Here is a 72089-nt window from a genome sequence, read left to right as displayed (position 1 = left end):
TTAGCAAGATGTGTCACTTGGTTCCCTTCGTCAAACTGCCCTGCGCTAAAACTCTCGCTAAGGCCTTTGTCAAGGAAATTGTCAGACTTCATGGCGTTCCTACTGACATTGTTTCTGATAGGGGTCCTCAGTTCGTGGCTCGTTTTTGGCGTGCCTTTTGTGACAGGTTGGGAATTCATTTGTCGTTTTCGTCCGGATATCATCATGAATCTAATGGCCAGACAGAAAGGAAAAACCAGGATGTTGAGCAGTTCTTGCGTTGTTTTGTGGCAGACAATCAAGAGGGGTGGTCTGAGTTTCTGCCACTTGCTGAATTTGCTCTGAACAATCATACATCTTCTTCTGCTGGTTGTTCGCCTTTTTTTTGTTGTTCTGGGAGACATCCGTCGTTTGGGTCGTTCTCCAAGTTGGGATCTGCCGTGCCTGAGGAGGAGAATTTTTCCGGTGATTTGGAAAGAGTTTGGACGGATGTGCATGGTAATCTTCAGGAGGCCAACAGAAAATCTAAAGACTACTTTGATAGGAAACGACAGGAGGTTTTGTTCGCTGTTGGTGACATGGTTTGGTTGTCCTCTAGGAATCTGCAGTTGAGGATTCCTTCTAAGAAATTGGGTCCCAAGTTTGTAGGGCCCTTTAAGGTGCTTCAGGTTGTCAACCAAACTGCTGTTAGGTTGGAGGTTCCTACCTCCTGGAGAATTAATCCGGTCTTTCATGTCTCTCTGTTAAAAAAAGCTGTTGTGTCGGATGGTGACGCCTCTGCCTCTGTTCCTCCGGTGGTGGAGGACGGGGAATATGAAATTTCTCGCATCCTTGACTCTAGACGGTATAGAGGTAGTTTGCAGTATCTTGTGGCCTGGAAAGGTTTCGGACCCGAGGATAACTCTTGGGTGAGGTCAGATGATGTTTCCGCGTCCAGACTTATCAGAGCGTTTCACAGGAGATTTCCTGATAAGCCTGGTCCTAGGGGATCCGGAGGATCCTCTTAGAAGGGGGGGTACTGTTAGTTTTTTTTTCCTTTGCTGGTCACATGACCTTGTTGGCCTATTTAATCCTGCTCCGCCCTTCTGGCTTTGCTGGACTTCATTGTATATCTACTTTCTAGCTAGCCTGTGCTCTGTATCTAGCTCTGTTAGTTTGCTTGGTCTACGGACCTCTATGTTCTATCTATTTTGTTTGTTCGTCTGTCTGCTACTATTTCTGTTAGGAGGTGTCCCATATTCCTCCCAGTCCTTAGTACTTGTAGGGATTCCCTCCCCACATCTATAGGTCTCCGTACAGACTAGATTAGGACTTTAGCAGGTCTGATCGCAGGATCAGGTTCCCTGTTACATCGTAGGGATTCAGCTGAGTCCTATAGTAGGGACAGATCTCCTCTCTTTCCTTAGCTCTGGTAGCAGAACATAACAGCAGTATTATAGTAGTTATATTCTTGTACATAGGGACAGTATTACAGCAGCTATATTCTTGTACATAGGGGGCAGTATTATAGCAGTTATATTCTTGTACATAGGGGGCAGTATTATAGCAGTTATATTCTTGTACATAGGGGGCAGTATTATCGTAGTTATATTCTTGTACATAGGGACAGTATTAGATTAGTTATAGTCTTGTACATAGGGGCAGTATTATAGTAATTATATTCTTGTACATAGGGGGCAGTATTATAGTAGTTATATTCTTGTACATAGGGAGCAGTATTATAGTATTTATATTCTTGCACATTGGAGCAGTATTGTAGTAGTTATATTCTTGTACATAGGAGGCAGTATTATAGTAGTTATATTCTTGCACATAGGGGCAGTACTATAGTAGTTATATTCTTGTACATAGGAGCAGTATTCTAGTTGTTATATTCTTGTACATAGGGGCAGTATTATAGTAGTTATATTCTTGTACATAGGGGCAGTATTATAGTAGTTATATTCTTGTACATAGGGGGCAGTATTATAGTAGTTATATTCTTGTACATGGGGCAGTATTATAGTGGTTATATTCTTGTATATAGGGTCAGTATTATAGTAGTTATATTCTTGTACATGGGGAGCAGTATTATTGTACCTATATTCTTGTAAATAGGGGACAGTATTATAGTAGTTATATTCTTGTACATAGGGAGCAGTATTATAGTAGTTATATTCTTGTACATTGGAGCAGTATTCAAGTAGTTGTATTCTAGTACATGGGGAGCAGTATTATAGTAGTTATATTCTTGCACATTGGGAGCTGTATTATAGTAGTTATATTCTTGTACATTGGAGCAGTATTCTAGTAGTTATATTCTTGTACATAGGAGGCAGTATTATAGTAGTTATATTATTGTACATAGGGGGCAGTATTATAGTAGTTATATTCTTGTACATAGGGGCAGTATTATAGTAGTTATATTCTTGTACATAGGAGCAGTATTCTAGTTGTTATATTCTTTTACATAGGAGCAGTATTTTAGTAGTTATATTCTTGTACATAGGGGCTGTATTATAGTAGTTATATTCTTGTACATAGGGGGCTGTATTATAGTAGTTACATTCTTGTATATGGGGCAGTATTATAGTAGTTATATTCTTGTACATAGAAGCAGTATTCTAGTAGTTATATTCTTGTACATAGGAGCAGTATTACAGTAGCTATATTCTTGTACATAGGGAGCAGTATTATAGTAGTTATATTCTTGTGCATATGGGCAGTATTATAGTAGTTATATTCTTGCACATAGGAGCAGTATTATAGTAGTTATATTCTTGTACATAGGGGCAGTATTATAGTAGTTATATTCTTGTATATGGGCCAGTATTATAGTAGTTATATTCTTGTACATAGAAGCAGTATTTTAGTAGTTATATTCTTGTACATAGGAGCAGTATTACAGTAGCTATATTCTTGTACATGGGGAGTAGTATTATAGTAGTTATATTCTTGTACATATGGGCAGTATTATAGTAGTTATATTCTTGTACATAGGAGCAGTATTATAGTAGTTACATTCCTGTACATAGGGGCAGTATTATAGTAGTTATATTCTTGTACATAGGGACAGTATTACAGTAGCTATATTCTTGTACATAGGAGCAGTATTATAGTAGTTATATTCTTGTACACGTGGGCAGTATTATAGTAGTTATATTCTTGTACATAGGAGCAGTATTATAGTAGTTATATTCCTGTACATAGGGGGAGTATTATAGTAGCTATATTCTTGTACATATGATACAGTATTATTGTACCTATATTCTTGTACATAGGGGCAGTATTATACTAGTTATATTCTTCTATATAAGAGCAGTATTATAGTAGTTATATTCCTGTACATAGGGGCAGTATTATAGTAGTTATATTCCTGTACATAGGGGGCAGTATTATAGTAGTTATATTCTTGTACATAGGGGGCAGTATTATCGTAGTTATATTCTTGTACATAGGGACAGTATTATATTAGTTATAGTCTTGTACATAGGGGCAGTATTATAGTAATTATATTCTTGTACATAGAGGGCAGTATTATAGTAGTTATATTCTTGTACATAGGGAGCATTATTATAGTAGTTATATTCTTGCACATTGGAGCAGTATTGTAGTAGTTATATTCTTGTACATACTAGGCAGTATTATAGTAGTTATATTCTTGCACATAGGGGCAGTACTATAGTAGTTATATTCTTGTACATAGGAGCAGTATTCTAGTTGTTATATTCTTGTACATAGGGTCAGTATTATAGTAGTTATATTCTTGTACATAGGTTCAGTATTATAGTAGTTATATTCTTGTACATAGGTGCAGTATTATAGTAGTTATATTCTTGCACATAGGAGGCAGTATTATAGTAGCTATATTCTTGTGCATAGGGGGCAGTATTATAGTAGTTATATTCTTGTACATAGGAGGCAGTATTATAGTAGTTATATTCTTGTACAAAGGGGCAGTATTATAGTAGTTATGTTCTTGTACATAGGAGCAGTATTATGGTAGTTATATTCTTGTACATAGGGGCAGTTTTATAGTAGTTATATTCTTGTACGTAGGAGCAGTATTATAGTAGTTATGTTCTTGTACATACGAGCAGTATTATAGTAGTTATGTTCTTGTACATACGAGCAGTATTATAGTAGTTATATTCTTGTACATAGGAGGCAGTATTATAGTAGTTATATTCTTGTACATAGGAGCAGTATTATAGTAGTTATGTTCTTGTACATACGAGCAGTTTTATAGTAGTTATATTCTTGTACATAGGAGCAGTTTTATAGTAGTTATATTCTTGCACATAAGGGGCAGTATTATAGTAAAGTTCAGCAATAGGGGTTCCAGGATAACCACACAATAAAGTAGGTATTAAAGCAAATGTAGTACTACAGAGAGTTAAAACTTAACATTTATTACGACTGAATAAAAAGTAATACACAAGTCCCAAGGTCCTAAAAGCGAGTATAAGCCTGTCTGTGGTAGTGAGTAACCATATAACTCAATAACTCATTATGTCCAGGAATACGAGCATATGTAATATCAACATAGTCTACCTGTAACATAACACAGAAAATGGCAGAAAATAGTGGAGCTCTCAAGACAATGTCTCAACATATCATGTCTCAGCACACAGGAACCTTAATACATTTACACTAATTATGGTGAGCATTTAAACCTTATATATATGTTAATGGAATGACCTCACCAAATAAGATGTCGGTTCTTGCTCTCTGGCTTAAAGAGAGCTCCATGTGGTGGGGCGTCCAAACCTTTTCAGCCTCCAGCAACTCACAGCACACCACTCCCAACGCGTTTCATTGCCTCAGCTAATCATCAGGGGAGAAGAGGGTGTCATACAGTGTATAAGCTGGCATCAATCGCTCAGCCTATCCATCCATTAGACAGCGCAAAATATCCAGCAAGTAAGTTCTCCTTTTGAATATACCTGCACTGACACACGAGCGCGTCACTTCCGGTTCCGGCGAACTGACGTCCGGTATGTGGAACGCAGGTGCCGGCCGTGACACGCAAACGTCACATCCGGTGCGCGCGTCCCACAGGAAGCTGGCGCGCAGACCAGGATATAACGAGTAGGGGGAATAGACACAGTGTGCCCACACGTAGCACACTGCGGTGGGTGGTAAGAAAAACCCCCACCCAGAATCACCCCAGCCAGGAGGAGTGTCCGAAAAGGGGGCCATTGTCTGCAACCTAAAAATCCACTTGGTCTCCCTTTGGAGAATCAGTTTGTCCCAATCACCCCCTCTTGGCGGGGCAGTCACTTTATCAATTCTCATAAATCGTATCACATCCATGTCATTAGGATGCATGTTGTTAACATGCCTCGCCAGGGGGTGTCTCTTTTCAGGGCAATATCTCGTTGATGTTCTCCCACTCTTCTTCTTAGTTCTCTTTTAGTTTTCCCCACATATTCCACCCCGCACACACATGTGGCCATGTAGATTATCCCCTTGGATCTGCAGTTGATAAAATACTTGATGACGAAGGTTTCTCCGGTGACGTTACTCGTAAAGTCCTTTCCTTGTACCATAACTTTGCATGATACACATCCACTACATCTGAAGCTGCCATTGATGGAACTTTTTAACCAATTGTTTCCCAGATGACCCGTGTAGTGACTGTGGACCAATCTGTCCCTAAGGGATCTGCCCCTTTTGTAAGTAATCATGGGTCTAAAGTCGACCACATCACCAATGTCCTCATCCATTTGGAGGATCGGCCAATGTTTTTGTAGTATCTCACGAACTGTGTGTGCCTGATTGGAAAAAGTAGTAATGAGTCTACATGGAGCACTATCCTTACTCGGTTTAGGAGGTGGGTGTAGTAAGGAGGTGCGGTCACTAGCCAAAATCTCACCATAAGCCTCGGCCACCACCTTCCTAGGATAACCCCTCTCATGAAAACGCCGGCAAAGGTCACTGGCCTGAGCTCTGAAAGTAGCATCGTCCGAGCAATTTCTTCGGATCCTCATGAAGTGCCCCTTTGGAATTCCCTTCTTAAGGGGGACCGGATGGTTACTTTCCCACCTGAGAAGGGAATTCGAAGCAGTCGTTTTCCTATAGGTACTTGTCCCTATCTCACCATCCATCCCTATCCAGATGAGGATATCAAGGAAAGGCAGTTCATGAGGACCAGACTCAAAAGTAAAGTGTAAATTGAGATCGTTGTGGTTCAGTCTGTCAACGAGATCCCCGAAGGATTTTTTGTCCCCCTTCCACAATACCAGGACGTCGTCAATGTACCGAACCCACAACAGCATGTTTTCGCCACCCACCACGGGGATATCCCCAAACACGACAGTTTCTTCCCACCAGCCCAGGTAAAGGTTAGCATACGATGGGACACATGGACTCCCCATCGCAGTGCCCCTGAGCTGGTGGAAGTACTTCCCGCCAAAGAGGAACACATTTTTTGTCAGTCAGAACTGTAGGGCCTCCATCACAAAGTGATTATGTCTCTCAAATTGCTTGCCCCTCCCGCTGAGAAAAAACCGTACCGCTTCCAAACCCCTATCGTGAGGAATTGTGGAGCACAATGACTCGACATCAATACTGGCTAGTGTCACGTCCTTGTCCACCATCATACTTTCCAATTTACAGAGCAGGTCGTTGGTGTCGCCAATGAAAGAGTTAAGGCTTAGGACAAAGGGTCTGAGTACCTTCTCAAGGTATATTCCCAAATTTTGGGTTAAATTATTCACCCCCGATACAATTGGGCATCCTTTGAGTGGACTCAGGCCCTTATGCACCTTTGGCAAGCTGTAAAAGGTAGCCATTACTGGATGAACTGGGCAAATGAAGTCCCTCTCCTGTTTATTCAGGACACCATCATTTAGGGCCCCATTAGCCAGTTCCTCCAGCTGTTGAGAAAATCTCTTAGTGGGATCCGCATTCAATATATGGTAACATTCACTGACGTTCAGTATGACAGTACACATCGAGTGATACTCACTGGTGTCCATGATCACCACATTACCGCCTTTGTCCGACGGTTTGATAGTGATACAATGATCATTTTCCAAAGACCTCAGTGCCTGCATCTCACGATGTGTAAGATTATACCTAGCCCATCCTGAATGGTTCTCCAGGTCTCTCAGATCCTTAGTTACCATGCTCAAAAACACATCAATTGGACTCAAATCATTCTGTGGGGGTGGCATTTTTGTACTCTTCAGTTTGAGATCAGTAAACGGGCCTTTGCCTACCCAACTAGGGTCCGAATCACCAAGGTGAAAAAGGGTCCTAATATCGGGCAAAAGTTCCTCACGTACTCCCAGCTCCGCACAGGCCCGTTTATCGTTCCTAATGAAGTGCTTTCGCCACTTCAGCTTGCGCACAAACAAATTTACGTCCTTGATGGCATCGAAAGAGTTATAGTTCGTTGTCGGTACAAAAGTCAGGCCCTTACCCAGGACCTCCAATTCTGGAGAACTAAGGCTCCTAGAGGATAGGTTAATGATCTGGGGACTCATTGTGCCAGTGTGGGGTTGCCCAGGTTGAGGCGATTGCGCAGTGGATAACCCTCCTCTAAAAAATGAGTCCTAGGGGGGGATCTCCTGTTGCTATTATTACTGCCGCGACCCCTTCCACCCCCTCTCCCTTTCCGTCTACCTCGATGTGGTTTGGATCTAACCTCTGACTAGGATAGATCAGTGTCGGTGGACGAGAGGTCTGTGTCTGGGTATCTCGGACCCCTGCTAGAAAGAAAATTATAAGCCTTATTCTCCTTGAAATCCTGTAAGTCCTTAACAAAGAATTTGTGCTTACGTTCCTTCAGGTGATATTGAAATCTTTCTATTGTATTCTGAAGTAACGTTTCTTTAGCACTGAAATCGGGTTCAAGAGAAAAAATTTTTGTTAGTTCCACTTGTGTTTTCAGTGATTTGTTCAAAGTGGCCAATGTTATTTTTTCCTCATCAAGGAGCAATTTCATGAGCCTAAGGGAGCTCGCAGTCACTTCCTTTTCCCAAAGATTTAGCAGGGCCTGACTTTTGTACCGAAATGAAGGTAGCAGTGTTATCCGAAGAGTTTTTGGGACGATGCCCGCCTTAAGGTAGTTATCGAGTGTTTGCACTTCCCACCAAGACGTAATCTGCTGTTTATAGATTTTTGTCAGTTCCTTGAAGGCAGCCGAGAAGGTAGGGGTATACTTCTTTTGGGCAAAAGTGCGCTCAGAAAAAACCTCTTTAGCCTCAGTGGTCCACTGACTGGTCTCTATTCCCGCTGACAGAAATCCAGCCATACCACTTCTAATTCAAATAACAAAGTTCAGCAATAGGGGTTCCAGGATAACCACACAATAAAGTAGGTATTAAAGCAAATGTAGTACTACAGAGAGTTAAAACTTAACATTTATTACGACTGAATAAAAAGTAATACACAAGTCCCAAGGACCTAAAAGCGAGTATAAGCCTGTCTGTGGTAGTGAGTAACCATATAACTCAATAACTCATTATGTCCAGGAATACGAGCATATGTAATATCAACATAGTCTACCTGTAACATAACACAGAAAATGGCAGAAAATAGTGGAGCTCTCAAGACAATGTCTCAACATATCATGTCTCAGCACACAGGAACCTTAATACATTTACACTAATTATGGTGAGCATTTAAACCTTATATATATGTTAATGGAACGACCTCACCAAATAAGATGTCGGTTCTTGCTCTCTGGCTTAAAGACAGCTCCATGTGGTGGGGCATCCAAACCTTTTCAGCCTCCAGCAACTCACAGCACACCACTCCCAACACGTTTCATTGCCTCAGCTAATCATCAGGGGAGAAGAGGGTGTGATACAGTATATAAGCTGGCATCAATCGCTCAGCCTATCCATTAGACAGCCATTTTCTGTGTTTTAGGGTGCCAACCTCCACTGACAGGTAGGGACAGTCCTTTTTAGCTTATTAATAGGGCCTTGTAGCCCCCCTTTCTGTTTCTCCTCCCCTCTATGTATTCATTTGTTAGATCTTGGTTTTTGACCAATATCTATTCCTGCTATTCATGCCCTATTATCCACTCTCCTTTCCCCCTCTTCCTTCCTTCCTCCCCCCCCCTTTTTTTTCTGGAGGTGCGGTCCTCCCCAGTTCTCTCCCCATCCTTATTTTTACACTGGTAAACTGTTTTGCCTCAACTTTCTCCTCTTTTTGGGCTTTACGTGCGCTCGTTTTGCTTTTGCCTCAGTACCACTGGTCTGACTTGACCTGTGAAGTATCTCCGGTCCAATAACCATTGGGGTATGCTATGCGTGGTTATTCTATACTGCGCGGCATATGGTATGTGGCCGGAGTAGTGTCCTATACTGTTTTTTTCGGACACTCCTCCTGGCTGGGGTGATTCTGGGTGGGGGTTTTTCTTACTACCCACCGCAGTGTGCTACGTGTGGGCACACTGTGTCTATTCCCCCTACTCGTTATATCCTGGTCTGCGCGCCAGCTTCCTGTGGGACGCGCGCACCGGATGTGACGTTTGCGTGTCACGGCCGACACCTGCGTTCCACATACCGGACGTCAGTTCGCCGGAACCGGAAGTGACGCGCTCGCGTGTCAGCGCGGGTATATTCAAAAGGAGGACTTACTTGCTGGATATTTTGCGCTGTCTAATGGATAGGCTGAGCGATTGATGCCAGCTTATATACTGTATCACACCCTCTTCTCCCCTGATGATTAGCTGAGGCAATGAAACGCGTTGGGAGTGGTGTGCTGTGAGTTGCTGGAGGCTGAAAAGGTTTGGATGCCCCACCACATGGAGCTGTCTTTAAGCCAGAGAGCAAGAACCGACATCTTATTTGGTGAGGTCGTTCCATTAACATATATATAAGGTTTAAATGCTCACCATAATTAGTGTAAATGTATTAAGGTTCCTGTGTGCTGAGACATGATATGCTGAGACATTGTCTTGAGAGCTCCACTATTTTCTGCCATTTTCTGTGTTATGTTACAGGTAGACTATGTTGATATTACATATGCTCGTATTCCTGGACATAATGAGTTATTGAGTTATATGGTTACTCACTACCACAGACAGGCTTATACTCGCTTTTAGGTCCTTGGGACTTGGGTATTACTTTTTATTCAGTCGTAATAAATGTTAAGTTTTAACTCTCTGTAGTACTACATTTGCTTTAATACCTGCAGTATTATAGTAGTTATATTCTAGTACATAGGAGGCAGTATTATAGTAGTTATATTCTTGTACAATAGAGCAGTATTATAGTAGCTATATTCTTGTACATAGGAGCAGTATTATAGTAGTTATATTCTTGTACATAGGGGGCAGTATTATAGTAGTTATATTCTAGTACATAGGGGGCAGTATTATAGTAGTTATATTCTTGTACAATAGAGCAGTATTATAGTAGCTATATTCTTGTACATAGGAGCAGTATTATAGTAGTTATATTCTTGTACATAGGGGGCAGCATTATAGTAGTTATATTCTTGTACATAGGAGCAGTATTATAGTACTGTCCATGTCAGAATATATTGAGGAGAATATAACTACTATAATACTGCTCCTATGTACAAGAATATAACTACTATAGTACTGCCCCTATGTACAAGAATATAACTACTATTATACTGCTCCCTATATACAAGAATATAACTACTATAATCTGGCCCGGGGATTTATCCGGAAATCTACCTCCCCGGCGGAAGCAGGCTTCTTCTTCGTCAAAAAGAAGGACGGCTCACTCCGTCCATGTATAGATTATAGAGGCCTTAACCAGATTACAGTGAAGAATAAATACCCCCTCCCGCTCATTCCTGAATTATTTGACCGCCTGAGGGGGGCTAGAATCTTCACCAAACTGGATCTCCGTGGGGCGTATAACCTGGTCCGTATCCGTCAGGGGGATAAGTGGAAGACGGCATTCAACACCCGGGACGGCCACTATGAGTACCTTGTAATGCCCTTCGGTCTCTGTAACGCTCTTGCCGTCTTTCAAGAGTTGGTCAATGACATCTTCCGTGACCTTCTCTACTCCTGCGTGGTGGTGTACCTGGACGACATCTTGGTCTTCTCTCCGGACCTTCCTACTCACCGGAGGGATGTTCGTCAGGTCCTGCTCAGGCTCAGGCAGAACCACCTCTACGCTAAATATGAGAAGTGCATCTTTGAGCAGACCTCTCTTCCATTTCTGGGCTACATAATCTCTCAGACCGGCCTACAAATGGATCCTGAGAAACTGTCTGCCATCCAGAAGTGGCCCCGACCAGAGGGGTTGAAGGCTATTCAGCGGTTCCTGGGCTTCGCCAACTATTACCACCTCTTCATACCGCACTTCTCTTCCCGGACTGCCCCTATCTCTGCGCTCACCCGTAAGGGTACTAATCCCAGAAGATGGCCGCCCGAAGCTGAGGAGGCCTTTCTTTCCTTAAAACAGGCCTTCTCCTCCGCCCCAGTGCTGCATCGTCCGGACGGCAACAAACAATTCTTCCTAGAAGTTGACGCTTCCTCCTCCGGAGCCGGGGCGGTACTTACCCAAAAGTCATCTTCCGGAAGAATGGTAACCTGCGGTTTTTTCTCCAAACTCTTCTCCTCTTCTGAGCGCAACTATTCTATTGGAGACCGTGAATTGTTAGCCATTAAGCTGGCACTGGAGGAGTGGCGTTACCTGCTCGAGGGGGCTCTTCACCCGGTAATAATTTACACGGACCACAAGAACTTGGCTTACCTTCAGAGCGCCCAGAGACTTAACCCGCGCCAAGCCCGGTGGTCCTTGTTTTTTGCCCGCTTTGATTTTGTTTTTCATTTTCGCCCGGCAGACAAAAACATCAAAGCTGATGCCTTGTCCCGATCCTTCCTGGTGTCTGATCTACAGGAGGAACCTAAGCACATCATTGATCCCGCCAGAGTAATGCAAGTGGCTCCTGTGAATCTAAATCGTCTCCCTCCCGGTAAGACGTTTGTAACTGTACCTGATCGGAAGAAGGTCCTACACTGGGGTCATTCGTCTAAGCTAGCTGGCCACGCCGGTCAGAAAAAGACCCTCCAGCTCATTACCCGGCATTACTGGTGGCCTACCCTGCACAAGGATGTAATAGACTTTGTTTCTGCCTGTGTGTCCTGCGCCCGCAACAATGTTCCGAGACACCTGCCAGCCGGTCGCCTTCTTCCTCTTCCAGTACCTGCTGCCCCGTGGCAGCATATTGCTATGGACTTTATAACGGATCTTCCTGTCTCTGCCGGTTGTACGGTCATTTGTGTGGTCGCTGATCGCTTCTCCAAGATGGCGCACTTTATTCCCCTGCCGGGTCTCCCGTCTGCACCCAAACTGGCTAAAGACTTTATCCGCCACATCTTCCGTCTCCATGGCCTGCCCCTCCACATCGTGTCAGATCGTGGGGTTCAGTTCACCTCACGCTTCTGGAGAGCCACATGTAAGTTGCTTGACGTCACTCTGGACTTCTCCTCCGCTTACCATCCACAGTCCAATGGTCAAGTGGAGCGGATCAATCAGAACCTGACCAGTTACCTCCGGCACTTCGTTAATGCCCACCATTCTGACTGGGTGGATCTCCTACCATGGGCCGAGTTCTCTTACAATAATCTCGAGAGCGAATCTTCCTCCAAATCCCCGTTTTTTGTAGTCTTCGGTCAGCATCCTCGTATCCCATTTCCCGTCTCCACCTCGGTGGACAATCCGGCTGCGGAATCTCTCGTTCGCGAATTCTCCTCCATTTGGGAGAGTACCCGATCCACACTCCTTCAGTCGTCCGAACGGATGAAAAAACACGCTGACAAGAAACGCCTGGATCCTCCACAATTCCGTCCTGGAGATAAAGTCTGGCTCTCGTCCAAATATGTCCGGCTCAAGATTCCCTCCTACAAGTTAGGGCCTCGGTTCATCGGCCCACTGGAAGTTATCAAACAGATCAACCCGGTGGCCTATAAATTAAAACTCCCGGCCAACTTACGGATCCCTAACTCCTTCCATGTATCTCTCCTCAAACCCGTGGTACTTAACTCTTTTTCCAAGTCTACAGGTACGCCTCCTGCTCCGCTTTCCGCTGAGAACGAGTTTGAGGTAGAGAACATTCTGGCCACCAAAAGGGTAAGAGGAAAAACCTTTTTTCTGGTAGATTGGAAGGGGTTTGGTCCTGAGGAGAGAACGTGGGAGCCCCGGGAGAACATCCATGCCCCTCTCATCCTTGATAAATTTCTCTCTGGCCTAAAAAAGGGGGGGCCTAAAGGGGGGGGTACTGTAGCGTCGGCGTCCCTGCCTCCTGGTAGGCAGGGACGCTGTTCCCCTCACCTCTCCGCTCTGAGCCCGGCGTCTTCCTCCCGCTCTGCTGGCAGCGCGCGCTGCTTCCCGGCCACGGTGCTTAGGGCGCGCGCGCTCCCCCTCTCTTAAAGGGGCCACGCGCGCCGTCCTAAGGAGTCCCCGGCCAATGGCCGGAGGACTTCACCATATATAAGGCACCTCCTCCAAAATGGAGGTGCCCGAGCAATGTTGTTGCAAAGCCTTCACTCTGCTTCAGCCCCCAGGTCCCGTTACCAGTTACCTGCCAGTCACCTGTCAGATTCCTGCTTGATTCCTGCCTGATATCCGTTTACCTGCTTGCAAGCCTGCGGTCCGACGGTCTGCCTTCCGACACCTGTCAGTCTGTCTATGGACCAGCCTGCCCGCTCACCTGGGAGCGCTCACCTGCTACCTGCCTGCCAGCCTACCTGGAGGCTCCGCCATCACTTGCCGTGACCACCTGCCTGTCCAGAGACTCTTGCCTGCTCACCTGGGAGCGCTCACCTGCTACCTGCCTGCTAGCCTACCTGGAGGCTCCGCCGTCACTTGCCGTGACCACCTGCCTGTCCAGAGACTCTTGCCTGCTCACCTGGGAGCGCTCACCTGCTACCTGCCTGCTAGCCTACCTGGAGGCTCCGCCGTCACTTGCCGTGACCACCTGCCTGTCCAGAGACTCTTGCCTGCTCACCTGGGAGCACTCACCTGCTACCTGCCTGCTAGCCTACCTGGAGGCTCCGCCGTCACTTGCCGTGACCACCTGCCTGTCCAGAGACTCTTGCCTGCTCACCTGGGAGCGCTCACCTGCTACCTGCCTGCTAGCCTACCTGGAGGCTCCGCCGTCACTTGCCGTGACCACCTGCCTGTCCAGAGACTCTTGCCTGCTCACCTGGGAGCACTCACCTGCTACCTGCCTGCTAGCCTACCTGGAGGCTCTGCCGTCACTTGCCGTGACCACCTGCCTGTCCAAAGACTCTCGCCCGCTCACCTGGGAGCGCTCACCAGCCACCTGCCTGCTGTCCTTCTACCCAGAGACTGTCCCTGTCACTTGTCGTGAGTACCCGTCCTTCTACCCAGAGACTGTCCCTGTCACTTGCCGTGACTACCTGCCCTTCTACCCAGAGACTGTCCCTGTCACTTGCCGCGACTACCTGCCCTTCTACCCAGAGACTGTCCCTGTCACTTGCCGTGACTACCTGCCCGTCTTCCCTGGGATCCACCCGCTTCCTTACAAGGACCGCCCCCTTGTATAGTTGCTCAGAGGTTCCGCCTCCCAGACCCGTTACAGTAGTTATATTCTTGTACATAGGGGCAGTATTATAGTAGTTATATTCTTGTACATAGGGGGCAGTATTATAGTAGTTATATTCTTGTATATGGGGCAGTATTCTAGTAGTTATATTCTTGTACATAGAAGCAGTATTCTAGTAGTTATATTCTTGTACATAGGAGCAGTATTACAGTAGCTATATTCTTGTACATAGGGAGCAGTATTATAGTAGTTATATTCTTGTACATATGGGCAGTATTATAGTAGTTATATTCTTGTACATAGGAGCAGTATTATAGTAGTTATATTCCTGTACATAGGGGCAGTTTTATAGTAGTTATATTCTTGTACGTAGGGACAGTATTACAGTAGCTATATTCTTGTACATAGGAGCAGTATTATAGTAGTTATATTCTTGAACATATGGGCAGTATTATAGTAGTTATATTCTTGTACATAGGAGCAGTATTATAGTAGTTATATTCCTGTACGTAGGGGCAGTATTATAGTAGTTATATTCTTGTACATATGATACAGTATTATTGTACCTATATTCTTGTACATAGGGGCAGTATTATACTAGTTATATTCTTGTATATAGGAGCAGTATTATAGTAGTTATATTCCTGTACATAGGGGGCAGTATTATAGTAGTTATATTCTTGTACATAGGGACAGTATTACAGTAGCTATATTCTTGTACATAGGGGGCAGTGTTATAGTCGTTATATTCATGTACATAGGGGCAGTATTATAGTAGTTATATTCTTGTATATAGGAGCAGTATTATAGTAGTTATATTCCTGTTCATAGGGGCAGTATTATAGTAGTTATATTCCTGTACATAGGGGGCAGTATTATAGTAGTTATATTCTTGTACATAGGGACAGTATTACAGTAGCTATATTCTTGTATATAGGAAGCAGTATTATAGTAGTTATATTCATGTACATAGGGGCAGTATTATAGTAGTTATATTCTTGTACATAGGGGGCAGTATTATAGTAGTTATATTCTTGTACATAGGGGCAGTATTATAGTAGTTATATTCTTGTACATAGGGGCAGTATTATAGTAGTTATATTCTTGTACATAGGGGGCAGTATTATAGTAGTTATATTCTTGTACATAGGGGCAGTATTATAGTAGTTATATTCTTGTACATAGGGGGCAGTATTATAGTAGTTATATTCTTGTACATAGGGGCAGTTTTATAGTAGTTATATTCTTGTACATAGGGGCAGTATTATAGTAGTTATATTCTTGTACATAGGGGCAGTGTAGCATCAGCATCTCTGCCCCCTACCAGGCAGAGACGCCGTACCCCTTACCGCCGCGGTCCTGCTCCGGCGTCTTCCGGCCTCCCTGCAGCTGCTGCTGGTGCACGCAGCTTCCCCTGGCTCTGTGCTTAGGGCGCGCTCCCTCCCTCTTAAAGGGGCTGTGTGAGCCGTCCTAAAAAGTCCCCGGCCACTGGCTGGAGGACTTTCCCTATAAAATGCACCTCCTCCAATATGGATGTGCCCGTGCAAGGTTGTTGCTTTGTGATTCTTGCTTTGCTTCAGCCCTCAGGTCCTCTGCAAGTCAGTCCTGTCTGTCAGTCTGATCTTCAGTCCAGCCCACCAGCCTGACTACTCTCCAGCCTGACAGTCTGTCTATGGGCTCTGCCCGCCTGCTTACCTGGAAGCACCCACCTGTTACCTGCCGTGCCTGCCAGCCTGCATTACCTGGAAGCACCCGCCTGTTACCTGTTGTGCCTGCTTGCCTGCTTACCTGGAAGCACCTGCCAGCTACCTGTTGTGCCTGACAGCTTGCCTACCCGGAACACTTGCCTGACTATCTGCCTAATCAGCCTGCTTGTTTACCCTCACCACCCGTTTGCCTGCCTGCCGAAGCTCATCCGCTGTACCTGTCAGTTCCTGCCTTCTGACCCGTGGGAGTCACCTGCTCTCATACAAGGTCGGTCCCAGAGTGGCACCTGGTCCCTCTGCTCAGTTCCTCCCTGGCTCACGGAGTTGACTGAGCCACCGTGCGACCTTGGTCGGGCGGAGTAGATACTTAGTCACGTCCTTCTGGCCCATCCTTGCACCGCAGCACAGAGGTTCCACCACCCGGATCCGTAACAGGCAGTATTATAGTAGTTATATTCCTGTACATAGGGGCAGTATTATAGTAGATACATTTTTGAACATAGGAGCAGCATTATAGCAGTTATATTCTTGTATATAGGGGCAGTATTACTGTAGTTATATTCTTGTACATAGAGGCAGTATTATAGTAGATATATTCTTGTACATAGGGGCAGTATTATAGTAGTTATATTCTTGTACATAGGGGCAGTATTATAGTAGTTATATTATTGTACATAGGGGCAGTATTATAGTAGTTATATTCTTGTACATAGGGGCAGTATTATGGTAGATATATTCTTGTACATAGGAGCAGTATTATAGTAGTTATATTCTTGTACATAGGGGCAGTATTATAGTAGATATATTCTTGTACATAGGGGCAGTATTATAGTAGTTATATTCTTGTACATAGGGGCAGTATTATAGTAGTTATATTCTTGTACATAGGGGGCAGTATTATAGTAGTTATATTCTTGTACATAGGGGCAGTTTTATAGTAGTTATATTCTTGTACATAGGGGCAGTATTATAGTAGTTATATTCTTGTACATAGGGGCAGTGTAGCATCAGCATCTCTGCCCCCTACCAGGCAGAGACGCCGTACCCCTTACCGCCGCGGTCCTGCTCCGGCGTCTTCCGGCCTCCCTGCAGCTGCTGCTGGTGCACGCAGCTTCCCCTGGCTCTGTGCTTAGGGCGCGCTCCCTCCCTCTTAAAGGGGCTGTGTGAGCCGTCCTAAAAAGTCCCCGGCCACTGGCTGGAGGACTTTCCCTATAAAATGCACCTCCTCCAATATGGATGTGCCCGTGCAAGGTTGTTGCTTTGTGATTCTTGCTTTGCTTCAGCCCTCAGGTCCTCTGCAAGTCAGTCCTGTCTGTCAGTCTGATCTTCAGTCCAGCCCACCAGCCTGACTACTCTCCAGCCTGACAGTCTGTCTATGGGCTCTGCCCGCCTGCTTACCTGGAAGCACCCACCTGTTACCTGCCGTGCCTGCCAGCCTGCATTACCTGGAAGCACCCGCCTGTTACCTGTTGTGCCTGCTTGCCTGCTTACCTGGAAGCACCTGCCAGCTACCTGTTGTGCCTGACAGCTTGCCTACCCGGAACACTTGCCTGACTATCTGCCTAATCAGCCTGCTTGTTTACCCTCACCACCCGTTTGCCTGCCTGCCGAAGCTCATCCGCTGTACCTGTCAGTTCCTGCCTTCTGACCCGTGGGAGTCACCTGCTCTCATACAAGGTCGGTCCCAGAGTGGCACCTGGTCCCTCTGCTCAGTTCCTCCCTGGCTCACGGAGTTGACTGAGCCACCGTGCGACCTTGGTCGGGCGGAGTAGATACTTAGTCACGTCCTTCTGGCCCATCCTTGCACCGCAGCACAGAGGTTCCACCACCCGGATCCGTAACAGGCAGTATTATAGTAGTTATATTCCTGTACATAGGGGCAGTATTATAGTAGATACATTTTTGAACATAGGAGCAGCATTATAGCAGTTATATTCTTGTATATAGGGGCAGTATTACTGTAGTTATATTCTTGTACATAGAGGCAGTATTATAGTAGATATATTCTTGTACATAGGGGCAGTATTATAGTAGTTATATTCTTGTACATAGGGGCAGTATTATAGTAGTTATATTCTTGTACATAGGGGCAGTATTATAGTAGTTATATTCTTGTACATAGGGGCAGTATTATGGTAGATATATTCTTGTACATAGGAGCAGTATTATAGTAGTTATATTCTTGTATATAGGGGCAGTATTATAGTAGATATATTCTTGTACATAGGGGCAGTATTATAGTAGTTATATTCTTGTACATAGGAGCAGTATTATAGTAGTTATATTCTTGTACATAGGGACAGTATTATAGTAGTTAGATTCTTGTACATAGTGGTCAGTATTATAGTAGATATATTCTTGTACATAGGGGCAGTATTATAGTAGTTATATTCTTGTACATAGGAACAGTATTATAGTAGATATATTCTTGTACATAGGGGGCAGTATTATAGTAGTTATATTCTTGTACATAGGGACAGGATTGTAGCAGTTATATTCTTGTACATATCGGCTGTATTATAGTACTTATATTCTTGTACATGGGGGCAGTATTATAGTAGTTATATTCTTGTACATAGGGGCAGTATTATAGTAGATACATTGTTGTACATAGCGGGCAGTATATTAGTAATTATATTCTTGTATATAGGGGGCAGTATTATAGTATATACTTGTACATAGTGAGCAGTATTATAGTAGTTATATTCTTGTACATAGGGGCAGTATTATAGTAGCTATATTCTTGTACATAGGAGCAGTATTATAGTAGTTATATTCTTGTACATAGGAGCAGTATTATAATAGTTATATTCTTGTATATGGGGGCAGTATTATAGTAGTTATATTCTTGTACATAGGGACAGTATTATAGTAGTTATATTCTTGTACATAGGGGCAGTATTATGTTATGCACACGCCCGGGCTAAGCGGCGTGTGCGTGTGATTGGTAGTGATTCCACTGGACCGTGCCGGAGAGTGTATGCCTGGAGGGGCGTGACTAAGTATTCACCCGATCCGACCAGGGTCGCACGACGGCATACGACGCCAGTGCACCAAGGAGGAACCGAGCAGAGGGACCAGGTGCTACTCCAGGACAGACCCCGGACACGGCTGTTGACCCACACAGGGAATACAGGAACAGGCTGGTAGGCTGGCACACAGACTGGAGGGTATAGGCAGGCACGACTGGTATGCAGGCAGGCGGGTATGCAGGCAGGGGGGTAAAGGCAAGCACAGCTAGAGTGCAGACAGGAGGCACTAGCAGGTAGGAACACAGGCGGGATAGAACCCAGTACACACCGGGACTCAGGAACAATACAGGCAGGATAGGGCCCAGTACACACTGGGACTCAGGAACAATACAGGCAGGATAGGGCCCAGTACACACTGGGACTCAGGAACATTACAGGCAGAGGGGTACAGGCAGGGCAGGACAGGACTGCCGGAGCAGCGGGCAGAAGCAGGGCAGGACAGGACTGCCGGAGCAGCGGGCAGAAGCAGGGCAGGACAGGACTCTGTTCACACGGAACAGACAGGAAGGGAAAGACAGAGCCAGACACCCACAGGGTACTTGCAGTGAAGTAGCGAGTGGACCACAAACTCACAAACGGAAGTACAGAGACAACAGGCAGGAGTTAGGTACGAGTTCAGACTCTGCAGGAAAAGGAAGGGAACGGACAAAGAGGCAAAACAGGTAAAGGATAGGAGAGAGTTCAGACTGGAACTGAGTGTACGGAGGAGACCGACACTGCAGCGGGATACAGGAGCGGGTCTGGGAATACTGCCCCCAGAGAGGCGGGACGAACAGGCAAGGAGCGTGTTCAGACAGGACAGACAAGATACAGGAGCGGGTCTAGGTAATCGGCCCCTAGAAGGCAGGAGGAACAGGCTAGGAGCGTGTTCAGACAGGACAGACAAGAGAACACAGAAAGGACTCAGTTCAGACACGGGAACTAATACCGCAAAGCAGGAGACATACAGGACTTAGTTCAGACACGGGAACTAATACCGCAAAGCAGGAGACATACAGGACACAGTTCAGACACGGGAGCTGATACCGCAAAGCAGGAGACATACAGGACTTAGTTCAGACACGGGAACTAATACCGCAAAGCAGGAGACATACAGGACACAGTTCAGACACGGGAGCTGATACCGCAAAGCAGGAGACATACAGGACTTAGTTCAGACACGGGAACTAATACCGTAAAGCAGGAGACAAACAGGACACAGTTCAGACACGGGAGCTGACACCGCAAGGCAGGAGAAATACAGGACACAGTTCAGACAGGCCTGGAAATACAGCCTCCAGGAAAGGCGGACAGGGAAACAGGAACGGGACCTGGCAACTTCAGAGTGCAAGCACACACTGAAAGAAACACATATGCACAGGCAGGGATAGAAGGGAGCTGCTGAGCTATATACCAAGTGACAGACAGCGATAGGCTGAGGACGCACAAGGGGTGTGACCCACAGCAGGTACAAAAAGCAGGAAGTGATCGGGCGCCGCCCTTAAGCAGCAGAAACAGACACAGACACAAACAAGACAGCATGGAGGGAAGCCAGAGAGACATTCTGGACAGGAGATCAAGTGCGCGCTCCTGCACAGTGGGAGATGGACCACTATGCAAGGACGCCGCCAGGTATGTTACAGTACCTCCCCCCTTACGCCCCCTCTTCTTCAGGCCTGCCAGAATCTTCCGCAGGGAATTCGAGGACCAGTCGTTCACTGGGTTGGAGGGGGACAGAGACTTGAGGGTAATCTCTGCTTCGAGGTACATCTTGTCAAGCTCACAGGAAGAAATAGACGGGTTATCAGGTACATAATGAGGAAAAGTCACTGTCTCTTTGTTATCTGGTGGTACCCCGGAGGATTCAGGAAACAACTGGAGGTCCTCCGCCGGGTCAGAAGAGTACTGAGGCTCAGAGAAAACATCTGCTTCAGAGTACACTAGGTCGGACTCACTGGAGGAAGCAGGCGAGGTATCAGGTACAGGAAATAGGAAAGTCTCTGTCCATTCACCACCAGGTGGCACCCCGAAGGGTTCTAAACACAACTGGAGGTCCTCCGCCTGGTCGGAGGGGTGTAGAGACTCGGGAGTAACTTCTGCTTCGGAGAACACTAGGTCGGACTCACTGGAGGAAGCAGGCGAGGTATCAGGTACAGGAGATAGGAAAGTCTCTGTCCATTCACCACCAGGTGGCACCCCGAAGGGTTCTAAACACAACTGGAGGTCCTCCGCCTGGTCGGAGGGGTGTAGAGACTCGGGAGTAACTTCTGCTTCGGAGAACACTAGGTCGGACTCACTGGAGGAAGCAGGCGAGGTATCAGGTACAGGAAATAGGAAAGTCTCTGTCCATTCACCACCAGGTGGCACCCCGAAGGGTTCAAAACACAACTGGAGGTCCTCCGCCTGGTCGGAGGGGTGTAGAGACTCGGGAGTAACTTCTGCTTCGGAGAACACTAGGTCGGACTCACTGGAGGAAGCAGGCGAGGTATCGGGTACAGAGTATAGGAGAGTCTCTGTCCTTTCGTTACCAGGTAGCACCCCGAAGGGTTCAGGAGGTCTCAGGGAGGACAGACCCAGGCGTGACTGCTTGCCTCTAAGTCTAGCACGTCTGGACTGCCTCTTGAGGTTGGGAGAAGTATTCCGGAAAGCGTAGTCACCCTGTGAGGATTCTGGGTGGGCAGTAGTCTCATTGGGCTGGAGAACTATTACGCTACCCACACACATTACCCATCGGGGCTGCTCCGGGATATTGGGAAGTGAAGCTTCAGCAGGAGCCTCCGGGTTAGGATCATCGAAGACCATTAGAAAGGCCACCAGGAAGGCCATTAGGTCCCGGAGGATCGGATCCTGTGTCTCATATAGGGGGTTGATCCATTCCAAGGCATCCCCCGCCAGGTAAGACATAATAAAGGCCACTTTAGCCCAATCGGAAGGAAAATAAAGAGGGTAGGCCTTAAAGTGTAGCATGCATTGCTCCACAAATGCACGACACTGTTTTGGATCCCCATAGTAACGTGGCGGATCCGCAGGAACGAGAGCTGATAGATCCATCTGGACGAGTGCGCAATTCGCCTGGAACTCAGCTAAAGGGAAAAAAAAATATATATTTATTTATTTCACTGCATGTATTCGCTGGAAAAAACTTCTCAGAGAGCGAAGGCCGTGGGGCTCAACGGGAACCATGGCCTGAGCATGCTGTTATGCACACGCCCGGGCTAAGCGGCGTGTGCGTGTGATTGGTAGTGATTCCACTGGACCGTGCCGGAGAGTGTATGCCTGGAGGGGCGTGACTAAGTATTCACCCGATCCGACCAGGGTCGCACGACGGCATACGACGCCAGTGCACCAAGGAGGAACCGAGCAGAGGGACCAGGTGCTACTCCAGGACAGACCCCGGACACGGCTGTTGACCCACACAGGGAATACAGGAACAGGCTGGTAGGCTGGCACACAGACTGGAGGGTATAGGCAGGCACGACTGGTATGCAGGCAGGCGGGTATGCAGGCAGGGGGGTAAAGGCAAGCACAGCTAGAGTGCAGACAGGAGGCACTAGCAGGTAGGAACACAGGCGGGATAGAACCCAGTACACACCGGGACTCAGGAACAATACAGGCAGGATAGGGCCCAGTACACACTGGGACTCAGGAACAATACAGGCAGGATAGGGCCCAGTACACACTGGGACTCAGGAACATTACAGGCAGAGGGGTACAGGCAGGGCAGGACAGGACTGCCGGAGCAGCGGGCAGAAGCAGGGCAGGACAGGACTGCCGGAGCAGCGGGCAGAAGCAGGGCAGGACAGGACTCTGTTCACACGGAACAGACAGGAAGGGAAAGACAGAGCCAGACACCCACAGGGTACTTGCAGTGAAGTAGCGAGTGGACCACAAACTCACAAACGGAAGTACAGAGACAACAGGCAGGAGTTAGGTACGAGTTCAGACTCTGCAGGAAAAGGAAGGGAACGGACAAAGAGGCAAAACAGGTAAAGGATAGGAGAGAGTTCAGACTGGAACTGAGTGTACGGAGGAGACCGACACTGCAGCGGGATACAGGAGCGGGTCTGGGAATACTGCCCCCAGAGAGGCGGGACGAACAGGCAAGGAGCGTGTTCAGACAGGACAGACAAGATACAGGAGCGGGTCTAGGTAATCGGCCCCTAGAAGGCAGGAGGAACAGGCTAGGAGCGTGTTCAGACAGGACAGACAAGAGAACACAGAAAGGACTCAGTTCAGACACGGGAACTAATACCGCAAAGCAGGAGACATACAGGACTTAGTTCAGACACGGGAACTAATACCGCAAAGCAGGAGACATACAGGACACAGTTCAGACACGGGAGCTGATACCGCAAAGCAGGAGACATACAGGACTTAGTTCAGACACGGGAACTAATACCGCAAAGCAGGAGACATACAGGACACAGTTCAGACACGGGAGCTGATACCGCAAAGCAGGAGACATACAGGACTTAGTTCAGACACGGGAACTAATACCGTAAAGCAGGAGACAAACAGGACACAGTTCAGACACGGGAGCTGACACCGCAAGGCAGGAGAAATACAGGACACAGTTCAGACAGGCCTGGAAATACAGCCTCCAGGAAAGGCGGACAGGGAAACAGGAACGGGACCTGGCAACTTCAGAGTGCAAGCACACACTGAAAGAAACACATATGCACAGGCAGGGATAGAAGGGAGCTGCTGAGCTATATACCAAGTGACAGACAGCGATAGGCTGAGGACGCACAAGGGGTGTGACCCACAGCAGGTACAAAAAGCAGGAAGTGATCGGGCGCCGCCCTTAAGCAGCAGAAACAGACACAGACACAAACAAGACAGCATGGAGGGAAGCCAGAGAGACATTCTGGACAGGAGATCAAGTGCGCGCTCCTGCACAGTGGGAGATGGACCACTATGCAAGGACGCCGCCAGGTATGTTACATATTATAGTAGTTATATTCTTGTACATAGGGAGCAGTATTATAGTAGTTATATTCTTGTACATAGGGAGCAGTATTATAGTAGTTATATTCTTGTACATAGGGAGCAGTATTACAGTAGTTATATTCTTGTACATATGGGACAGTATTATAGTAGTTATATTCTTGTACATAGGGGCAGTATTATAGTAGTTATATTCTTGTACATATCGGCGGCATTATAGTACTTATATTCTTGTACATGGGGGCAGTATTATAGTAGTTATATTCTTGTACAGAGGGGCAGTATTATAGTAGATACATTCTTGTACATAGAGGGCAGTATAATAGTAATTATATTCTTGTATATAGGGGGCAGTAGTATAGTATATACTTGTACATAGGGAGCAGTATTATAGTAGTTATATTCTTGTACATAGGGGCAGTATTATAGTAGTTATATTCTTGTACATAGGAGCAGTATTATAGTAGTTATATTCTTGTATATGGGGGCAGTATTATAGTAGTTATATTATTGTACATAGGGACAGTATTATAATAGTTATATTCCTGTACATAGGGGCAGTATTATAGTAGCTATATTCTTGTACATAGGGGGCAGTATTATAGTAGTTATATTCTTGTACATAGGGAGCAGTATTATAGTAGTCATATTCTTGTAAATAGGGAGCAGTATTATAGTAGTTATATTCTTGTACATAGGGGCAGTATTATAGTAGTTATATTCTTGTACATAGGGGACAGTATTATAGTAGTTATATTCTTGTACATAGGGGCAGTATTATAGCAGTTATATTTTTGTACATAGGAGCAGTATTATAGTAGTTATATTCATGTACATAGAAGCAGTATTATAGTAGTTATATTCTTGTACATAGGGGGCAGTATTGTAGTAGTTATATTCTTGTACATAGGGGGAAGTATTTTAGTAGTTATATTCTTGTACATAGGGGCAGTATTACAGTAGATATATTCTTGTACATAGGGGCAGTATTACAGTAGATATATTCTTGTATATACGTACAGTATTATAGTAGGGAGTACAATAGTATGTGAAGTGAATTCTACTAGCTCTCTAAATGTTAATGAGTTGCATCTGGGGTCTAAATTGCACAAGTATTGGCTGCAGCAATCTCAATCTATATCTGATCCCACAAGTTAAATGAAGTACAAATTGAACAATATTTTTACTATTCTTCGTCCAGTGATGCTTTGGCTCAAAGATCTCCATGTTCTGGCTAGTGAAGTTCCTGATGGAAAAAGTTGGGCAGGCCTGTTCTAAACTATAAAGCTCTATGGAATTATTTAGTACATTTTGCAATTAGGTAATTACAAAAATAGTGTTTTTGAAGTCAATCCAGCCTTTATAAGGGAACACATTAGGTTTTGCGGTGGTTCATAACGTGTTTACATTAATTCGTATAAAGTTATAATGCAATTACTGTTTTGCTAAGTTTCCATCATGTAAACAAATTTAAAAAACCGTCGGCGGTGAAACGCTCCACCTGGCAGGGAGTGTCAGTTTCCAATTAGAAAAAGCTCAGGACGTTACTTTCCCCTGAGCTCGACTTGGGAGGTGAAGTTTAGTCCGCAGGGAAACCAGCAACATCAAAACATGAAACCACTCGAGATCTCCAAAGAGGGGATTCCAGGAGAGGTGCCCAAACAATTTTTTTAGGTAAAATAACATGGTTTTTTTTACACTTAATCCCTGTTTTTTTTCCAGTCCAGGAAACAATTTAGGACTTTTAATTTTAGCTAAAGAAGCGAATGTAAAACAGAAATGTAGTTTCGTCCTACAACTGTGGACAGACGTTACTGAAGCAGAAGCGGACAGCAATAGTGTCTGTGTCTCTCAATCGTCTAAAAGGGGATGTTCTCCAGCACCAAAGGAAAGTAGTTAAAACTTGGCCTTTTAATCATATAGGATAACAAAAAATTGGGAGAATGTGCAATTTTTACTCTTTTCGGACAGAAAAACCCTTGAATCGTTGTGCTTTCTGTCCGTAGTATTCTAAATTAGTAAGGATTGTTGGTCAACGAAACCTCTAACTTATTGGACCAGTCCCATATTGTGAGTTGTGACCCACAACGTTCAGAGACTTCTGTTCTACCAATGATTTATGTAAGGTCGCTTTTAATACAAGCAAAGTGAGACTGTTAAGCCAGTTTCCACATATCCAACATTCATGGTCCAACTATGGACCTCAATGTCCTGGCTGGCCATAGGACTCCTGACCCAAACTCAACAGCCTCCTGGACACATATGAAGCTGTTAAATTTGGGTCAGGAGAATTACGACCAGGCCAGACATCGAACTCTACACTGCCAGTCATTTTTTCGTGTAATTTCAAAATCCCTGGTCACTTTTGAAAGGCTTAATTGTAAATTCCCTGGTAGTCTAGTGTAATATAAAGGTTAATTGTCAAGTCCCCAGTGGCCCACTGTAGTGGAAGGGTTAATAGCCGATCGATTCTCCCCTGGTATAATTTTGTGATAAGGTTATTTGTAAACTCTTTGGTGGTCTAGTGTAATGAAACGGTTAAGTGCAATATTCCTGATGGACTAATGTACTGAAATGGTTAACTGCAGAGTCCATGTTGGTTTAGTGTAGAGAAAGAGTAAATTGCAAATTTCCCCAGAGATCTAACATTACTAAAGGGTTAATTTTATATTCCCTGGTGATCCAGTGTATTGAAAGACTAATCTGTCACTTCTCCCGTGGTTCAATGTTATGAAAGGGTTAATTTTGTACTCCCTGGTGATCCAGTGTAGGGAAAGGGTAATAACCTGTCAATTCTCCAATGATCTAATGTGAACAAAGGGTTAAATTTACAATTCCTAGGGCCCTAGTTTAGTGAAAGGCTTAATTTTAAATTGATTGGCTGCAGCAGTCATGTGTCAAAGCAATATTATGTTGCTTGACCACTCGGAGATGCAGCACCAGCACCGATCCTGGATGTAGGTGGATTTTTTAAACTATGGAATAGGCTGGATGGACTGCCAATTGAGTTTTGGAGTTTGGCTTTTCATTAGTGGCTGCTTTGTTTGGGGCTTTAGTGGTATGTAATTTCATCACGTGGGGTTTATGTAAGCTGTGCGGAGAAAGGCAAGATATAATATGATGTAACAAAAGGTGAATGATGACATGAATAATACTTTGATGCTTTGGACTTTAATGGAATCCTTTCTTTCTGTCTGTGCTGACCAGGTTTTTAGGGCCAGCGTCACACTGATAAGTGGTGTGCCGCAATTTTTGGGGTTTTGATTTTACAGCATTCACCATGGGTAAATGATCATTGGATAGCACTGCAGCCTTGCAGCGCTGAGGTCCTGGGTTCAAATCCCACCAAGGACAACATCTGCAAGGAGTTTGTATGTTCTTATAATGACAATAATATAATTGTTATGACCCTACCTTCTAATGATAATAAGATGACTCTACTGACCCTATCTTCTAATGATAATAAGATGACTCTACTGACCCTATCTTCTAATGATAATAAGATGACTCTACTGACCCTTCTTCTAATGATAATAAGATGACTCTGCTGACGTTACCTTCTAATGATAATAAGATGACTCTGAAGAGCCTACCTTGTAATGAAACTAAAATGACTCTGCTGAGCCTACATTCTAAAGATAATAAGGACAACATCTGCAAGGAGTTTGTATGTTCTCCCTGTGTTTGTATGGGTTTCCTCCGGGTTCTCCGGTTTCCTCCCACATTCCAAAGACATACTGATAGGGAATTTAGATTGTGAGCCCCAATGGGAACAGTGCCCTTAATGTCTGTAAAGCGCTGTGCAATTAATGGCGCTATATAAGTGAGTAAAATAAATAAATTCACCATAAGTTATGAAACTCCAGCAAACATAAGACACATGAAAGACAAACAGAAATATTTTTAATTTTGGAATTAACTTTTGCCAATAATTTTTGAGGCCAGTGATCTGCATATTCAAACCCCTCTTTTTTGGGGGAGCTCACCTTTGAGCTTAATTGTGTATGTTTCATTATCATCAAAAGGCATGGTTAGCAGAGTCATCTCCTTAGAATTAGAGGATCTGGTCAGAAGACTCGTGTTATTATCTTTAGAAGGTAGGGTCAGCAGAGTCATCTTAGTTTCATTTGAAGATAGGGTCAGCAGAGTCATCTTAGTTTCAATAGAAGGTAGGGTCAGCAGAGTCAACATATTATCTTTAAAAAGTAGGGTCAGCAGAGTCATCTTAGTTTCATTAGAAGATAGGGTCAGCAGAATCATGTTATTATCATTAGAAGATAGCATCAGCAGAGTCATCTTATCATTAAAAGGTAGGGTCATCAGAGTCATCTTATTATCATTAAAAGGTAGGGTCAGCAGAGTTATCTTATCATAAAAAAGTAGGGTCAGCAGAGTCATCTTATTATCATTAGAAGGTAGGGTAAGCAGAGTGATGTTATTTTTTATTTATTTTACTTACTTATATAACGCCATTAATTCCACAGCCCTTTGCAGACATCATCGGCACTGTCCCCATTGGGGCTCACAATGTAAATTCCCTATCAGTATGCCTTTGGAGTGTGGGAGGTAACCGGAGTACCCAGAAGAAACCCACGCAAACATGGGGAGAACATACAAACTCCTTGCAGATGTTGTCCTTATTATCTTTAGAATGTAGGGTCAGCAGAGTCATCTTAGTTTCATTAGAAGATAAGGTCAGCAGAATCATCTTATTATCATTAGAAGGTAGGTTCATTAGAGTCATCTTATTATCATTAGAAGGTAACGTCAGCAGAGTTATCTTATTATGATTAGAAGGTAGGGTCAGCATAGTTATTATTATCATTAGAAGATAGGGTCAGTAGAGTCATCTTATTATTTTTAGAATGTAGGGTCATCAGAGTCATCTTATTATCATTAGAAGGTAGGGTCATAAGAGTTATATTATTGTCATTAGAAGGTAGGGTCAGAAGAGTCGACTTAATATCATTAGAAGGTAGGGTCAGCAGAGCAATTGTATTATCATTGGAACGAAGGATCAAAATAGTCAACTTCGTATCATTAGAAGAATGTGTTGTCAGTAGAGTCATCTTATAATTAGAAGCTATGTTCAGAAAAGTCAACTTAGTATCATTACATAGGGTCAGCAGAATCATCTTATTATCACTGGAAAGTAGGGCAGCAAAGTCATCTTATTGTCATTAGAAGGTAGGGTTAGAAGAGTCATTTTATTATAATTGAAGGGTAGGTTCAGCAGAGTTATCTCTATATCATTAAAGGCCAGAATGAGCAGAGTCTTCTCACTAGATGACTGTGTAAGCAGAATCATCTCGCCATCAATAGATTGCAGAGTCAGCAGAGTCATCTCATCATCATTAGATGATGCCATCACCAGAATGATCTAATTTTCATTAGTAAGAAAGGTCAGCAGAGTGATTTCATTAGCATTAGAGGTTGTGTGGTCACTAGAGTCTTCTTATTATTACAAGTGGGTAGGATCAACAGAGTCATCTCTTTATCATTAAAGTATAGGGTAAGTAGAGTCTTCTGATTATCACTGGTTAATGACTTCAGCAGAGTCATATCATTATTAGAGAGCAAAAATGTGCAGGATTACTTCATTAGTAGAAGACAAGATCTCAAAATCATAGAGGGTGAAGAATTAATTTACAGTTCTATTGTTTCTTTGGTACTGCTGGAAAAACTCACTTAAAGGGATTGTCTGGCATGACATTTTTCTTTGATGGCACTCTGTTTTAGTCAACTGACTGCTGCAGCCAATCAAAGGTTTCATCAATCCTGTGACATACGAATGACACAGTCATCACTTCCAGAGCTGGCCTTGACCACCAAAGCAGTGTTCACTGGATCCATAGAGGTGACAAGAGGTGACTATGCCTCATTTGTTATTTTAGTAAAACCCATGCCTTAAAAAATATGCCCTTTAATATCTCCTTTAATATCTACTTGAATATCTCCTTTTCCAAACATAATTAGTGCACATTTTACTGGTGTCTATAGAGATTTTTATGATGATTTTTTTTCCAGAATATAAATGGTGATTTGAAGAAAATGCCACATACAAAGAACATCATCTGTAGGAAGAAATGAAATCCACGTGTTTCACTATAAACAGATTTATAAATGAGGAATCAATTTCCTTTGAAGTAGGTTGTTTCATTTGAAAGAGATGAGCCCCGGGGCTATAATAGGATGGTCGCATTGGAGAAAATAATGGCCCCCTCCTTAAGGAATGTAGCACAATAAAATGTATGAATTATTATGCGTTGGTTGATTTTGAGCCAGTCAAATATTGAGAGTTGTGACCACCATTAAAACTGCTAGAAAGTGGTTACAACACATCAAAACTTTATAATTTTCGTTACCTTTTAAAGGGGTTTTCCCAACTTTTCAAGCAGGAACACACAGCTCCTCAGCCTATGAATTCTTGATTAGTTGTGGATGCTCCTTTGTGATTGACAGTTCAGCACTGGAAACACCGAGTAGCCAGAGGTTTGCTATGCTTAGGAGCTAACCACGTGTGCAAAAGATCCCTGCTGCCTGCAGTCACCTCTAGAAGGAGCTCCCAGCATACACTGTTATTAAACGGCTACTCCCATCTTCATGAATGGGTATTGTTGGATAGTGCTTGTATGTACACATAATTGTTTACTGCACAATCATGTTATTGTCTGATAAGACCAAGGTAGAACGTTTTGGCGATAATTCCAAAAAGTACATTTGGCGCAAAGCCAACACTGCGGATCACCAACAAAACACCTTACCAACAGTGAAGCATTGTGGAGGCAGCATTATGCTTTGGGTCTGTTTTTCAGCAGCTGGAACTGAGGCTTTAGTAAAGGTGGAGGGAATTATAAACAATTCCAAATATAAGTCAATTTTTGCAACAAAACCTTCAGAACTCTGATAAAAAGCTCAAGATGAAGATGAATTTCACCTTTTAGCACGACAACGACCCTAAGCATCCTCCAAATTGGCAAAAGAATGGCTTCACTAGAAATTCGAAATTTTGTAATGGCTCAGACCTGAATTCAAGTGAAAATCTGTGGGTGAATTGAAGAGGACGCTGTACACAGGAGATGTCCCCGCAATCTGACAGATTTGGAGCTGCTGCAAGAAGGAGCAGACAAACAAAGTAAATTCTAGATGTGATGCGCTGATAGACTCCAACCTAAAAAACTGAATACTGTCATAAATTCTAAGGGGACTTCAGCAATGTATTAGTCTAAGGGTGTGCAGCCCCTTTTTTTGAAATCGCATAATTTTAGTTCTTATTTCTCTTTTTCCACCCGAAAAGATTTCAGCTATTTTTCAACTGAATTCTACATATTATGAGGGACTTTAAAGATGGAAAAACTTCTGAAATTATTCTTCTTGGTATGATTTTTTTTATATGTCAAATACCTTGCATTTTAACTTTTTACATCCAATGTATATATTTTAATGCCCTCTAACAAAACATTAATGAATATATGAACATGACTTGATTTGTAAAATTGCCTTCCACTATAATTGCACATTTGACTAATGTTGCAAATTTTTAGTCATTTGATCTTGCTCAGTCTCTAAGAAGTCGAACTAAAGGTGCGCTGCAACTTTGTCACATGAAAAACGAGTAATCCTTTTTTCATACCTTGTATACGGAGCATAAAGAGGGCGAATTTTATATTGTATCAGAAAAATGTAACGTCCGTAAATGGGTGGAGACATTCACTTGTGTTGTTGGAATGCACCAAACCACATGAAGCGACTCGTCCTTTGTGATCAACGCTTTCTCTGCTGTAGTTAAATATTTACTCACCCGGATTGCCAGGTTTTCCTTTGAAATGTGCATTTGATGCTTTTCTTTTAGGTTTCCACCATTAAGGGAAAGTCCTATTAATAACAATGGATCAGACCAAGGGCTACAAGGAGTTTTCTCCACAGCTGCGGTACATTGAGCTGCATACAACCTATGGCAGCTGTCAATCAAGAGATAAAACATATTTGCCTACTTTTGAGAAGACACATCAGTGATATATGAAGAGGCACACCATTTTCACCATTTTTTCCCTTTACTATTGGCTCTCCCATTTGTGTAGAGCACACCCTCAACCTAAAGCATTTGCATCACTAGTATTTATGACCTCCTTTATCACAGTAAAAATGTAATACATACCCCAGGCTAGACCCCTTAGATACATCCATATGACAGATCAAATCACCTAAATACAGTGGCTTGCAAAGTGTTCACCCCCTTGGCATTTTTTGTGTTTTGCTTCCTCACAATCTGGAATTTCACTGTTTTTTTTTTGAGGGTTTGCACCAGTTCATGTAAAGAATATGCCTACAACTGTGAACATTTGATTTTCTTTTTATTGTAAAGCAAACAACAAATAAGACAAAATGACTGAAAACTTCAGTGTGCATAACTATTCATCCCTCTAAAGTCAGTACTTTGTAGAGCCTCCTTTTGTGGCAATTACAGCCACAAAAGTCGCTTTGGATAAGTCTGTATGAGCTTTCTCCATCTTGCCACTGGGATTTTTGGCCATTCCTCAAGGAAAAACAGCTCTAGCTCCTTCAAGTTTTATGGTTTCTTCTGGTGAACAGCAATCTTCAAGTCTGACCACAGATTCTCAATTGGATTAAGGTCTGGGCTTTGACTCAGACACACCGAAACATTTACACATTTCCCCTTAAATCACTCGAGTGTTGATTTAGCACTATGCTTTGGTTCATTGTCTTGTTGGAAGATGAACCTCCGTCCCAGACTCAAATCACTGACAGACTGACACAGATAACAGGTTTTGCTCAAGAATATCCGTGTATTTCACACCATCCATCTTCCCCTCAACTCAGATCATTTTCCCTGTTCCTGCTCCCAAAAAATATCCCTACAGCATGATGCTGCCTCCACCATGTTTCACTGTGGGGGTGGTGTTCTTAGAGAGATGAGCCATGTTGGTTTGTTGCCAGATATAGCGTTTACCTTGGTGGCAAAAAAAAGTTCAATTTTGGTCTCATCTGACCACAACACTTTCCTCCGTACATTTGAGAGTCTCCTACATGTCTTTTGGCAAACTCAAAATGAGCCTTGCAATTTTTGTGTGTAAGTAAAGTCTTTTTTCTGCCCACTTTTCCATAAAGGCCACCTCTATGGAGTGCATGGCTTAGTGTGGTCATATGGACAGATATTAAAAATGGCTAACATAGGACAAAATTTTAAAAAACATAAAAAAATAAATAAAGCCTTACCAACACCAAATCAGATAACAAATGCACAACCAGGATGCTACAGACCCCCATGACAAAGGCGGAAGCAGCACATATGCAAAATACTGATGAAAACAACCACTAACAATTCTACCAATTTATGGGGGGCGTGGCTGCCTAGTATTTAAAATGCCCACAGATGAGGCTTGCATAGGGCACCAGTCTCACAGATAAGTGTGATGCACACTGTCTGGCTTACAGCCTATTGATGACACCCATACTATTAGATCAGGTGGGCAGCACAGCATTATATAAGTGCACACCTCGGTACACCCAACCAACACTAAAGGGCCCAGCTGCATCCGGCATAAAGATAGAAAATAATGTATAAGATAAAATACATTACATAAGGTATTGGTCGATATTTTGGCTAAAATATGCAAGCTCGCAAACAATGTCAAGGGTGGGTCCTCATACTTGCGAGTCCTAACACTAAAGTTAAAAGCGGCTAACAGGACAAAATTTCAAAAAACATCACGGAAAAAGATACGGCCTTACCAACACCAAATCAGTAGGTTTGTGATTGTTTTCATCAATATTTTGCACCTGTGCTGTACCCGCTTTATCATGGGAGTCTGCTGCATCCTGCTAGTGCATTTGTTATCTGATTCTACCAGGGGTAACTGAAGCTCTGTCACAAGTGTGGTGACCCCACACACTTTAAACTGCACTGTGCATTGTGTGGGGATGTCGGCCATCTTGTTGCATCTTGTCTGGAGATTAGGAGCCACCTGTGTGGTGACTTAGGTTACCAATTCAGCCGTTGTCCTTGATCCTTCACTAATGCACCTGTGACCTTGGTGAGAGAAAGCTTTGAGGCCAATTCTGCTGGGGAAGGGACTTTCAGAGGTGAAGGAGCTGAAGGTCAGGGACAAAAAACAAGAAAAAGAAGCCTACCCAGCCGAGGCATCTAGACAAGCGCCAACAGGAAAAGGAGCTGGGCGAGCCCCGGGTTACTGGGGGTGGTCCTTGTCCTGGATGCCAGTCTTGCTGCAGAGGCCCAGAGGGATGATGAGTTGGATGAGGAGATCGGGAAAATCCACAGGGAGGAAAGCGGCTCCTCCTCCTAAGCAGTGGCTGTAGGACAAGCGTAAGCTTGGCACCAAAAAGAAGAGAAAGTAAGATAAATAATTTTCTCCTGCTCTAATCAAGGTACCAAAGGAAGGTAAAACTGACTCCCCTCTGGTTGGTTTTTCTAACTGGTTCCAAGCCCTTGAGAACATCTTGTCCTCTGAGGAGGAGGCAGAGTTAGGTTCTGGCCTTGGTGGGGCTTACAGGGGGTGCCGAGTCTCCTTCTGTGGATGCAAGGTCATCGGGGAAGGGACTGTCCCAGAGTCTGGAGACAATGACGATACAGGAAAAAAGCATGTGGGAATGGACACCTCTTTGTCACTGAAGAGAGGGAAGGATTCTTCCTTGAGGCTGAGGATAAAAAGGGGAGTGGGAAGAAGAAAGACACATAACTCAATTAACAATGATGGCGGTAACCAATCCGTTGACCCTGGCGTCCATTAATGTCGCAAGCATTAAGTCAAATACGGCTAGATTTGCAGCCTTTGATTTTTTCAGCCAGGTTGAAGCTGACATTTTCCCAGAGACCAGGCTGCCACACATGGCAGATGTATTTAAAGCTGAGAGGAAGACTTTGTTCCTCCTATTGGTCTCTTGAGGTCAATCCTTATAGAGGAGTGGCGGTCTTTTTTACTGCAGCAGCAGAATGCCGATGGGTTATTGAGTTAAAAATGGAGATGTGCCTGATCTTAGATGTCCTCATGAAGGAACAAAAGCTTCGGCTCATGAACATCTATGGTCCCCAATCTAAGTGGGACCGGAAGTGTCTCTTTATGAGGATCAAGCCCTACCTTTTTACCTTTTCAAGAGTTAGCAGGTCATCTTTGGAGGGGACTTCAACATTATCACGAGGCCCCGAGAAAGATGAGGTTCCAAAGACAAGCAGTTTTATGATAGCGTCACCCTTAATAGTATAGCTAGTGAGGCTCGGCTGGTGGATATCCACCAGACCACAAGGGGTTCACCTATCATAGAGGTAATTTTAGGTCCAGAATAGACAGGTATTATTTAAAGGAGGAAGCAGTCTCTTCAGCCGTGTCTGTTATTGAGGTGGAGTTCTCTGACCACTGTTTGATTTTATTTTGATTGAATGTTACAGAGATCCCCAGGATGGGAAGAGGCTTTTGGAGGCTCAATTTGTCTCACTTGGAAGAAGCGGAGATAACACAGTCCTTTGAGAATTTTCTTCAGAGCCAGGTACTCTTACAGGATCATTGTAGTGGTAAGTCAGAGTGGTGAAAGATGTTCATGAAAAGGGTGGTGATATTCTTCAGCCAGCTCTCGAGCCTCAGGAGTCTGGAAAGGTACCACATGTATCAGGGTCTGAGGAGGAAACTCGAGCATCTTGTTTCATTTGGAGGTAGACGTGAGGAGAGCTCCAGAGTGAAATCTTTGCTTAGGAGGTGTCAGTATGAAAGACATGCATCTTTGGTTTTTGAGAGGGATTACGGGAAGTACCACTCGCCCAACCCGAACTGCAAGATCTCAGTGAAAAGTAAAATTGTCACAGGAGTGGTTGACACTGTGGTGTCTCTGAAAAGATCCAGATCAGGGATCCTTGAGGTCGTCAGATTCTTTTACTTGCACCTCTTGGAAAAGAGGGATCTGGATTGGTAGGAAATGAGATGTCGGCTTTCCTGGCTAAAGTCGTCCCCAAACAAAGGGTAAACACCTTTCTTGATGTTTTGACAGAGATGATCAGGGAAGAGGAAGTTAAATTGGTGATTGAAAGGCTTGCCCTAAAAAAATCGCCTGGTCCAGATGGCTTAACATCTGAATTCTATGAGACCTTTAAGGATACCTTGATTCCCCTCTTGACTGAGTTATTCAATGAGTGTCTTTCCTCGGGCACTCTGCCGAAGTCAATAAAGAGGTCTGCCCTGATCATTTTGTCAAAGTGTAAGGACAAATATTGCATTGAAAATTGGTGTCCCATGGCGCTTTTCAATGCAGACAGGATGGTTTTGGCAAAGGTGCTGTTTAACTGGCTGGTGAAATTTTCACCTCTGCTCCTTTCGAGGGCCTAGCATTGCTCTGTTCCAGGCCACAGTATATTTAGTGCTGTGCTCTGTGTCCGAGGAGCAGAGTTGGCCACCGGAAGGGGCGCATTCTATTGTTAAGGGAGGGCAATAACCCTTCACGGTTGACCAAGTGAGTGTCAAATTATTAAATTATTATGTTGATTGCAATCCACAGAAAACCAAACGGAAACAATGTTCTGTATTGGGAGGATTCAAAGAATCTCTGATCCCGTTTATTTTGCTTGGCATTTTATATTGTTTTGAGTATATCAAATAGCCAATCAACTCTACAGCCATACTACAATACTATTGGCTAACTGATATTAGTACAATCATTACGGAAAACACATATATGGTCATATTATCATTGTTAGTTTGAAGCACTATGGAAATTTTACAAGGTCAAACCTGGCCTAAATAAGTTAGATAACAGTGTCTGACAAAATGTTCTCTTGAGAAAAAGTTAGTGTGAGATAAGTTCTATGGGAAGAGAAAGAAAGAATGTATGTTATGCAAGAAGTGATAACAACATGATTTTAAAGCGAGTAGACAAAATGGAGTTGCTCTAGCATGAGTATCAATATGTCCTTTACATTATCATCGGACCAAGCAAAAACATTTGATCATATTAATCATGAGTACCTCTGGTCTGTCCTTCTATCTGTTTAGGGATTGGCTTAAGACCTTGTACGCTGAGGCAGAGAGTTTCCTGCTTGTGAATGGTTGGATTGGCAGCTCTTTTGAGGGTGGGTCTGATGTTTGCCAGGGTTGTTCCTAGATCCCACAGCTGTACGTGTTTGTGATTGACCCAATTCTTAGGAGGGTGGATCGTGTTAGCCGGGGTCAGGGTGGACTTGGCAGCACCGGAAGCCACTCTGAAGGGTATGGCATAAGCCATTGAAATCACCATTTTTGTTTCCTCTGATGGGAAAGCAGAGTGGCTGATGTCAGAGGTAGATCGCTACTCCGAGGCATCCGGGTCCCCGATCAACTAGGATAAGTGTGAGAGTCTTTAGCTGGGAGGAGGAGATCCTGGTTTTGATCTACTGGATACCCTTCTAGGACCCAAAGTCTCTGGAAAAGTCCTCGGCATTGAATTTGGCCAGGCGGATTACCCCAAACAAAATTGGGACAGCAGGGTAAAGATCGCCACTCAGAAGGTGAACCAATGGAAGGGTTGGTGTTTGTCCCTAAGGAAAAGGGTAAACCTGATCAAAACTTACCTTCTTCCTTTACTGATCTGTCTGGGCAGTGTGTGCACCGGAGCCTCACTGGACTCGGATCTACAGTTTGTTCTTCCAACTGTTATGGGAGAATAGACTGAATCTGGTCAAGAGGGAGGTTACTTATTGCACAAGGAGGCTAGGAGGGTTGGGTATGGTCAACCCCATGGTATTCCTTGTGAATACCTTCATTAAGATCAATATTGCTAACCTCTGGAAAGAGTGGGCTCCTCCTTGGGTATTCTCCTGTAGGGAATGGTTTCAACCTTTCTTCTAGGAATGGGAGACAGGAAGGCAAGAGAAGGATGTTCGCAAACCACAAGGATATCTTCCAGTTTAAACTATCCTGGTTCTGAAGGTAATTTGCCGGGCGGGGTCTGGGAATGTGGGAGATCAGGACATTGCCCTTGACAAAAGGGTTCTGTTGACCCATTTTCAGAAGCCTCTGGCGCAGAAATTGCCCAAGTCGGGATCTTGGGGTGAGTCTGCATCTTTTGAATTCCATAATCCTCTTGAAGGTTTGGGATTTGGCTTGGCGTTGCTTCCATGAGATACTGCTTGTGGGGGACAATCTGAAGTGTAGGAGCTCTGAGGACAGGAACTGTCCTCGGGAGCATTGTGGTACCACGCTGGAAACGATGGACCACTTCCAGCTTTGTTGTCGCGTTAACACAGAGGTGTACAACAGGGTGGGCACCTCCATTGGCTGGCATGCGCACATAAATAAATAGTTTGGTGTGTGAAATCCTGCTGACAGATTCCCTTTAAGAGTAGAAATACCCTTTGAGACAAAAATTCCCATCCTAGCAATGATTGTAATGCCATGCTTAAAACTGCCATAGAAATAATATATTATTGGATGCCCATCTGATACTTATTATGAAAAATTATAACCTTTCTAATTCAATCCTGAAAAAAGGAAAAATAATAAAAGTAACAGCGGGTTCAGTAGAGGAGATCCCCCCTCTGGATATAACGAGGTGCTGCCAGACCTAAATCCTCAGGCTGTAAGATCAAACATTGACCTGTGACCCCGCAGATCAGATATTGCTCTATGATACTTAGCACCTATTACCCAGCTGCTCATTAGGAGGCGCCGCTTCTCTCCACTAAATCTTAGAGGTAGGGGGTTTAGTTGGATTCTGTGGAAATTAATTTTGGTTACAATATTCTTTTTTCCTTTTTATCCTTTCCCCAAACTGATAACAGATGTGAGACTTTCGGGTGTGTAGAAGTGAATGCGACCGCTGAGTAGTTTCCATACACCTAGGAGACTGGTACTGAGTGCACATTAACCCTGCGATGTCAGGGTAGAATCTCATGTTATCATGGTCAGCAAAGATAACTAGGAAAAATAGCAAAAAAAAGTTGTGCAACAGGAACACTGGTATCAGATAATTAAATATTTTTGGGACTTATAATATTTTTGAAAATATAAAATGAGAAATATCCAAATTTTTATTTCTGCTGACATCTAGTGGCCAAATTGGTTATACTGCAGAGTGGTTTAAGACCTGAGTTCTTGTGTTACAACCTTCAGTGATGTCACAGAGTGAGGGGCACTGTTATCTATGGAGGACTGGTGATGTCACAGAGAGAGGAGCACTATTATCTATGGAGGACTGGTGATGTTACAGAGCGAGGGGCACTGTTATCTATGGAGGACTGAATATGTGCGACATGCAGAAGTAGTGCTGTTTCAGAGTGTGACATGCAGAAGTAGTGCTGTTGCTTTTAAAGCATTCAGCAACTATTAGAAGTAACACAAGCACAGGAGACAGGAAGTGTTGTGCTCCAGAAGCATCCAGCAACTAGAGGGGTTAAAACAGTCACCGGAGAAGGGGAGTGTTTTAGCAGAGCCCCATGGGGATTGTGGGGAAGTTGTTTACAGTCTGGCTGCAGCCGAAGAGAAAGGTGGTGTGTGTGTTTTGTATCTCACCGAAGCACCCCTGCAAGTGAAAAGGATTCAAGTCAGGAATGAAGCTAAGCACAGGTCAAGTAGAGTTCCTGAACTAGCAGTGCAGAGTATTGTCAGGCAGAAAGATAAGGACTGAAAGAAATGGTGTCACGGGGATCATCTCCCTCAGAAAACCCTCCCCCCTCCTCCATCTCACTGTGCTGTAAGGAATGCTGTGTTCATTAATGTGCCTTTGCATTAGAACTGTGCTGTCCTGTACTACTGGGAAGACTGTGAACTGCTGTGCTCCTAAGGAAACTGTACTGTTTGTCACTGGAGCCTGTTGCTCATAAGACTTAACTTGCACTGGCTGTGCGGCTTCTTGTTAAATGCTACTGTTCTACAGTTTATGAGGATTCTTGTCAGATGTGTTTGTGCAAGCAAGTGGATCCATCGTGTGCCTGAGAGAAGCTGTAGCCTATGGTTGCCCTGAGTAACGGTTCCCCCAGGATTCCAACAAATTCATGTAACCGGTCCCCCCATATCTGAACTTAGGCGGCGTGTGTGTAACATTGGTGGCCCGTACGGGGAGTCCTGAGTGGGAATTAGCGTGTAGAGGGAGAAGAGGAAAAGCGTCTGGAAAAACACAGCAGCACAGAACCTCATCTCAACTCTGCTACACCAGTCAAAGGGGACCAGCCCTAAAGCAAACTCACTAGCAGCAATGGATGTGGAAATATAAATGGACAGAATTAGTTAGCTGCTTTTTCAGTTAACCTGTGAAGAATTGAGAACAGTAGCAGAACATATAAAGATGTCAGAACAGATTTCTAAAGCACACAACCGCAGGCAACTGTTAGCTGCCATTAATGCAAAAATGTATGAGCTGGGGGAGAAAGAAGCTGAAGACGTCATGGGGACGTTCCTCCAGGAACTAACGCAGTTTCTAACCAGGTTGAAGTTGGAGGATGGAGGGGTTGTTATGTTCTGCTACCAGAGCTAAGGAAAGAGAGGAGATCTGTCCCTACGATAGAACTCAGCTTAATCCCTACGATGTAACAGGGGACCTGATCCTGCGATCAGACCTGCTAAAGTCCTAAGCTAGTCTGTACGGAGACCTATAGATGTGGGGAAGGAATCCCTACAAGTACTAAGGACTGGGAGGAATATGGGACACCTCCTAACAGAAATAGTAGCAGACAGACGAACAAACAAAATATATAGAACATAGAGGTCAGTAGACCAAGCAAACTAACAGAGCAAGATACAGAGCACAGGCTAGCTAGAAAGTAGATATACAATGAAGTCCAGCAAAGCCAGAAGGGCGGAGCAGGATTAAATAGGCCAACAAGGTCATGTGACCAGCAAAGGAAAAAAGACCTAAGAGCAAGGTTCTAACAGTACCCCCCCTTCTAAGAGGATCCTCCGGATCCCCTAGGACCAGGCTTATCAGGAAATCTCCTGTGAAACGCTCTGATAAGTCTGGACGCGGAAACATCATCCGACCTCACCCAAGAGTTATCCTCGGGACCGAAACCTTTCCAGGCCACAAGATACTGCAAACTACCTCTATACCGTCTAGAGTTAAGGATGCGAGAAATTTCATATTCCCCGTCCTCCACCACCGGAGGAACAGAGGCAGAGGCGTCACAATCCGATACAACAGCTTTTTTCAACAGAGAGACATGAAATACCGGATTAATTCTCCAGGAGGTAGGAACCTCCAACCTAACAGCAGATTGGTTGACAACCTGAAGCACCTTAAAGGGCCCTACAAACTTGGGACCCAATTTCTTTGAAGGAATCCTCAACCGCAGATTCCTAGAGGACAACCAAACCATGTCACCAACAGCGAACAAAACCTCCTGTCGTTTCCTATCAAAGTAGTCTTTAGATTTTCTGTTGGCCTCCTGAAGATTACCACGCACATCCGTCCAAACTCTCTCCAAATCACCGGAAAAATTCTCCTCCTCAGGCACGGCAGATCCCAACTTGGAGAACGACCCAAACGACGGATGTCTCCCAGAACAACAAAAAAAAGGCGAACAACCAGCAGAAGAAGATGTATGATTGTTCAGAGCAAATTCAGCAAGTGGCAGAAACTCAGACCACCCCTCTTGATTGTCTGCCACAAAACAACGCAAGAACTGCTCAACATCCTGGTTTTTCCTTTCTGTCTGGCCATTAGATTCAGGATGATATCTGGACGAGAACGACAAATGAATTCCCAACCTATCACAAAAGGCACGCCAAAAACGAGTCACGAACTGAGGGCCCCTATCAGAAACAATGTCAGTAGGAACGCCATGAAGTCTGACAATTTCCTTGACAAAGGCCTTAGCGAGAGTTTTAGCGCAGGGCAGTTTGACGAAAGGAACCAAGTGACACATCTTGCTAAAACGGTCCACGACCACCCAGATGACAGTAAAACCCTCAGAGGGGGGAAGGTCAGTTATAAAGTCCATAGCCAAATGTGTCCAAGGAGCACTGGGAACCTCCAAAGGACAAAGCAACCCCGCAGCAGGAGTATGTGAGGACTTAGATCTAGCACATATAATACATTGACGCACCCACTTAATGACTTCCTTCTGCCATCCAGGCCACCAAAAACTGCGACCCACCAGTCTCTTGGTCTCAGAGATTCCGGGATGACCTGCCAACCGAGATTCGTGACACTCAACAAACAAATCTCTCCTAAAGGTCCCAGGCACAAACAACCTCCCATGAGGAGTGTTAGAAGGGGCATTCTCCTGTGCTTTAAGAATCTCATTTTCCAAAACGGAGTCCAAAGCAGCTATCACAACACCTTCTTGTAAAATGTTCTCCTCTTTCTCAGCACCGACTATGGGAGAAAAACTGCGAGACAAGGCATCCGCCTTAACATTCTTAGTACCAGGGATGTAAGTAACGGAGAAATTAAACCGCGAGAAAAACAGTGCCCACCTAGCCTGACGGGCATTCAGGCGCTTGGCAGCATCAAGATATATCAGATTTTTATGATCCGTAAGAACCTGAACGGGAAATTCCGCACCTTCCAAGAAGTGGCGCCAGTGTTCAAATGCGAGTTTAATAGCCAATAATTCCCGATTACCAATATCGTAATTCAGTTCAGTCTCCGAAATTTTTTTTGAAAAAAAGGCACAGGGATGTAATCCATCCCCGTTATCCTGAGACAATACTGCGCCAACCCCCACAGAGGAAGCATCAACCTCAACCAAAAACGGCCTAGTAACATCAGGCTGCATAAGGATGGGAGCAGAGGTGAACCTCTCCTTGAGATACACAAAAGCTTCAATGGCTTCAGAAGACCACTGAACCGCATCAGCACCTTTCCTGGTGAGATCAGTCAGAGGTTTGACAATACTAGAAAATTTTTTTATGAATTTTCTATAGTAATTGGCGAAACCCAAAAACCTCTGTATCGATTTCAAACCAATAGGCCTAGGCCATTCCTGCACAGCCTGAACCTTAACCGGATCCATCTCAAAACCTTTGCTGGAGATAATGTAGCCCAAAAAACTAATTCTCTGTACAGCGAACTCACATTTCTCCAGCTTAGCAAAAAGCGAATTGTCCATTAATAACTGTAATACTTCACGCACGCTCCGCCAATGAGACTCCAGATCTGGCGAATAAATCAAAATGTCATCCAAATACACAACCACATTTTTACCGATCAAAGGTCTAAGGATGTCATTAATCAGATTCTGAAAAAATGCAGGAGCATTAGTAAGACCAAAAGGCATAACCAGATTCTTAAAATAACCCACAGGAGTGTTAAAAGCAGTCTTCCATTCATCACCCTCCTTCATGCGCAACAGATTGTATGCCCCCTTAAGGTCAATTTTAGAGAACCACTTGGCCCCCAATAACTGGTTAAACAGATCAAGAATCAATGGCAGTGGGTAAGGATTGCGTACCGTAATTTTGTTAATCTCACGAAAATCCAGACAAGGACGTAAACCGCCGTCCTCTTTTTTTACAAAAAAAAATCCAACCGCCACAGGAGACTTAGAGGGCCTAATGTGACCGGCGGCCAAACTTGTCTGTATGTATTCCTCCAAAGCTTTCCTCTCAGGAATAGTAAGGTTAAATAAACGACTTTTAGGAAGAGTCGCTCCAGGGACAAATTCAATAGTACAATCATAGTCTCTATGGGGAGGCAAAACCTGCGATTCCTTCTCAGAAAAAATTTTTTCCAAAAATCCTGAATAGGAACAGGCAATTCTCCCCTATCCAAAGCTGCAATACGCCCGTTACAACACTTGTCATAACATTTATGGCTCCAGGATTTAATTTCACTGGTAGACCAATCCAGTACAGGATTGTGAAATTTTAACCAGGGCAATCCCAATATTACTGGAGAAGGCAAGTTATTCAACACTACCAAATCCAATTTCTCATGGTGAACACCATTAATAGTGAGAGGAAATTCACAGACCTTGAGAGTAATATTCTTCAAAGGGGAACCATCCACAGAAACCACAGCAATGGGGGATGATAAAGGTTCAGGTTTTAAATTGAGTCTTTCCACGAATCCCCCATCAATTACATTCAGTGTAGACCCGCAATCAACAAACACCCGAAATTCCATTAATTTTTTCTGAGCAATCGTGGAAGCAGCTAAAAATATACCCTTGGAATTTAAACAGGCAATACGGGCGTGACTGACGATTTTTTTTTTTTCTTCATACGAAGCTCACAGCCTTTAATCAAATGACCAGATTTTCCGCAATAGAAACACAAGCCTTCAGAAAATCGACGATCTTTTTCTTGAGAGCGAGGTGCCACCGATCCAATCTCCATCGGTTCACCACTGTTAGTACACACATTCTCATAACCAGAAACTGACATAGCAGAGGATTTGCTCTCATTAACCCTTGCACGCAGTCTTCTATCCACCCGTATAGCTAATTGCATAGCCTGTTGCAAATCTTCAGGTGTAGGATAAGCAATTAGCAGGTCTTTAACCCTTTCACTGAGCCCAGCAAGAAATAGACTTTTCAGAGCAGAATCGTTCCACCCTGTTTGAGTCGACCAATGACGGAAATGAGTACAATATTTTTCCACATTACCTGATCCTTGTTTTAAACGTCTCAACTCAGTCTCAGCTGATGTGACACGGTCAGGATCATCATATAATAGTCCCAAAGCAGAAAAAAAACTATCCACTGATCTGAAGCATGAATCACTAGGTTGCAAAGAAAAGGCCCACTCCTGAGGCTCTTTGCGCAAAAGTGACATTATGAACCCTACGCGCTGGGATTCATCCCCAGAGGACTTAGGTCTCAAACGAAAATACAATAAGCAAGCATTTTTAAATGAAAAAAATTCTCGGTGTTCACCAAAAAATAAATCCGGCAAACATACCTTAGGCTCCAAGAAATGTGCTCCAGGACAGTTACTCACGTGCTGACGGAGCTCGGCCACCTCCAGAGAGAGTCCCTGCAGGCGATGAACCAAATCCTGAACCGACACCATGATGGAACAGAAAAATCTTTCCTTAGAGAATTTGCAGGCTGGACTTACTGTTATGTTCTGCTACCAGAGCTAAGGAAAGAGAGGAGATCTGTCCCTACGATAGAACTCAGCTTAATCCCTACGATGTAACAGGGGACCTGATCCTGCGATCAGACCTGCTAAAGTCCTAAGCTAGTCTGTACGGAGACCTATAGATGTGGGGAAGGAATCCCTACAAGTACTAAGGACTGGGAGGAATATGGGACACCTCCTAACAGAAATAGTAGCAGACAGACGAACAAACAAAATATATAGAACATAGAGGTCAGTAGACCAAGCAAACTAACAGAGCAAGATACAGAGCACAGGCTAGCTAGAAAGTAGATATACAATGAAGTCCAGCAAAGCCAGAAGGGCGGAGCAGGATTAAATAGGCCAACAAGGTCATGTGACCAGCAAAGGAAAAAAGACCTAAGAGCAAGGTTCTAACAGGGGTGGCACCAATTACCAAAAGCGGGAATCTCCGTCCGACTGAACTACAGGAATTGAAAGAACAATTCAAAGCCCTAACAACAGCCCCACAGGAATCGACCGAAACCTGTGAACTGGTGATAGACTCAGACAGGACCTTTAACCTGCTCGGGTTAGATAAATAAGTGAGACAGTCCTTTCAAACACCACAAATCACCATAAGGAAAGAATTCAAGATCCTGGGACAGATTGGAGATTGTGAACAGAAAGAGAGACTGTCTTATAGGAGCTTGTTGCTCCAGATCGATGCAGGCTTACAGAAAGGCTACCAGCTAGATGAGATCATTGAGAGGGTGGTGAAAGCGATCAGCCCAGGACTGAATCTCCGTAGTATGCTAGAAATGAAGAGTCAATTGACCTTGTAACAGCTGAAGATGATTTTAAAAGGGCACTATAAAGAAGAGAGTACTTCAGAATTGTTCCATCTACTCATTAACCTCTCACAGAAAAATAATGAATATTTCTAATGAAATATAATGAAGTTTCTTGTTCAGCGCAATTGAACTGAAGGATAGACTGTTGTTTGCATCCAGAGATGTAGAAGCGGAAGAGAAGTTTGATGCTGGACTAGTCCAGAAGAAGTTCTTGAGATCATTGGGAACGGGGTTAATCAGCAAAGACATCAAGTTGCAGCTGAAACCGTACCTAGAAGATCCTGGCATTCTGGACAAAATCCTAATTGAAAAAATGAATGAGACAGCTAGTTTGGAGTCAGAGAGCGAACAGAAGTTAAAGAAAGGCTCTGCTCCTAAAATCATCAAAATGAGTCAGCTGAAGTTGGAGACCCCCAGTGGCCAGTCCGAAGACCATCATAGAGACTTTCCAGTGCCACCTCCGAGAGGGAACCTTAAATTACCAACAAAAGAGAGGACCGCCAGGGCTGACTGGGAGAAAGTAATAGGAGAACTGCGAGCCGAGTTGATTGAGGTGAAAAAGTTGATTCTTTCCAGGTCAGAACCGGTATCCCTCAGACCCAGGAGTGGGTTCCAAAACAGAAGATACCCAGCTTGTGAAGTGTGCCGTTCATCAAATCAGAGTACGGTGTGTGTCCACTGTCTAAGATGTGGTGAGGAAGGACATTATGCCAAGGACTGCCAATGGTTACGGTCGTTTGGGTTAAAAGACAGGAGGTTACGAGTGCGGTGCGGCTGGCAACCGCGACATGGAGGAGGCCCCAGAAGCAAATCCAAATCTCATCAAATCCCAGAACAGCGCATGAGGTAAAAGAGCTGCATCAGTTCTTTCCCCAAGTGTGTTCCTGTCTACAACAGCTGCAAGGGTGACAAGGGCATCAGTTTCTTAATGCCCAGTGCGGAGGTCAAACGATGTAATCCTGGGAGGAGGATTCCTCGATCAGTAAAGATAGCCTCATCAGCCTAATCGGTGAAAGGTGCTTTATATAGTGCCAGCTAGCTGGACTCCTAGTAAAAGCACTGTGGGACACAGGAGCCCAAGCGAGCCTTTTAAATGAAGAATGTCAAAGGCGCTACCTGCCACACACTTGCCTTCGGTCACTAAAAGAACTCTTGGGATCAGTGGAACTCCACAGCAAAGCCATCAACCAGACCGAAATCCCTTTCATAGGCTGAGTGGAAGTGACTTTCCAACTCAGGGCCACAAAGAACAGCAACACCATTGAGCTTTTGGTACCTTCAGAATGTGGCAGAGGATCCTATCCTGAGTTATAATGTAATCAGTGAGGTCATAACGAAACACAAGGCAGGGGCGCTGGTGGTGGATGCAATCGCGACAATCCTTGCCATACCCAATGCTGTGGCGGAAAATGTGATTCATAGAGTAAAGAAAGCACAGAATACAATGGACCTAAAAGTCAAGGTAGGCTGGTGCCCAACTATCATCCCTGCAAACCAAATGACGGGGGTGAGGCGTGGAGTCCGGGTAGAACCGGGAAGAAAAGTCCAGAAAAGATTGTTCATGCCAAAAGAACTTCCGGAAGGCCTGGTTCAAGGTGAGACTGTGCTTATGATTCCTACTGGTGGGTTTGCTCGAGTGACAGTACCGGTGATGAATACTATGAGACAAGAAATTAGACTGGATCCAAAGACTGTGTTAGGTCACATTGAAACCGTTAAAATGGTATATCCAGCCAGTGTGAGACCCACCCAGGGGTCGTACCCCAGGAACACCTGTGTGCTGAAGATCGAGCGGTAGCAAAACAGATGCTGAGAGATGAGTGTCATGCATTCTCCAAAGATGACTCTGATATAGGCTGTATCCCATCATTGCAGTTGAAAATCAGTTTGAAAGACACAACCCCAGTAACCAGAAGTGCCGAAACCATTACACCGTGAAGTGAAAGAGTATTTACAAGACCTAATCAACAGAGGTTGGGTTCAGAAGTTGAGGTCGTCTTATTCCTCTCCTATTGTTTGTGTTAGGAAGAAGGACAGTACGTTGAGACTCTGCTGTGATTACCGGTAACTAAACTGAAACTCAGTACCTGATCGGCACCCGATACCAAAGATCCATGATATGCTGGACAGCCTATCAGGAAGTACCTGGTTCTCCGTCTTCGATCAGGGTAAAGCATACCATCAAAGGTTTGTTGAAGAGTCCAGTAGACCTTTGACAGCATTCATCAAACCGTGAGGATTATATGAGTGGATCCGCATACCGTTTGGGCTCAGTTCTGCTCCAGCAGAATTCCAGAGGAGCATGGAGACATGTTTAGAAGGATTGAGGGACAATATCTGCCAACCGTACTTGGATGACAATGTGGTACACAGCAAAACCTTCCGGGAGCATGTTAAACAAGTGTGGACCATATTACAACGGTATCAACAACATGGAGTTTAGTTGACCTCAAAGAAGTGTGAACTGTTCAAAAGACAAGTCCGATTTCTAGGGAAAATTGTGTCCAGAGAAGGATATACCATAGACCCAGCAGAAATCACTCTGGTACTGGCCTGAAAAGACAAGCGGCCCTCTACTGTCGGAGAGTTGAGGTAGAAATTAGGATTCCTCTCCTACTATCGTACTTACGTTCTTAACTTCTCTAGGATTGCTGCCCCACTATACCTCCTCTTGGGGGGGACGACAGAGACAACAACACCCATGGAGAAAAAGAAGAACCCAGGTAGGACCGGGCTTAAAAGAAACAACGCCGTTTCGTCCCAACAGCCCATTCTCTGGACAGCAGACCACCAGGAGGTACTGGAAGAACTAGTAGACTACCTGGTAAAACTACCCATCTTGGGATATCCTGATTTAAATCTATTTCTTCATTGTGATGCTTCGAAAGTTGGACTGGGAGCTGCCCTGTATCAGCATCAAGATGGAAAATTGAGAGTCATCGGTTACGGTTCTAGAACGTTGACAGACGCCGAGACAAATTATCATTAACATTCCAGAAAATTGGAGTTCCTGGCATAGAAATGGGCTATCTGTGAATGATTTAGAGATTATCTCTACTATAGCAAAGAGTTTGAGGTATACACTGACAACAACCCTTTGACCTATGTCCTTACTACAGCCAAACTGAATGCAACGGGTGAGCAATGGGTCACTGAACTAGCGGACTTCAATTTCAGCATCAAGTGCAGGCCAGGAAAATGCAATGCGAATGCTGACTTATTGTCAAGAATGCCACTAGAGCCTGAGGAGTTCATGCAAGAATGCTCGGAGAAAGTCAGTCTGGAAGCAATTGAGAGCACTGCCCAAGCAGTACAAGCTTATCAGGAGGAAGACACACCATTGTGGTGTCTGTTGACGGTGGAAACCACCATAAAAGCGAGAAAAAAGATCACCCCCGGTCTATTCAACAAGTACCAAAAGGGAAAATACAAAGAGCACAACGGGAAGATCAGATAATTGGTAGAATACTACTTTATGTGGACAAAAATCGGTTTCCAAGTAAATGAGAGAGAGACAATGAGTCGCCAGCATTATCTGTTTTAATTAAAGAATGGACGAAGCTCTAACTCAATGAAGATGGTATCCTGTATCGTAAAGGAGGACAAAACCGGCAGTTGGTACTACCCACAGTATTCCGTAGGTTGGTCTTCAAAGAACTCCATGAAAACATGGGACACCTGGGAGTGGAAAGGACAACCAACTTGATCCGTGAACGTTTCTTCTGGTCGTACATGCAAAGAGATATTGAGAGGTACGTGACCAGGGAGTGTGGGTGTCTGAAAGATAAACGTCCCAACACATCAACCTGGGCATCTATGTGCAACATCCAAACTACGTATCTGTTTGAGATGGTCTCAATAGACTTTCTACATCTCGAGACGTGCAAGGGTGGTTACGAATACATCTTGGTGTTGATGGACCATTTTACTCGATTTGCTCAAGCATATGCCACCCACCAATAAATTGGGTCGAACAGCGGCAGAGAAGATCTTCAATGATTTTGCTTTGAGGTTTGGGTTCCCTACGAGGTTACACCACGACCAAGGAAGAGAATTTGAGAACCAGCTCTTTGCCAAGCTGGGTAAGTACTGTAGAATTCAGAGATCCCACACAATGCCCTATCACCCAGAGGGTAATGGACAAGTGGAACGTTTTAACCGTACATTATTGTCGATGTTGCACACTTTAACAGCTGATGAGAAGAAAGACTGGAAGAGTTCCCTGTCAAAAGTGGTACATGCCTATAACTGTACAAAGAGCGATGCAATGGGTTACTCACCCTTTTTCCTATTCTATGGACGATCGCCAAGACTGCCAATCGACATCATGTTCGATACTCTGGTGTTAGAGGCTTACAGAACGTATCCGGAGTACGTTTGGAAATGGAAAGAACGGATGGCAGAGACATACAACATACCGTCCAAAGTGGTTACACAAGGACAGAGCAAGAGTAAGGAGTACTATGATCGAAAATGTTATGGAGCAGAATTGGCACCGGGAAGCCGGGTGCTAGTCAAGAGCGTACGTGAGAAAGGCGGTCCAGGAAAACTTTGTTCGTACTGGGAAGACAAGGTGTATATGGTCGTAAGGAGGAAAGCTGATGACAGCCCAGTGTATGAAATCCGATTGGAAACTGGAGACAAGAAAACCAGAATAGTCCATCGGAATTTAGTACTACCCTGTGATTATATCCCACCACAATAAGACTTCCAAGAAGTAGACCAACATTGCCCGAGATTGACTAAGGGACCACCACAGACTGAAGCTCCGGAGGTAGATAGTGACCTTGAAAGTTCTGATGGAGAAGAACACACAGTTGTATTTCTCGGACCAGCAAGGAGAGGGATGTACCATCTTTAGGAGAGTGAACTAAGTCCTGAGGCTCCAGAATTTGTACCAAGGAGTACAGATGAAGTCCAATTCAGATCTGATGATCGAACACCGGCCACTGAAGAGACCGATCGACACTCAGGAGGAGCGGAATTACCAGACCGGGTGGAAACAAGCGACTAAGGAGAAGTACAGTACAGAGGCAGCTCCAAGAGCATCTAAGGAAGCACGGGAAATGAGTGCGGCAGAAGAAACTTCTGTGACCGAAGAACCCGTGGTCTCTGAAGAACAACCCACCAGGAGGATGTCGACTCGAGAAGTGAGGAGGTCAGTGATGCTGACGTATGAGACACTTGGTGAACCAAGTCAAGTGCCAAGGACTGTCGACTGGAAACAGGTATCTCTGCCTGCAGACCAGGTAAGCCCACTTAAGTAGTATTCATCACCGAGAGGCAGTATGGAAGATGTTGCCTTGTGGAAAGACTTGTTTTTATGCTTTGATTTTCCTTAAAAGACTTTGTAGAAACAAAGAACTGTTAAAGCCTAGAGAGAGAGAGCTGGTTGAAGACGTAAGAAAAGCTCCAGCTGAAGAGATGCTGATTGTTTTAATTGTGGTAATTGTTTATTTCTTACAGGCACCCTACAAGAAAAAGGTTGTAAGATTAGGTTGTTATCAATGTTTATGAACATTATACCAATTTGACAATGCCAATTTGAATATAAAGTTATCCAACTTTCACCACTGTCTCAGAATTGGTCAGATTGACCAATTAAGACAAATGTCGAGGACGACATTCAAAAGAGAGGGAAGAGTGTGACATGCAGAAGTAGTGCTGTTGCAGAGTGTGATATGCAGAAGTAGTGCTGTTGCTTTAAAAGCATTCAGCAACTATTAGAAGTAACACAAGCACAGGAGACTGGAAGTGTTGTGCTCCAGAAGCATCCAGCAACTAGAGGGGTTAACACAGTCACAGGAGAAGGGAAGTGTTTTAGCAGAGCCCCAGGGGGATTGTGGGGAAGTTGTTTAGGGTCTGGCTGGAGCCGAAGAGAAAGGTGGTGTGTGTGTTCTGTATCTCACCGAAGCGCCCCTGCAAGTGAAAAGGATTCAAGTCAGGAATGAAGCTAAGCACAGGTCAGGTAGAGTTCCTGAACTAGCAGTGCAGAGTATTGTCAGGCAGAAAGATAAGGATTGGAAGAAATGGTGTCACAGGGATCATCTCCCTCAGCAAACCCTCCACTGTGCTGTAAGGAATGCTGTGTTCATTAATGTGCCCTTGCATTAGAACTGTGCTGTCCTGTACTACTGGGAAGACTGTGAATTGCTGTGCTGCTAAGGAAACTGTACTGTTTGTCACTGGAGCCTGTTGCTCATGAGACTTAACCTGCACTAGCTGTTCAGCTTCTTATTAAATATTACTGTTCTACCGTTTATGAGGATTCTTGTCTGATGTGTTTGTGCAAGCAAGTGGATCTATCGTGTGCCTGAGAGAAGCTGCAGCACATGGTCTATGGTCACCCTGAGTAACGGTTCCCCCAGGATGCCAACGAATTCATGTAACCATTCTCGGCCCTATCTGAACTTAGGCGGCATGCGTGTAACAGATGTCACAGAGGAAGGAGCGCTATTATCTATGGAGGACTGGTGATGTCACAGAGTGAGGAGCGCTGTTATATATGGAGGACTTGTGATGTCACAGAGTGAGGAGCGCTATTATCTATGGAGGACTGGTGATGTCACAGCGTGAGGGGCAGTGTTATCTATGGAGGACTGGTGATGTCACAGAGTGAGGGGCAGTGTTATCTATGGAGGACTGGTGATGTCACAGAGGGAGGGGCAGTGTTATCTATGGAGGACTGGTGATGTCACATAGTGAGGGTCTCTGTAATCTATGGAGGACTGGTGATGTCAACGCCGAGTAAGGAGCGCTATTATCTATGGAGGACTAGTGATGTCATATAGTGAGGAACACTGTTATCTATGGAGGACTGGTGATACCACAGAGAGAGGAGCACTGTTATCTATGGAGGATTGGTGATGCTACAGAGTGAAGGGCAGTGTTATCTATGGAGGACTGGTGATGTCACATAGTGAGAGGCACTGTTATCTATGGAGGACTGGTGATGTCACATAGTGAGGGGCACTGTTATCTATGGAGGACTGCTGATGTCACATAGTAAGGGGCACTGTTATCTATGGATGACTGGTGATATCACAGTGAGGGGCAGTGTTATCTATGGAGGACTGGTGATGTCAACGCCGAGTAAGGAGCGCTATTATCTATGGAGGACTGGTGATGTCATATAGTGAGGAACACTGTTATCTATGGAGGACTGGTGATACCACAGAGAGAGAAGCACTGTTATCTATGGAGGATTGGTGATGCTACAGAGTGAAGGGCAGTGTTATCTATGGAGGACTGGTGATGTCACATAGTGAGAGGCACTGTTATCTATGGAGGACTGGTGATGTCACATAGTGAGGGGCACTGTTATCTATGGATGACTGGTGATATCACAGTGAGGGGCAGTGTTATCTATGGAGGACTGGTGATGTCACAGAGTGAGGGGCAGTGTTATCTATGGAGGACTGGTGATGTCACAGAGTGAGGGGCAGTGTTATCTATGGAGGACTGGTGATGTCACATAGTGAGGGGCACTGTTATCTATGGATGACTGGTGATATCACAGTGAGGGGCAGTGTTATCTATGGAGGACTGGTGATGTCACAGAGTGAGGGGCAGTGTTATCTATGGAGGACTGGTGATGTCACAGAGTGAGGGGCAGTGTTATCTATGGAGGACTGGTGATGTCACATAGTGATTGTCTCTGTTATCTATGGAGGACTGGTGATGTCACAGAGTTAAGGGCACTGATATCTATGGAGGACTGGTGATGTCACAGAGTGAGGGGCAGTGTTATCTATGGAGGACTGGTGATGTCACATAGTGAGGGTCTCTGTTATATATGGAGGACTGGTGATGTCACAGAGTGAGGGGCACTGCTATCTATGGAGTTCTGGTGATGTCACAGAGTGAGGGTCAGTGTTATCTTTGGAGAATTGGTGATGCTACAGAGTGAGGGGCGCTATTATCTATGGAGGATTGGTGATGTCACAGAATGAGGGGCAGTTGTTACACGCACGCCGCTAAGTTGAGATAAGAGCGAGACAGGTTACATGAATTCTTTGGAATCCTGGGGGAACCGTTACTCAGGGCGACCATAAACCATGTGCTGCAGCTTCTTTCAGGCACACAGGGGTATTGACCCTCAGGCACAGACACGTAGATTGTTTCACTTGCTGACCAGACGCACTTGACAAGAGTCCTCATAAACGGTAGAACAGTAGCATTTAATAAGAAGCCGCCCAGCCAGTACAAGTTAAGTCTTATCAGCAACAGGCTCCAGTGACCAACAGTTCAGTTTCCTTAGCAGCACAGCAGTTCACAGTCTTCCCAGTAGTACAGGACAGCACAGTTCTAATGCAAATGGCACATTAATGAACACAGCATTCTTTACAGCACAGTGAGATGGAGGAGGGAGGAAAGTTTTCTGAAGGAGATGATCCCTGTGACACCATTTCTTACAGTCCTTATCTTTCAGCTTGACAATACTCTGCACTGCTAGTTCAGGAACTCTACCTGACCTGTGCTTAGCTTCACTCTTGACTTAAATCCTTTAAACTTGCAGGGGCACTTCTGTCAGATACAGAACACACACACCACTTTTCTCTTCAGCTCCAGCCAGACAGTAAACAACTTCCCCACAATCCCCCTGGGGCTCTGCTAAAACACTCCCTGTCTCCTGTGACTGTGTTAACCCCTCTAGTTGCTGGATGCTTCTGGAGCACAACACTTCCTTGTTGTGCTTGTGTTACTTCTAATAGTTGCTGAATGCTTTTAAAGCAACAGCACTACTTGTGACTGTCACATTCTGCAACAGCACTACTTCTGCTTGTGTTATCTATGGAGGACTGGTGATGTCACATAGTGAGAGGCACTGTTATCTATGGAGGACTGGTGATGTCACATAGTGAGAGGCACTGTTATCTATTGAGGACTGGTGATATCACATAGTAAGGGGCATTGTTATCTATGGAGGACTCTTGATGTCACAGAGTGAGGGGCAGTGTTATCTATGGAGGACTGGTGATGTCACAGAGTGAGGGGCACTGTTATCTATGGAGGACTGTGATGTAACATAGTAAGGGGCAGTATTATTTCTGGAGAACTGGTAATGACACTAAGTGATCGATAGAGGGCTGATGATGTCAGGGAGGAGATGAGTTGGATGTGACGGAGGGGAAAGTTATATATATAAGATTGGTGATGTCACACAGTGATTTTTATATGGATGGTGATGTCACAGTTATTTGGGGAATTTACTTCCCATCTCAAATTCAAGACTTTCACTCCAGATTCTTACACTGTAGAGAGTAGAAAAACCTATTCAGTAACAGTGTAGACTTTTAGGCTTTGATTCATGAAAGTATTTATGCCAAAAATTTGGCAAAATTATTCTGACTTTTGGTGTTTCCTTTCCATTTTTGGGCAAATCTTACTCCAGTCCCTAACTTTGAGAAAATACTCTGGATTCATTAGGCGGCGTGTTCCTCTTATTGATTTTATTGCATTCTACTTCAAAACGCCCCTTCATGAAGACTGGTGTGTAGAACGCCAGTCTTAATAATACGGGCCCTTAGTGGTTAATATGAGCTAAATCATTTTACTGCAGTTTCTCTTTAACCATTATATTAGGGAATTGCATAACGATTGCTTGTCACAAGAGTGGTGTAGACCACTGCCTTGGGTCTATTTATTTATTGGAGGATTTGGCACTAATGCCCACCATAGGCAGATTAGCCAGGACCTGTCACCTTACTGCCCGGACATGGCCTCCTGCAATGGGAGCCTGCTTTCCTAGATGACATCATTACTTTGGCTTCAGACTAAATTTTGAACACACATCGCCATAATCTGGAAATCTTTCCAGTGATTCCTCCCTATTATGACAATCGCCTAATAAATGGCATCCATAACGAATGATTTCCATACGCAGATGCAGATGTCCTCTGTAAGATATTATTTGATTAAAGTGTTACAGTGCCTCATTAAGAGGGAGCCTTGTGGGTGGGGAGGTACGAGGCGTATGAGGACAATCACTTCCCATAGGTCCACTGTTACTGTATATTAGTTCTTACAAAACACAATGACCAGGACAGATTCTTACAGTGAAGTTTTCTGTTGGCAACAAGCAGAGATCTTGAAACCTCTAAGGAATTCATGTATAAAGTAAATTGGGTAAACTGTCCATCTTTTCATTATGCAAAAAAAAATTTTTTGCTGAAATCGAAGTATAACTTCCAGTTAAGATTTGGGTTGTATGTCTGACGTCAGGAGCAAGTCTGTTTTGAACGGGAATGTATCATCAGAAAATGACCTACTGTTTCCATCAGATTTTTATTGGTAAATATAGTTTTTCATTCATTATAATCTTGTTTTATTTTCCATATACTAACTATATACTGTGTAAATATATATATATCTATAATATAACTCTACAAGCGTCCCTCTGTCTGAAGCCTCTATAGACTGCGCAAGCGCGACACGCCTGCGCAGACTGGCTCCAGACAGAAGAACGCATGGAGCCATAACAGGTAAGAGGAGTGTATGGCGCCGGAGATCATGGTATGTGTAGGCGCTGAACGCATACCGCAATCTCCGGCGCCATACTTACATACTTACCTGACCGGGAGGAGCGTTGCCATGGTGAGTGTGTAGCGTGAAAGGGATGAGGGGGCCACTTATACCAGGATTGGGGGGTGATGGGCCCACACATACCAGGATTGTGGGGTGAGGGGATCATGCATACTAGAATGAGGGGTACCATACATGCCAGGATTGGGGGTGAGGGGACCTTGCATACCAGAATTGGGGGGGGGGGTGAGGGGACCATGCATACCAGGATTGGGGGGTAAGGTGACCATGCATACCAGGATTGGGGGGTGAGGGGACCATGCATACCAGGATTGGGGGGTGAGGGGACCACGCATACCAGGATTGGGGGGTGAGTTGTACCACACAAACCAGGACTGTTGGTGAGGGGTACCATGCATACCAGGATTGAGGGATGAGGGGACCATGCATACCAGGATTGGGGGGTGAGGGGTACCATGCATACCAAGATTGGGGGGTGAGGGGTACCACACATACCAGGATTGTGGGGTGAGGGGATCATGCATACTAGGATGAGGGGTACCATATATACCAGGATTGGGGGTGAGGGGACCTTGCATACCAGAATTGGGGGGTGAGGGGACCATGCATACCAGGATTGGGGGGTAAGGGGACCATGCATACCAGGATTGGGGGGTGAGGGGACCATGCATACCAGGATTGGGGGGTGAGGGGACCATGCATACCAGGATTGGGGGGTGAGGGGACCATGCATACCAGGATTGGGGGGTGAGGGGACCATGCATACCAGGATTGGGAGGTGAGGGGACCACGCATACCAGGATTGGGGGGTGAGGTGTACCACTCAAACCAGGATTGGTTGTGAGGGGACCATGCATACCAGGATGAGGGGTACCACACATACCAGGATTGTGGGGTGAGGGGACCATGCATGCCAGAATTGGGGGGTGAGGGGTACCATGCATACCAGGATTCGGGGTGAGGGGTACCATGCATACCAGGACTGGGGGATGAGGGGTACCATGCATACCAGAATTGGGGGATGAGGGGTACCATGCATACCAGGATTGGGGGATGAGGAGTACCATGCATAAGAGGATTGGGGGGTGAGGGGTACCATGCATACCTGGATTGGAGGGTGAGGGGACCATGCATACCAGGATTGGGAGGCGAGGGGGGCCATGCATACCAGGATTGGGGGGTGAAGGGTGCCATGCATACGAGCATTGGGGATGAGGGGTGCCATACATACGAGCATTGGGGATGAGGAACCATGCATACCAGGATAGGAATGAGGGGTACAATACATACCAGGATGATGGATGGGGTGCCATGCATACCAGGATGAGGGGTACTATGCATACCAGAATAGGGATGAGGGGTACAATGCATACCAGGATTGGGGGATGAGGAGTACCATGCATAACAGGATTGGGGGGTGAGGGGTACCATGCATACCTGGATTGGGGGGGTGAGGGGACCATGCATACCAGGATTGGGAGGCAAGGGGGGCAATGCATACCAGGATTGGGGGGTGAAGGGTGCCATGCATACCAGCATTGGGGATGAGGGGTGCCATACATACGAGCATTGGGGATGAGGAACCATGCATACCAGGATAGGAATGCGGGGTACAATACATACCAGGATGATGGATGGGGTGCCATGCATACCAGGATGAGGGGTACTATGCATACCAGAATAGGGATGAGGGGTACCATGCATACCAGAATAGGAATATGTGGTGCCATGCATACCAGGATTGGGGTATGAGGAGTGCCATGCATACCAGGATAGGGATGAGGGGGCCAAACATACCAGGATTGGGGATGACGGGTGCCATGCATACCAGGATGAGGGGTTGGGTGCCATGGATATCAGGATTGGGGGATGAGGAGGCCATACATACCAGGATTGGGGGATGAGAGGTGCCATACATACCAGAATTGGGATGAGGGGTGCCATGTATACCAGGATAGGAATGCGGAGTACCATGCATACCAGGATGAGGGATGGAGTGCCATGAATACCAGGATTGAGGGATGAGGAGGCCATACATACCAGAATTGGGATGAGGGGTGACATGTATACCAGGATGATGGGTACCATGCATACCAGAATAGGGATGTGGGGTACCATGCATACCAGGATGAGGGAAGGGGTGCCATGCATACCAGGATGAGGGGTACCATACATACCAGGATAGGGATGCGGGGTACCATGCATACCAGGATGAGGGATGGGGTGCCATGCATACCAGGATGAGGGGTACCATACATACCAGGATAGGGCTAAGGAGTGCCATGCATACCAGGATTGGGGATGAGGGGTACCATGCATACCATGATTGGGGATGAGGAAGCCATGCACACCAGGATGAGGGATTGGGTACCATACATATCAGGATTGCGGGATGAGGGGTGCCATACATACCAGGATTTGGATAAGGGGTGCCATATATATCAAATTTAGGATGAGGGGGCCATGCATACCAGGATGAGAGATGGGGTACCATGCATACCAGGATTGGGGATGAGGGGAGCCATGCAAACCAGGATTGGGGATGATGAGTGCCATGCATACCAAGATTGGGGATGAGGGGTGCCATGCATACCAAGATTGGGGATGAGGGGTGCCATGCAAACCAGAATTGGGGATGAGGGGTGCCATGCAAACCAGGATTGGGGATGAGGGGTTCCATGCATACCAAGATTGGGGATGAGGGGTGCCATGCATACCAGGAATGGGGATGAGAGGTGCCATGCATACCAGGATTGGGGATGAGGGGTGCCATGCATACCAGGATTTGGGATGAGGGGTGCCATGCATACTAGGATAGGGATGAGGGGTATCATGCATACCAGGATAGGGAGCTGGGGGGGCCATGTATACCAGGATAGGAATGAGGGGTACCATGTATATCAGGATGAGGGATGGGGTGCCATGCATACCAGGATAGGGATGAGGGGTACCATGCATACCAGGATGAGGGGTACCATACATACCAGGATAATGATGAGGGATGGGGTACCATGCATAACAGGATTGGGGATGAGGGGAGCCATGAGGGGAGGAGTCCTGAGGAGATAATTTGCATATTCCCACTGCATTTTGGGGTAAGTGAAGAGTCTCCGCGAGCTCAAAGAACACTGGATTTTGGCTGTTGGAGCTGAAAAGAGGACATCGGTAAACCAGGGGAGGAGTCCTGAGGAGATAATTTGCATATTCCCACTGCATTTTGGGGTAAGTGAAGAGTCTCCGTGAGCTCAAAGAACACTGGATTTTGGCTGTTGGAGCTGAAAAGAGGACATTGGTAAACCAGGGGAGGAGTCCTGAGGAGATAATTTGCATATTCCCACTACATTTTGGGGTAAGTGAAGAGTCTCCGCGAGCTCAAAGAACACTGGATTTTGGCTGTTGGAGTTGAAAAGAGGACATCGGTAAACCAGGGGAGGAGTCCTGAGGAGATAATTTGCATATTCCCACTGCATTTTGGGGTAAGTGAAGAGTCTCCGCGAGCTCAAAGAACACTGGATTTTGGCTGTTGGAGCTGAAAAGAGGACATCGGTAAACCAGGGGAGGAGTCCTGAGGAGATAACTTGCATATTCCCATTGCATTTTGGGGTAAGTGAAGAGTCTCCGCGAGCTCAAAGAACACTGGATTTTGGCTGTTGGAGCTGAAAACAGGACATCGGTAAACCAGGGGAGGAGTCCTGAGGAGATAATTTGCATATTCCCACTGCATTTTGGGGTAAGTGAAGAGTCTCCGCGAGCTCAAAGAACACTGGATTTTGGCTGTTGGAGCTGAAAAGAGGACATCGGTAAACCAGGGGAGGAGTCCTGAGGAGATAATTTGCATATTCCCACTGCATTTTGGGGTAAGTGAAGAGTCTCCGCGAGCTGAAAGAACACTGGATTTTGGCTGTTGGAGCTGAAAAGAGGACATCGGTAAACCAGGGGAGGAGTCCTGAGGAGATAATTTGCATATTCCCACTGCATTTTGGGGTAAGTGAAGAGTCTCCGCGAGCTGAAAGAACACTGGATTTTGGCTGTTGGAGCTGAAAAGAGGACATCGGTAAACCAGGGGAGGAGTCCTGAGGAGATAATTTGCATATTCCCACTGCATTTTGGGGTAAGTGAAGAGTCTCCGCGAGCTCAAAGAACACTGGATTTTGGCTGTTGGAGCTGAAAAGAGGACAGGCGCGCGCATTTTGAAGCTTTTTTTTTAAGCTTTTTTCACTGTTTTCAGAACATTAACAATAAGAACATGGAAGAGTCCAGGAGCCATTTGGTGAGCTGCATATCCTGCTACATGTTCACAGACTTGCCAGTGGAAAAGCCAAACTTCACATGCCAGAAATGCAAGCTTGTGTCCCTGTTGGAGGAAAAGTTGCGAAATCTAGAAGAGAGGTTAACTACCTTGAAAATCATTAAGGAAGGTGAAGAGTTCTTAGACAGAGCAGAATTATCTCTTCATGATTCAGAAAGAGAAGAAATTCGAACTGCACCTGACGAAACAGAGGAATGGAAGCATGTGACCCACAGAAGCAGGAGGATCGAGAGGCAGTCAGCACCCATACTGCTCAGGAACCAGTACCAGGCTCTCACGCAGGAGAACCATGAAGAAATACAGCAAAATAAGACTTTGCCAGCAATGAATAACCTTGTAAGCCCTCAGAATCCTCCTGGATGGAGAAAGAAGAATGTTGTGAAGAAAAAACGGAGAGTGGTGGTCATGGGGGATTCCCTGTTAAGAGGAACAGAGGCCGCTATCTGCAGACCAGACATAACCTCAAGAGAAATGTGCTGTCTTCCAGGAGCAAAAATTAAAGATGTGTCTGACAGGATATCAAGACTCTTCAGACCTACAGATCACTACCCATTCCTGCTAATACATGTGGGGACAAATGACACCGCAAGAAAGGACCTGGAAACCATCTGCAGTGACTTTGAAGACTTAGGCAAGAAAGTGAAAGAATTGGGAGCGCAGGTGGTCTTCTCATCCATCCTCCCAGTGGATGGCCATGGAACAATGAGGTGGAATAAGATTCTACAGGTGAACAACTGGCTACGTCGATGGTGCCGTCAACAAGGATTTGGATTTCTGGATCACGGAATGAATTACCTATACGATGGACTACTTGCTAGAGATGGGGTGCACCTTACGAAGACTGGAAAACATGTATTTGGAAGTCGCCTTGCTACACTCATCAGAAGAGCTTTAAACTAGAACAATGTGGGAAGGGAAGCAAAAGGCCAGAAAAAGCCATACAGCTGACAAATACTATTGAGATCTCTGCTACTGGAAGTGGAAAGGAAGAACAAAGACAAAACAATTTAAATAATAAAAATATGGGAGGAAGAGAAACCAATCACAAAGTAAAATGTTTTTATACAAATGCACAAAGCATGGGCAACAAACAAGGAGAATTGGAACTACTAATGCAGGAAAAGGAATATGATGTCATTGGAATCACTGAAACTTGGTGGGACGATACACATGATTGGAATAAAAGGCTAAAAGGATACAACTTATTTGCAAGAAACAGACTTGATAAACGAGGAGGAGGTGTTGCATTGTATGTTAGAAAAGCGTATATCTGCACAGAGATTGAAGCTTCAGAGACTGGGAGTTCTGTGGAAACTGTTTGGGTAAGAATACAAGGAGAGAACAACGGAAAGGACACCATTGTAGGCATTTACTACAGGCCACCTGGGAAAGCTGAAGATATGGATGAACTCTTTATGTATCAAATGACCAAGTTCTCCAAAAAATATGACGTAGTGGTCATGGGAGATTTCAACTATCCAGACATTTGTTGGGAATCTCTCTCAAGTAAAACTAACAGGTCAAGCAAATTCTTATCCTCTCTTGCTGACAACTTTATCTTCCAAAAGGTAGGGGAGAAAACAAGGGGATCTGCTACTTTGGATCTAATCCTTATAAACAGGGAGGAAATGGTTGAGGAGGTAAAGGTGGCTGGGACCCTAGGAGGCAGCGATCATGCTATTATAGAATTTTGGATAACTAGAGGAGGAAGACATGTGAAGACTCAGACTTCAAGGTTAGATTTTAGAAAGGCAGATTTTAAGAGACTCAGAAAGAGAATAGGAGGGATCCAATGGCTGGATGTCCTTAAGGACAAAAATGTCCAGGAAGGATGGGAAATTTTTAAAAATGAGATTCTCAAAGCACAATCGTTAACAATCCCGAAAAGTAGGAAGAATGGGAAGCATTTAAGGAAACCAGGATGGATGAACACAGAACTTAAACACATGCTAAAAAGAAAGAAAGAAATGTTTATTAAATGGAAAGAGGGAGGCATATCTAAAGAAGATTATAATGCAGTCTGCAGATCCTGCAGGGCACGTATCAGGTTAGCTAAAGCTGACAATGAATTAAGGCTTGCAAGAGATGTCAAAAGCAATAAAAAAGGATTTTGGGGGTATGTCAAAAGTAAAAGAAAAGTCAAAGATGCTATAGGATTTTTACAGGATGAAAATGGAGAAATGGTAAGAGAGGATGTTGAGAAGGCCGAACTTTTTAATTCCTATTTTGCATCTGTTTTCTCTCAGAAAGAAAATGTAACATCAACTGATCTTCACTGTCCTTTTAAAGGAATAGAGGAATCCAAGTTATCTGTAAACAGAAAGATTGTGAGGGAATATTTAGCTAACATAAATGAGTTCAAGTCTCCAGGTCCAGATGAATTACACCCCAGAGTACTGAAGGAGATCGTAGAAGAAATTTTAGAACCACTCTCCATAATCTTTGAAAATTCTTGGAGAACAGGAGAAGTCCCAGAAGACTGGAGAAGAGCAAATGTTGTTCCTATCTTCAAAAAGGGGAAGAAGGTGGACCCAGGGAACTATAGGCCGGTGAGTCTGACTTCTATACCAGGAAAGATCTTTGAACAAATTATTAAACAACATGTATGTAAGTACATGGATAAGAATGAAGTGATTAACCAGAGTCAGCATGGGTTTGTAACTAACAAGTCATGTCAGACTAACTTAATTTCCTTCTATGACAGAATCACTGACTGGGTGGATCAGGGAAATGCTGTAGATATAGTATATCTTGACTTCAGCAAAGCATTTGACAAAGTATCTCACACCATCCTTATTGAAAAAATGACCAAGTATGCAATGAACCAGGCAACTGTTAGGTGGATTCATAACTGGCTTAGTGATCGGACTCAAAGGGTGGTTGTAAATGGCTTCACATCCAGCTGAATGAATGTCTCAAGTGGGGTACCACAGGGCTCCGTCCTGGGACCTGTATTGTTCAACATCTTTATCAATGATTTAGATGAAGGAATTGAGGGTAAACTGATTAAATTTGCTGATGACACAAAGCTAGGAGGGATAGCTAATACTAGAGAAGAGAGAGAGAGGATTCAAAAAGACCTAAATAAACTGGAGCAGTGGGCAGCAACCAACAGAATGGTTTTTAACAGGGAAAAATGCAAAGTACTACATCTGGGCAATAAAAATGAAAAAAGCATATACAGAATGGGAGGAATAGAGCTAAGCAACAGTACATGTGAAAAAGACTTAGGTATACTAATAGATCATAGACTGAACATGAGTCAACAGTGTGATGCAGCAGCAAAAAAGGCAAATACAATTCTGGGATGTATTAACAGAAGCATACAGTCTAGATCACGTGAAGTCATTATCGGTCTTTACTCCTCTTTGGTCAGACCTCATCTGGAATACTGTGTACAGTTTTGGGCACCACATTTTAAAAAAGACATAGACAAACTGGAGCAAGTTCAGAGAAGAGCGACCAGAATGGTGACTGGTCTGCAAACCATGTCCTATGAGGAACGGTTGCAGGATTTGGGAATGTTTAGCTTGCAAAAAAGAAGACTGAGAGGAGACTTAATAGCTGTCTACAAATATGTCAAGGGCTGTCACATTGTAGAAGGATCATCTTTATTCTCATTTGCACAAGGAAAGACTAGAAGCAATGGGATGAAACTAAATGGGAGGAGACACAGATTAGATATTAGAAAAAACTTTTTGACAGTTAGGGTGATTAATGAGTGGAACAGGCTGCCACGAGAGGTGGTGAGTTCCCCTTCAATGGACGTCTTCAAACAGAGGCTGGACAGACATCTGTCTGAGATGATCTAGTGAATCCTGCTTTGAGCAGGGGGTTGGACCAGATGACCCAGGAGGTCCCTTCCAACTCTACCATTCTATGATTCTATATAAACCAGGATTGGGGAAGAGGAGTGCCATGCATACCAGCATTGGGGATGAGAGGTGCCATGCAAACCAGGATTGGGGATGAGGAGTGCCATACATACCAGGATTGGGGGGTGAGGGGAACATGCATACCAGGATTGGGGGGTGAGGGGGCCACGCATACCAGGATTGGGGGGTGAGGTGTACCACACAAACCAGGATTGGTGGTGAGGGGTACCATGCATACCAGGATTGTGGGGTGAGGGGACCATGCATACCAGGATTGGGGGGTGAGGGGACCACGCATACCAGGATTGGGGGGTGAGGTGTACCACACAAACCAGGATTGGTGATGAGGGGACCATGCATACTAGGATGAGGGGTACCACACATACCTGGATTGTGGGGTGAGGGGACCATGCATGCCAGAATTGGGGGGTGAGGGGTACCATGCATACCAGGATTGGGGGTGAGGGGTACCATGCATACCAGGATTGGGGGATGAGGGGTACCATGCATACCAGGATTGGGGGATGAGGGGTACCATGCATACCAGGATTGGGGGGTGAGGGGTACCATGCATACCTGGATTGGGGGGTGAGGGGACCATGCATACCAGGATTGGGAGGCAAGGGGGGCCATGCATACCAGGATTGGGGATGGGGGGAGCCATTCATACCAGGATTGGGGGGTGAAGGGTGCCATGCATACCAGCATTGGGGATGAGGGGTGCCATACATACGAGCATTGGGGATGAGGAACCATGCATACCAGGATAGGAATGCGGGGTACAATACATACCAGGATGATGGATGGGGTGCCATGCATACCAGGATGAGGGGTACCATGCATACCAGAATAGGGATGAGGGGTACCATGCATACCAGAATAGGAATATGTGGTGCCATGCATACCAGGATTGGGGTATGAGGAGTGCCATGCATACCAGGATAGGGATAAGGGGGCCAAACATACCAGGATTGGGGATGAGGGGTGCCATGCATCCCAGGATGAGGGGTTGGGTGCCATGCATACCAGGATGAGGGATGAAGTGCCATGAATACCAGGATTGAGGGATGAGGAGGCCATACATACCAGAATTGGGATGAGGGGTGACATATATACCAGGATGATGGGTACCATGCATACCAGAATAGGGATGTGGGGTTCCATGCATACCAGGATGAGGGAAGGGGTGCCATGCATACAAGGATGAGGGGTACCATACATACCAGGATAGGGATGCGGGGTACCATACATACCAGGATGAGGGATGGGGTGCCATGCATACCAGGATGAGGGGTACCATACATACCAGGATAGGGCTAAGGAGTGCCATGCATACCAGGATTGGGGATGAGGGGTACCATACATACCATGATTGGGGATAAGGAAGCCATGCACACCAGGATGAGGGATTGGGTACCATACATATCAGGATTGCGGGATGAGGGGTGCCATACATACCAGGATTTGGATGAGGGGTGCCATGTATATCAAATTTGGGATGAGGGGGCCATACATACCAGGATGAGAGATGGGGTACCATGCATACCAGGATTGGGGATGAGGGGAGCCATGCAAACCAGGATTGGGGATGATGAGTGCCATGCATTCCAGGATTGGGGATGAGGGATGCCATGCATACCAAGATTGGGGATGAGGGGTCCCATGCAAACCAGAATTGGGGATGAGGGGTTCCATGCAAACCAGGATTGGGGATGAGGGTTTCCATGCATACCAAGATTGGGGATGAGGGGTGCCATGCATACCAGGATTGGGGATGAGGGGTGCCATGCATACCAGGATTGGGGATGAGGGGTGCCATGCATACCAGGATTTGGGATGAGACGTGCCATGCATACTAGGATAGGGATGAGGGGTATCATGCAAACCAGGATAGGGATCTGGGGGGGCCATGTATACCAGGATAGGAATGAAGGGTGCCATGTATATCAGGATGAGGGATGGGGTGCCATGCATACCAGGATAGGGATGAGGGGTACCATGCATACCAGGATGAGGGGTACCATACATACCAGGATAGTGATGAGGGATGGGGTACCATGCATACCAGGATTGGGGATGAGGGGAGCCATGCAAACCAGGATTGGGGATGAGGGGTGCCATGCATACTAGGATAGGGATGAGGGGTATCATGCATACCAGGATAGGGATCTGGGGGGGGCATGTATACCAGGATAGGGATGAGGGGTACCATGTATATCAGGATGAGGGATGGAGCGCCATGCATACCAGGATAGGGATGAGGGATACCATGCTTACCAGGATGAGGGGTACCATACATACCAGGATAGGGATGAGGGATGGGGTACCATGTATACCAGGATTAGGTATGAAGGAGCCATGCATACCAGGATGAGGGGCGCCATGCATGCCAGGATTGGGGATGAGAGGTGCCATGCATACCAGGATTGGGGATGAGGGGTGCCATGCATACCAGGATTGGGGATGAGGGGTGCTATGCATACCAGGATTGGGGAAGAGGGGTGCCATGCATCCCAGGATTGGGGGTGAGGAGTTCCATGCATACAGGATTGGGGGTGAGGAGTGCCATGCATACCAGGATTGGGGGTGAGGGGAGCCATGCATACCAGGATTGGGGGTGAGAGGGGCCATGCATACCAGGATTAGTGGTGAGGGGTGCCATGCATGCCAGGATAGGGATGAGGGCAGCACATAACAGGATGGGGGAACAGGATTGGGGAGCACAAATACCAGGATGGGGGCAGCACAAGTATTAGGATGGGGGCAGCACATACCAGCATGGGAGACCATATACCAATAAAAATGTTCGCCACCCGGGCGTTGAACAGGCTCAATAGCTAGTATATATATATATATATATATACAGTACATATATCTATAATATAATCGGCCAAGCGTCCCTCTGTCTGAAGCCTTTACAGACTGCGCATGCGCGAAGCGCAGTCTGGCTCCAGACAGAAGAGCGCATGGAGCCGTTACAGGTAAGAGGAGTTTATGGCGCCGGAGATCGCGGTATACGTAGACACTGAATGCATACCGCGATCTCCGGCGCCATACTTACATACTTACCTGACCGGGAGGAGTGTTGCCACAGCGCCTCTCTTCTGGCCGGAGACCGGGGGCGGAGTGAAGGCGTCAGAATCTGCGTATGAGCATAGCGCTATCAGGCGCCATTTTACTGAAGACACATTTGTAGTGACACATTTGACACAGCAGCGCTGGAGCACAGGGAAGAAATGTGAGTATAAGTGTTTTTTTTTTTTTGTATGTGTGAAAGGGATGAGGGGTGCCATACATACCAGGATTGGGGGATGAGGGGGCCACACATACCAGGATCAGGGGATGAGGGGGCCACATATACCAGGATTGGGGGTTGAGTGTCACGCTGTCTCTGTATACTGGAGGTAGGGGGCCTAAGCTGACCCTAAGCTGGGGCCCTGACTAATCCCTCAACCTGGAGGTACTGTTAAAGGTACAGAGGTCCAGGCCGCCAGCGTAACCCCTACCTCCTGAAGATCCCTGCACCTCAGTAATCTAGTCCTGAGAAGGACCCCGATCACAACCAAAGGGAACAAGAAATAATATGCCCAAACACAGTATTTAGACGAACGAGACAGTACAAGGGAAAAACCAAAACCACCTTGCATACAAACAACTTCTCAACTACAACAGAGGGAAAACCAACGGGAAAGGAGATAAATGATAAAGCGAGGAAAGGGAAAAAACACTTCCAAATACACTTATCTCAGCAACTCCAAACACCACGATCCGCTCTGTCAGTCTGAATGAAATGCTTTCACCGACACCTCCCAAACAGACCAGCAGGTATATGAAGGAGTCTCACTACAGAAGTATTGATTGCAGCTGGGTGAGGCTGGACCTCATCTAGCCCAGAGAGAGAGAGAGAATTAACTCCCTCACTGCCGAGAAACACAAAGCACCAACAAGTCAGCTGCGAGAAGTCAGGCTGTGTACTCGTGACGATCTTCGTGGCAACACACCCGTGACAGTACCCCCCCTTCTACGAGGGGCCTCCGGACCCTCAGGGCCAGGTTTATCCGGGTGAGTCGTGTGGAAGGCCCGAACTAATCGGTCTGCGTTAATATCCGACGCAGGAACCCACATCCTCTCCTCAGGACCATACCCCTTCCAATGAACCAGGTACTGAAGGGACCGGCGATTTAAGCGTGAATCAATGACCCTCGATACCTGGAACTCCAAGTTACCATTGACAACCACTGGAGGGGGAGGTAAAAGTGACGGTACCACCGGCGCCACATACCTCTTAAGCAATGATCTGTGAAACACGTTGTGAATTTTAAACGTAGGGGGGAGGTCAAGACGGAATGCCACCGGATTAATAATAGAACTGATTCTGTACGGCCCGATGAACCTGGGACCCAGTTTCCAGGAGGGAACCTTAAGCTTTATATTCCTGGTAGACAACCATACCCGATCGTTCACACTTAGGTCCGGACCAGACACTCTCCTCCTATCAGCCATACGTTTGTATCGGTTCCCCATAGTATTCAGATTCTTCAGCACCCCTCTCCATACTGAAGCGAGTGATGAGGAAAATCGTTCCTCCTCAGGAACCCCCGAAGAGCCCCCCCCACTGAAAGTACAAAACTGGGGGTGAAAACCATATGCCCCAAAAAACGGGGACTTACCAGTGGACTCGTTCCGCCTATTATTAAGAGCAAACTCTGCCAGAGGTAAGAAAGAAGCCCAGTCCTCCTGGTTCTCTGACACAAAACACCGGAGATATGTCTCCAAGCTCTGGTTCATACGTTCCGTCTGACCATTGGTCTGAGGATGAAAAGCCGATGAGAATGACAACTGCATCCCCCGCCGTGCACAAAACGCCTTCCAGAACTTGGACACAAACTGAGACCCCCGATCAGACACCACCTCGGAGGGTACCCCGTGAAGCCTCACAATCTCCCCAATGAACACCTGCGCAAGAGTTTTAGCATTAGGGAGAGCCGGAAGAGCGATAAAATGTGCCATCTTGCTGAACCTGTCCACTACAACGAGTATGACCGTTTTACCCGAAGACGGAGGGAGGTCCGTAATAAAGTCCATAGACAGATGAGTCCAAGGACGCTCCGGGATCTTCAAAGGTAAGAGGGCCCCAGACGGACGGGTATGTGAGGTCTTAGAGCGCGCACAAACCCCACAGGACGCGACAAAAGTTACCACCTCCTTATGTAAATTAGGCCACCAAAACCGACGCGAGAGGAGATCCACAGTTGCTAAACTCCCCGGGTGTCCTGAGCCTCGATCACCTTTTGTCGCAACTGATCTGGAACAAACAATCTCCCTGGAGGTCCAACAGGGGCGTCCCCCTGAGCCTCCAATACCTCCTCCTCCAGCTCAGAGCATACTGCCGAAACCACCACCCCCTCCTGAAGGATAGGAATCGGGTCGTCCGTATTCCCGGCCCCCGGGAAACTACGAGATAAGGCATCCGCCTTTACATTTTTTGACCCAGGACGATATGTAACGACAAAATTAAACCTGGTAAAAAACAATGACCACCTAGCTTGTCTGGGATTCAGACGTTTCGCGGACTCCAGATATAGCAGGTTCTTGTGATCGGTGATGACGGTGACCGGATGAACTGCCCCCTCCAGAAAATGGCGCCACTCCTCAAAAGCTAACTTAATGGCCAAGAGTTCCCTATTGCCGACATCGTAATTCCTCTCAGTGGACGACAATTTTTTAGAGAAAAAGGCGCACGGATGCCACTTACCAGGGGACGAACCCTGTGACAATACTGCTCCCACCCCTACCTCGGAAGCGTCTACCTCTACAATGAATGGCTGAGACGCATCAGGTTGAATGAGTATGGGCGCCGAGGCAAAACATTTTTTCAAAGAGGAGAATGCTTGACAAGCCTTGTCAGACCACCTAGAAAAATCCGTCCCCTTTTTAGTCATGTCAGTGAGAGGCTTAACCATGGACGAGAAATTACGAATGAACTTTCGGTAATAATTAGCAAACCCCAGGAAACGTTGTAGTGCCTTAAGATTCTCTGGCCGATCCCACTCAAGAACTGCCCGCACTTTCCCAGGGTCCATACGAAAACCGGACGCTGAAACCAGGAAGCCTAAAAACTGGAGTTCCTGTACGGCGAACACACACTTCTCCCACTTGGCATACAGTTTATTATCCCGCAAGATCTGTAACACCTGCCTAACGTGCTCCTGATGAGACACCAGATCCGGCGAGTAAATTAGGATATCATCCAGATATATGACAACAAACTGTCCCACCAAGCGGCGAAAAATGTCATTAACAAAGTGTTGGAACACCGCCGGGGCATTAGTCAGACCGAATGGCATGACAAGGTTCTCATAATGCCCCTCCGGAGTGTTAAACGCCGTCTTCCACTCATCCCCCTCCTTCATCCTAATCAGATTGTACGCCCCCCTGAGATCCAACTTAGAAAACCATTTGGCGCCCACGATCTGATTAAAGAGATCGGGAATAAGTGGGAGCGGATACGGATCTCGGACCGTAATCCGATTAAGTTCACGGAAATCCAGGCAAGGGCGTAGGCCTCCATCTTTCTTCTTAACAAAGAAGAACCCCGCAGCCACCGGTGAAGATGAAGGTCTAATATGCCCCTTAGCCAGACTTTCTGAGATATAATCCTTCATGGCCTGCCTCTCAGGACCAGAAAGGTTATACAACCTAGCTTTAGGTAACTTGGCCTCAGGGAGCAGTTTTACAGAACAGTCATACACGCGATGAGGAGGTAGTTCCTGACACCCTTTCTCCGAGAATACATCCTCAAAGTCCGCCAGAAATGGAGGTAAGACCCAAGGAGTAACCGCACCAATGACCGTGTTCATGCAGTTTTTATTACAGAATTTACTCCATTGGCTTATCTCCCTGGTTTGCCAATTAATAACCGGGTTATGCTTAGCTAACCAAGGAAGGCCCAACACAATAGGAGTGGGAAGACCCTCCAACACATAGCAAGACAACAGTTCTTTATGTATTGCCCCCACTTGAAGTTTTACGTCATGCACAACTTGCAAAAAACTTCCCTGCCCGAGAGGCCTGGCATCGATCGAGAATATGGGGATGGGTTTAGCCAACTCACTCAACCGCATACCTTGAACCCGGGCAAACCGAGCATCAACCAGATTAGCCCCGGCCCCACTATCCAGAAGAACAGATATCCTCTCAGTTCTCGTACCCACCACCACCTCCGCCGGTACGAGAAACTGAGACGAACCTAGGGACGAAATACCTACTCCCAGATTGCCGTCCACCACACAACCTGGGATCAACAGTTTTCTGACGACTCTTCACTCTGCAAGGGACGGGACGGACACCCCCCAATAAAATGTCCCTTTCTCCCGCAGAAGAAACACC

Source organism: Phyllobates terribilis, unplaced genomic scaffold (genome assembly GCF_046119375.1).
Source record: "Phyllobates terribilis strain yellow unplaced genomic scaffold, ASM4611937v1 Scaffold_3__8_contigs__length_932513732, whole genome shotgun sequence".
NCBI lineage: Eukaryota > Metazoa > Chordata > Amphibia > Anura > Dendrobatidae > Phyllobates > Phyllobates terribilis.
The sequence above is the reverse complement of the archived record's forward strand: the minus strand, read 5'-3'. Positions refer to the sequence as shown.